This window comes from Papaver somniferum, unplaced genomic scaffold, assembly GCF_003573695.1.
Source record: "Papaver somniferum cultivar HN1 unplaced genomic scaffold, ASM357369v1 unplaced-scaffold_125, whole genome shotgun sequence".
Classification (NCBI taxonomy): Eukaryota; Viridiplantae; Streptophyta; class Magnoliopsida; order Ranunculales; family Papaveraceae; genus Papaver; species Papaver somniferum.
The window spans coordinates 5,295,214-5,367,302 of NW_020621603.1; the positions used below are offsets into that span (position 1 = coordinate 5,295,214).

Sequence of the window (72,089 nt, forward strand, 5' to 3'; positions counted from 1 at the left end):
TTGGAAGCATTGCTAATGAACTTGGGTTCACGTGTTCCAAGAAGGCTAGGCTGACTTCTAAGCTTAGTTATGTGATTGTTGATGGTAATTGGAGCTTTACCGATGCCATGCTTGGGATTTTGGATCCATAGGTGTAAATGAGGATAGGATTTCATAACCTACTGGCGGGGAAGATTTGAAAGTCGCTTTTTTTTGTTGTACAAAGGACAATTATATTACATAGAAAGATTTGTTACATCATGATTTATATGAAGTCAGGTGGATTAAACCACCATCCTCCACATAAATTATGTTTACGAGCACCTTTTGCCAAAGCATCAACTACCTTATTACAATCTCTATATTCAAAATCACATGACCAAATAAAGTTAATATTACATAATTTTACACACTTCCTAAGAAGAGGAGTACTCTTCCAAGGATATAAAGTAGTATGTCGCTTTCAAAGATTACCTGGTTCCGTCCATAGTTACTAGCCATTTTCATTGCTTCTGTCAAAGCCCAAGCCTCCGCCTGATGAACACTAATAGCTCTTTTTACTGTTGCTTTTACAACCACATATCTTATTGCATAATCTCGAGTTATAATTCCAATTCCAGCTAACAGAGAATGAGGACTAAAAGAGGCATCAATATTAACCTTTATCATATTCATACGAGGAGATCTCCAAGTGTTGTGCATATTAAATCTGACAGTAAGTGACTGAGACTGATAATCAATGACAATATCTAAATGATGTTGAGTTATGTAATGACTAATTTGATGTATGACTGTGTTTGGAATAAGTGCGAGATTACTAAATATAACTTTACATCTATGTTTCCACAGGAAATGCATGATGCAACCTACAATATATATAAAGATAGGAGTATTGTAGATGTTGATACTACTGTTGTTATCTTGCGAAGACTGAACCCAAGCCAAAAAAGTTCAATGTTGCATCATAGTAAAATAACAGTGGGGAAGAAAGTATCTCCAAATAGCCTGAGCAAAAGAGCAATGAAGAAGTAAATGATGCAAGTCTTCACTGGTAGAAGTATTACACATGACACAGTTCTGATGAGAAGCATCTTGATGTTGAGACAACCTAGATCTCACATGAATTGCATTATGAAGACATTTCCATACAAAAAGTTGAATGTTATATGCAATTCTCAACTTCTAAAACTTAAGCCAAAATTGGGGTGAAAGGTTAAAAGAAGCATGGTTGTTGAGATCTTGTTCACAAGGCATTTTATAAGTATAAGAGGTTGTAAACATACCATAGGAAGTAAAAGGCCAAATCAAGGTGTCAGGTTGATCTAGCTGAATTGGAATAGTAAGAATTGAGTTCACCTGATCATTGTTAAAAAGTTGTCGCAGAACTGAGACCTTCCATTCACCTGTATGAGAATCAATCAATTGAGATACTAGTTGATAATCACTTAGATGCAGTTTATCCCAATCTTGTAAAGCTGTTGATAAAGAAAGAATCCAAATTGAGGTCCAAATATTTATAGAGTTACCATTACCCACTTGCCACTTAGCATATTTCAGCACTATTTGAAGATCAATACAAACACTCCGCCAAATCCAACTTGTATTTTTTGTGTCTGGTACTCTGGTAGAGGATGAAATTGAAGATCACTGTGAGGAAAATATTTACCTTTAAAATTTTTTGCCCAAACAACATCTTGATTGTATAGAAACTTCCAAGCTAATTTAGCTAGAAATGCCAAATTATAAGTACTTAAATTTTTAAGACATAAGCCACCAAGTCTTTTAGGCAACCTCATTGTATCCCAAGAAATAAGCAGAGTAGTTCTGTGCTTTTTAAAATTATTCCCCAAGTATTGTCTCTGAAGCTTATCCATCTGATGGATAGTTGAGTTTGGCAGACGAAAAAATTGCATTTGATACATACCCGTGGAGCTCAGAACATCATTGACCTGAGTAGTTTTCCCTGCTTGGTTGATAAGTTTGCTACTCCATCCTTGTAATTTGTTACCCATATTATCATGAATACCCTTACAGTTTTTTTGTCTAGATATGTGCATCAACAAAGGAATCCCCAAATATTTTTCTCCGAGACCCATAAGCTTCATGTTGAGAATACCACCAATGTTGTTTTTCTGATGCAGAGAAGTATGTTTGCCGAAGAAGATTGTTGATCTCCGCATATGACTTGACCTGAAGCTTGACCAAATTTATGAAGAATCTGTTGTAAATGAATCATCTAGGTATTGTAAGCCTGAAAGAACAATAAACAATCATCTGCAAAGAACAGATGATTGATTTATGGGAAATGTCTATTAATTTTAATGCATTTAAGAGAACCTTAATTCACATTTTGTTGTAGCAATCTTGAAGCTTCCATTACAAACAAGAATAAGTAAGGGGACAGGGGGTCCCCTTGTTGAATACCTCGAGTTGGAGCAAAAGAAGCACTTGGGATACCATTTATAAGCAAAGAAACATTAGCAGTAGAAACACATTGTTCAACTAAAGCAACCCAATCAGCATGAAAACCCAACTGTCTAAGAATCAAAAGTAAAAAAGACCATTCTACCCTGTCAAAAACTTTCGACATATCCAACTCCAATAAGAGTTTGATTTATCTTTTTAGTCTTGATGGGATATGTAAAATCTCATGAGTAATTACTACATTATCATGAATATGCCTTCCTGAAACAAAAGTTGTCTGAGTTGGAGAAACGATTCTAGGTAAAAAAGGTTTCAACCGGTTAGCCAAAATATTCGAAATAATTTTGTAGCTAACATTGCAAAGACTAACGGGTCTGTAGTTTGCAGGGTTTTTGAGGATGAGATATCTTAGGAATTAAAACTTCGTAAGTGTGATTGATAGCTTTAAGCATGTGTTATGTTCAAAGAAATGTTGAACCATAGAGATAACCTCAGAGATAATAGTATCCCAGCATTGTTGATAAAATGCAACCTGAAATCCATCATTTCCTGGAGAAGCCCAAGGTCGAATACTAAATACTACTTCTTTAATTTCTTGAGCATCCGACACTTGAATAAGATTGTAGTTCTCTGTATCTGAAATACATGGCTGAAACAAATTGAGAATATCTGAATCCTCAGGTGGTTTTGAAGTGGCAGTAATAGATCGAAAATGAGAAAGAAAAATATCTTCAATTTCATTTATTGATTCATACCATATATCCAGTGGTCATTGGATAGCACAAATATTAGATCTTCTCTTGTTAAAATTGGCCATCGAGTGAAAATAAGAAGTATTTTTATCTGCCTTAAGAAAGTTTGTGAAAATATGGGGGTGTAACAACCACACCCAACAATTCGTTTGGAAATCTGAGAGGACTTACTCCAATATACTTTCTAGAGAATCAACTAAACAATCAGACTCAATCTAGAGAAAAATATATCAAAGATGTTAATATCTCTAACTCTTAATTCAATCCGCAATCAGCAAATAGAAATCTGTGAGCCCGATTGAATATAAGAGGAGTTACTTGAACGGTACCAAAGACCAATGTTCAAGTGTCAATCAATTTAAATCAACAACCCAAGGTCGGCTATTCTAATTGATTGAACTTAACGCACAACCTATGATATTTTAATTATATAACAAAATATAATGCGGAAAGGAAATAACACAGATACCAGAAGTTTTGTTAACGAGGAAAATGCAGAATAACCCCGGGACCTAGACCAGATTGAACACCACACTGTATTAAGCCGCCACAGACTCTAGCCTACTACCAATTAACTTCAGACTCGACTGTAGTTGAACCCTAATAAATCTCACACTGATTCAAGGTACAGTTGCGTTCCTTACGTCTCTGATCCCATCAGGATACCACACACTTGATTCCCTTAGTTGATCTCACCCACAACCAAGAGTTTCTATGACCCAAAGTCGAAGACTTGATAAACAAATCTGTCTCACACAGAAAATTCTATAGATTGAATAAATCTGTCTCCCACAGAAATACCCAAGAGTCTTTGTTCCGTCTTTTGATAAATCAAGGTGAACAGGAACCAATTGATAAACCAGACTTATATTCCGGAAGAACGTCCTAGTATTATCAATCAGCTCACAATAGTCTTAATCGACTAGCGAAACAAGAGATTGTGGAATCACGAACGATGAGACAAAGATGTTTGTGATTACTTTTATCTTGCCTATCAGAGAAATTAATCTCGAGTCAATTATTTCAATTGAACTCAATACGATAGAATCGGGCAAGATCAGAACACGCAACTACAGAGAAAATGGTTGGGTCTGGCTTTATAATCCCAATGAAACCTTTGAAGTCGTTAACATACAGGGTGTCGATAGAAACCTAAGGTTAAATGATAATCGACTCTAGTTTATGCAACTAGTAACACACAGGAGGTGTGGGGATTAGTTTTCCCAGTTGCTAGAGTTCTCCTTTATATAGTTTTCAAATCAGGGTTTGCAATTCAAGTTACCTTGGTAACAAAGCATTCAATATTCACCGTTAGATGAAAAACCTGATTCAACCAAGCTAATATCTTTCAACCGTTAGATCGAACTTAGCTTGTTACACACAAATGAAATGTACCCTCATTTAGGTTTATGTAACCGTACCCAAACGTGTACACCATGTTGGTTCACAAATAGTTAACCGAGGTTAGCCATATGATTACTCTCATATCAACCTTATTCATCTTAATCATAACTAGTTCAAATGACTCAAATGAAACTAATTAAAGAGTTGTTCAATTGCTATATTCTCATAGAATTATACAAGAACACAATTGAAGCAAAATCGGTTTGATTCACTCGAATCAATCATGAAAATTATATCCACGGTTTGCAAAGATTGGATTCCTTATTATATAAATGTTTATGTTCATGTTCATAACCGATTTTCGAACTTTAACCTTCAAGTATGCAAACGGGTACGCATACTTGAAATACCCGGACGCGAACTTTCAATCCCAGCAGAAATTCTCGGACATGAACCTGTACGCCAATACACAAACGGGTATGCATATTTAGGTTCCCGGATTTCTCAAACCAACAGGTACGCAAACGGGTGCGCATAATATAGTTCCCAGACATGGATTACATATGTGCCAGAGTGCACAACATGACATATCCAATAATGGTTAAGTGTTATAAACTCTTATTTCAATCAATGAAACTTTCTTAGAGGATGACAATAGCCGTTTTCACATACTATTAGCATCAAAGCAATTTTCAAGTTATTGAAATAATCATAACGAAACATCCCAAGACTACACCAAATGATTGTATCACACGAACCATGTAAGATGTTACTCGGAAATTTTCACATGATATAAGATGAACTTGGTCGAAGCGAAAGCTTTCCAACACATATTTCGAGAAATATGTAAGCGAGATAAAATCAGCTCGAAATCTCAAATGTGTATATAGAAAACTATATCGTAATACGACTTATGTCTATAGGAGATAAAGTAGAAATAGACTTTCCAAGTGATAGATGAGTTTAAGTGTCCACATAAATATTGATAAGGGGAGCTTGTGGAAATTCATCGACAAAAGGTATGTGGAGATTTAATCTCATCTATCACCTGGAAAGTCTATTTCTACTCTATCTCCTATATTGAGACATTAGTTGTATTACGATATAGTTTTCTATATACACATTTGAGATTTGGAGTTGAGTTTAACTCACTTAAATATTTCTTGAAATATGTGTTGTCAGGCTTTCGCTTCGACCGAGTTCATCTTATATCATGTGAAAATTGCCGAGTAACATCTTACATGGTTTGTATGGTACAATCATTTGGTGTTGTCTTGGAATGTTTCGTAATGATTATTTCAATAACTTGAAAATTGCTTTGATGCTAATAGTGTGTGGAACTATTGTCATCCTCTAAGAAAGTTTCAATGATTGAAATGAGAGTTTAGAACACTTAACCATTATTGGATATGTCATGTTGTGCACTCTTGCACATATGTAATCCATGTCCGGGAACCATAGTATGCACACCTGTTTGCTTACCTGTTGGTTTGAGAAATCCGGGAACCTAAGTATGCGCTCCTGTTTGCGTACTGGCGTACAGGTTCATGTACGAGAATTTCTGCTGGGATTTGAAGTTCGCGTACCCGTTTGCATACTGGCGTAACTCAATCTTAGTCTGGGTATTTCAAGTATGCGTACCCGTTTGCATACTTGAAGGTTAAAGTTCTAAAATCAGTTTTAAACATGAACATAAACATTTATATAGTAAGGAATGCAATTTTTGCAAACAGTGACTATAATGTTCATGATTGATTCGAATGAATCAAACTGATTTTGCTTCAATTGTGTTCTTGTATAATTCTCTGAGAATATGGCAATTGAACAACTATTTAACTAGTTTCATTTGAGTTATTTGAATTAGTTATGGTTAGGATGAATAAGGTTGATATGAGAGAAATCATATGGCTAACCTCGGTTAACTATTTGCGAACCAACATGGTGTACACGTTTGGGTACAGTTACATAAACCTAAATGAGGGTACATTTCATATGTGTGTAACAAGCTAAGTTTGACCTAACAGTTGAAAGATATTAGCTTGGTTGAATCAGGTTTTTCATATAACGGTGAATATTGAATGCTTTGTTACCATAGTAACTTGGATCGCAAACTCTGATTTGAAAACTATATAAAGGAGAACTCTAGCAACTGGGAAATCTAATCCCCACACCTCCTGTGTGTTACTAGTTGCATAACTAGAGTCGATTCTCCTTTAACCTTAGGTTTCTATCGAGACCCTGTAGGTTAACGACTTCAAAGGTTTCATTGGGATTATAAAGCCAGACTCAACTATTTTCTCTGTAGTTGCGTGTTCTGGTCTTGCCCGATTCTATCGTATTGAGTTCAATTGAAATAATTGACTCGAGATTAATTTCTCCGATGGGCAAGATAAAAGTAATCACAAACATCTTCGTCTCATCGTTCGTGATTCCACAATATCTTGTTTCGCCAGTCGATTAAGGCTGTGTTTGATAGGAGTTAATTCCATGGAATTAACCATCTTTCCATTGAAATAGTGTGTTTTTCATCGTTTGGTAAAATATCTGTTTTCATGAAATTGCAATAAAAGCGTAGCCTAAAATATGTTTTAAACTCAATTCCGTGGAATTCCATGGAAAGTTTTTCCTTGCCTCCCCAAGGAAACTGATTCCATAGAAACACTTTCCATGGAATTGTTTCCTTTCTCTGTTATCAAACACAGCCTAAGACTATTGTGAGATGATTGATAATACTAGGCCGTTCTTCCGGAATATAAGTCTGGTTTATCAATTGGTTCCTGTTCACCTTGATTTATCAAAAGACAGAACAAAAACTCTTGGGTATTTCTGTGGGAGACATATTTATTCAATCTATAGAATTTTCTGTGAGACAGATTTGTTTATCAAGTCTTCGACTTTGGGTCATAGAAACTCTTGGTTGTGGGTGAGATCAACTAAGGGAATCAAGTGCGTGGTATCCTGCTGGGATCATAGACGTAAGGAACGCAACTGTACCTTGAATCAGTGTGAGATTTATTAGGGTTCAACTACAGTCCAGTCTGAAGTTAATTGGTAGTATGCTAGAGTCTGTAGTGGTTTAATACAATGTGGTGTTCAATCTGGACTAGGTCCCGGGATTATTCTGCATTTTCCTCGTTAACAAAACTTTTGGTGTCTATGTTATTTCTTTTCCACATTATATTTTGTTATATAATTGAAATATCACAGGTTGTGCGTTAAGATCAATCAATTAGAATATCCAACCTTGGGTTGTGGATTTACATTGATTGACACTTGAACATTGGTCTTTGGTACCGTTCAAGTAACTCCTCTTATATTCAATTGTGCTCGTAAATTTTTATTTGTTGATTGCGGATTGAATTAAGAATTAGAGATATTAAGCTCTTTGATATACTTTACTCTAGATTGAGTCTGACTGTCTAGTTGACTCTCCAGAAAGTGTATTGGAGTAAGTCCTCTCAGATTGCCAAACGAACTGTGGAGTGTGGTTGTTAGATCCCCGCATTTTCACTATACAATCATTAACCCACTATTATTATCTTGGTATACTAATCTATCAGAAAAGAAAATGTGATTGAAGATCATTGCACTACCATGACATGATTGTAGTTAAATCAAGATATATTTGTTATCAATTAATTACCTGTACTACTAGGTCTACGAGATTCTTGAGAATTGTTTATGTGATTTTGTTTCTGAAAGCAAGAGTGCGTATTTCAGATTTATGTAGTAAAATTCTAGGTTTTCCAAAAAGAATAAATGATAAAGATCCACACTTGGAACCAAAAGTAAATATTGCGTGGATACATGAGGGGGGAATTTGTTATAGTACAATGAAATATATTCAGATACGAATTTTTGAAGATTACTGTGTTTAAGTACCCAATTTGATGATGTCCGATGGACGTGAAGCCGCAAATTCATTTTTGAACCCGCGATGTGAGATCAATTTTTTTTCTTCAATCATAATCATAGTAAAAATGTTTGTACTTTATAACAGAGTAATTTTCTTTTTACCTCATAATCACAGTAAACTTTTTTACAGGTTTTATGGGAAATCGCGTCTTAAATGGCAAAATTTGGCAGGGACTAGGGAGTATACAAAAAGTAAGAAAAGCCTCATTCACAAGCAGTACCAATTGATATTCTGCACAAAACCCTCTCTAGTGTTTTTTAGGGCATGATCGATATCGATACGATGGAGACCCCGAAAAAGGCCGGTGATGATAAACAGCTCTGCGGAAGAAACCATGGGAAAGAAATGGAAATGCAAGAATGTAAGTGGTGATAATCATCTACAATATTGTGAAAAACATTTCAAGTTTTATACAAATTTCATAGCAAAAAATCCTTCTCTAACGATTTCAAAGAGACACAATCCTCTTGAGTCTGAAACTCTGAAGCAGAAGAAGCAGAAGAAGCAGAAATTGAATTCTGATGAGGGTTGTTCTATTACTAGATTACTGCTGCAGCAGTGAAGGCCGACGATGAAAGGGAACTGCTTTTTAATAAAATGATACTGAAATTGATCGATTTCAATCGATCTGATGGCTATTTTAAAGAAATTTGAATTGTGAATCTGTTTGTTTAATGGTGTTTGAGTGAAATCTGTAATCAGTTTGATTGATGATCCCAAATTTGAGTTTAATATCATGAAATTGTGATTTCCAAAAAGCCAATTTCAGTTTCTGTGCACAAACATTGTGATGGACAAACTCACCATTTTTTCATCACTAAGGGACTCCTCCCTTTGGTCGTCGTCCAATCATCCCTCCAGATGAACAGCGTTGTTGTAGAACTGATGGAGTAAAATGGAGATGCAAGAATTTTAGGTTTAGTGGTAGGGATACTACTTATGTGAAAAACATTACAATATGACTAAAAAGTATGGGAAGAATTATCAGCTTAAGAAGACAAGTGGAGATGACGAAGGTGATTCTATACAAACTAGGGATTCAAATTGCTCGAGGCAAATGGAAGATGACCTAACAGGAATTCAACCACCTGCTAATGATACCAGCTGTGAGTAACTCTTGCGCATTTACATGTTTCAATGTGTCTTCATTTTAGTGATTTATGATTTTGCTGTCGTTGTACATTTCGTTTGCTTACATGTAATGATAACTAATTGAGAAATTTCATAGTTTCATTTGTTAAGTCCCCCTAATGAATGAGTACCCCAAAGAGTAAGTAGTACTGCATTGTCTAACTAATTGGGAATTTTCTATCCAGCTGATAGAATTGTTGAAGGTGGTTCTGCCAATACGGGACGAAGAGGGAAAAAATCGAAAGAACGGAATCGTCTAAAGAACAAAAATCATTGACTGGAATTAGGGAACCTGTGGTTGAACTGGAGAGCTTGGAGCATTATAAGAGTAAGTGTTTTGAGTTGTCTGTGGAGCTTGAGAAGAAGAAAGTGGAGTGCACTGAACTCCAGGATAAATTAGCAGAGACAGAAACTAGAAAGACTGCTGTTAAAGATGATACTGAGATGACACATGAGGATGCAACTGAATATTGGAGGAAGATGTATTCCGATTTGGAGAGTCGAGTCCTGAGAATGGAGAATCAATTAGAGTCCCATGTTTCGAATTTGGAGAGCCTAGTCCTGAGAAATGGGAAGGAGAGTCCAATATTGAGATGTGTAGAATTGCGTAATGCTGAAAACATGGAGGCCGAAGCACGGGGTTTGCAGAATGAAGTTACTCAAAGTGGTGGAAAGCAGAAAGATAAAAACAGCAGGAGCATACCTAATGTTGAAAACAACAATGGAGGGGGGAAGGATTCTCATGTGTATGAGTTGAAAACTGAAGAAAAGGTCCTTATGTTTGACGTTGGCATCAATAAACATCATGAATCAGAGTCTGAATTTCCCAGATACTCTGCTGTGAACATGTCTTGTGGAAGTCCACATTTATCAAGTAGGGGTGAAAATATTGAAGAAGGGAAGGGTGGGGGTTATGTGGAGGAGAGACCATCTCAACATGGATCATTATCTCAAGATCATTTAGAAATGAGTCAGAAGCCTTTTGTGAACGTGGTCTCATGTAGCGGTGGTGAAAGTTTTGGTGAATCTTTTGCAGAAGATTCTGATAGCGACCTTATGGACATGATGGCGATGAAATATAGGAATAAGAACAAAGATAGAGAAATAAAATGGAAATTTGAGGCTGATATGCTTTCTTCATTTGAGGAGGATCCTGAGCTCTGTATGAAGGCTGTTTGTGCTCTCTATAGACAGAAAATATCTGAAGACGAAATATCAGCCAATGGGTTGTTCCATTACAGCGACACACTCAGGTATGTTAAGAATTCTCTACACTTTTCCTTCATTTCCAATTCGCTTATACTTGAAACTGGATGGAATTACTGTTTTTGCAGTTGGAATACGTTGGCTGTTCAATGTTGCAAAAATTTGAAAGCTTGTTGGTCTACATTCATATTTTGTCTTTGTTCAATTGCTTAATCTATTGCACAGACTCTTTTCATATTTTGTTGCCAAATTTGGTTTATTAGGTTGTTTTCTTATATCACAACTTGCCATAACATATAAATGATGCAGTTTCTCTAATATTTCATATTTGTCTTTACCTTAAAAGAACTATCCTCTCATTTTAGCAGTGGTTAGAGCATTATTACTTGCATACCACAGTGTTTGAAGACTTACCTCTATTCCTCAAATCAAATTGCATGTCGAGGGGAATGATCATATCATACATTTTTTCCCCTCATATACCAGTCACAATATACTATCATTATTGAAACCTGTGGTTGTAAAATCCTCAATATAGTTAGTGGGGATATAAGATGATCCTGCATATAACTTTAAATGGCGTTGACACTACCTCGCTCATAAATATGAAACTTCAATCTCTGTACTGACAGCGGACTTTGTATATCGATTATCCCCAGAGTTGGGTGGCACAAGAAAAAATGTGATCGATATTACTGTAATTGTCAGATAAAGGATTTGCTGGCTTCCCCAGATTTCATATATGTTGTTGTTAGTTGAACAGTGGGAGCAACAGATTTTCTTGGCCATGGCTGCACCTGCTCAGGGCAGGGAAAGCCAGCCAGCAAAATTTACAGTTATGTCGAGCAATGAACAAAATGGAAATGAGGAGAATTAACAGTAGTATCTTCTCGTGGTTTATTTTCTTTTGATAGAGTTCTCATGGTTTTCCGTCTTCTAACTCAACAGGGGTACTACTTTGGGCAAGTTTCTAATGGATGGATCCTGCAAAGGTGGCTTAAAGAAGTCCGTGGAAGAGTTGGCGATATTCGACTCTAGAGCTATTGAAGACTGCAAGAGGCTGGCTAGAAGCTACTCGAAGCAGTTATTCAGTATCTACCAAAACAGAAAAGATCCTTTTTTCTTTCCTGCTACAACTGCTAGCCATGGAGATCAGACTGCTAAGCGATAGATTATTCTGTAAGCGGCCTTCACTCTTTTCACTAGGCAATGCAATCATGCATCTGATTCTCCTTTTAACCTCCTCAAATGCTGTACATATAAATTTGAAAACTGGTTAGTTTATATACCAAATGGTACATTGGATGTGCATTGATTATATCCAATATAATAAGTAATATTATGGTAGCTGTGACTTCTGGTTGTTTTTGATAGGAGGAAAAACAACCCTTGTTTAGCTCAAGTAACTGATACTGAAATGCGTAAAATCTAATTATTAAAATTAAAGCTAGATTCCCCATCTTTTTATTTTGTTTTTTGTTGTTACGTCTCCTTTGTTAATAAAATTAGTGATATGGTAGGTGACTCTGTTGCAAAGATTGTCATGTAACAGACGTTACTTACTTTCCCAACTTTATGGGGAAAAAATTTACAAAAAGATAGAAGTAAACTGACTGTGTGCTTTACATCTTCCGGATTACTTAAAATTACGGTTGCATTTGTAAACTGGAACGCAATCAATTAATGAATCTGTCAACAAAACATTTCTGTTTAATGAGAATTGATTTTTAATATTTGAAGCCTGATAGGCATAAATTAGCTAATCAGTAGATTAAACATAAACCGATTTTTGATGTGAACTGATTTTTTAATATTAGATTTCTTTTTCATTTTGTAGCGCCATACATACCTATAACGATTCCAAGCAAACACTAGGGTACCATTCAGATGGAAGGAGACAGTCTACGAAACATGTAGTGGTGTACAGATGCTTTAAAACTCTGATAAGACGCTTAACAAAAGCAAATTTGCATTCCGATCACAAACCAAACGGGATAGAGCTAAGAAGATGAAAGAGAATACCCAAACTAGCATGTACCACGAATTGAGTTCGAGATCCTGAAAAGAACAATTTTTGGCGGAAGCACACGATCGTGGAAGGAGAATGGCGTCCATCCCATATTTCACATTCCGAGTCCGAACCCAAAACCCTAATAAAACAAAAAATCCCTTATAAATACAATTTCTCTTTACTTCTCTATATATCGAGAGACCTCAAAACCCTAATAAAACACAAGGAAAACCCCTTTTGTATAATCTCTTTCAGCTTCTCTCTCTATATATATATCTCATCTCCCCTTTTGAATTAAAGTGAAATCAGACTCCGTAACAAAGAAACGAGTTACTAGAGAAAACAAAGATAGCAGAGAAGGTACTCACGCTTCATACTCTCGTTCTGAAATCAGCTAAATGTGCATCAGATCTGTGTGCTGCACCAAGTTGCTCTTGATAAATTTCAGAAGGTAGTTTTATTCTTGGTATTGATGTTGGTCTGATTAGAGCTGTTCAAGGTGCAATCTCAGTTGTCGAAGATATTACTACTGCTAATTGTAAATCTAAAAGAAAAACATATGGATATCTATTGAACGAGAGTAAAACTGCCAGATGCTTGTGTACATGGAAATTGTAAAGGCTTAACAATGTCCATGTATACCAGCATCTAGTAGTTCTTATCATCGACCAACTCGCTGATCGGATCACCCAGAGGAACTCTTATGACCAAGGTAATTAGTGAATTTCAATGAGCGACATTATTGTTTTGAGTCTGTTGATTACTATTACTTGATTGTGGTTGCTATAGTGTAGTCTAGTACTGAGATTGAAGTTAATCTGGGAGTGCTAGGTTCTAATTGAGTACATTTGAATTAGTTTCCTTCTGAATTTTGAATAGTTGATGCTGTCTTAATTGCTTTTAAACAAAGTACATACGATTATGTTTCCCCGTGGCCTAGTCTTTTAGTTTGTTAGTGAAATCAAACCCCATGATACTTGGTGGACATTGAAATGTAACATTTTAAAGATGCTTGTCATTAATATTTCCTTCTTGCAAGTGTTTTGGTCTCTTATTGCTTATCCTGATCACTGCGATACATAACAAAAGGGAGTACTCTTGCTGCTAAGGATAATAATTAGTGTGATATGTAATTTGTTCTAATTGATGAAACTAAACAGTGTTTGAGTATTGATTACTTGTCTATCCTGCTCTGACAGATCAGACACGAGAAAGCAGTGCCGTCATCAACTGTGTACGACATGTAAGAGTTCTATCCTGCACTGCAGTTATTTAAAGATGTCAAAACGAAGACCTATCTGCCTGTCGTGGCACTGAAATCTACATGGATGGTGTGTAAATGTTTGTAAAGCATCGCTAAAGATTCGTCCCTTTCGTTTTGACATGAAGTATATATTTGATGTTGAACATACTTAAGGTATTCTGGTTGTGACCTTATGCACATGCTGGCGATGAACTATGGGAATAAGAACAAAGACAGAGAATAAAATGGATATTTGAGGCTGATATGCTTTCTTCAGTTGAGGAGGATCCTGAGCTCTGAAGGAAAGCTGTTTGTGCTCTCTATTAACAGTAAACATCTGAATAATAAATATAGACAATAGGTTCCGTTACAGCGACGTGCTCAGGTATGTCAAAAATTCTCTACACTTTTCCTTCATTTCCAATTAGCTAATACTTGAAAACCGGATGAAATTACTATTTATGCAGTTACCATATGTTGGCTTTTCAATGTTGCAAAAATCCGAAAGCTCATTGGTTTACATTTGTATACTGTCTGTGTTCAATTGCTTAAGCTATTTCATGGACTCTTTTCATATTCTGCTATTGAATCCTTAGGTCGTTTTCTTATTATCTTAATTAGCCATATCATATGGATGATCCAATTCCTCTAATGTTTGGCTTTACCTTAGAAAACTATCCTCCCATTGGCAGTAGATAGAGCATTATTACCTGCATATCACAATGTCTGAAGTCTTACCTTCATAGCTTATATACTTCGGAATCAAAATGTGTGTCTAGAGGAATTCTCATATCCCAGTTAAAATATAGCACATCCTATCTGAAACCTTGTGGTTGTAGTTTCTCAATATAGTTGGTGGAGATATAAGATGATCCTGCAAATAGCCTTAATTGGCGTCGGCACTACCCGACTCATCATTACGAAATTTCAATCTCTGTACTGACTGCGGAATTTGTATCCTTTATTGGCGGAGTTGGGTGGCACAAGAAAAATCAGTTGTCGGTATAAGCAGATTAAGGATTTGTTGGCTTCCTCAGATTTCGCATCTGTAATTGTTAGTTGAGCGGTGGGAGCAACAGAGCTCGTAGCTGCATCTGCACAGGGCAGGAAATCCAGCCAGCAAAAGGTGACCTAAAGAATTCTGTCAAATATTTGGAGATGAATATGTAGCCAGCCTCTTGCAGTCTTCAACAGCTTCAGAGATGAATATTTCCAACTCTTTCACGGACTTCTTTATGTCACCTTTTGTAGATGGGGAAAAACGATTTGCTGGTTTTTAAGGAATTGAGGAGACGATCGTATGGAGGAGACTCCTCGAACCGAGCAAAATGTTAAACCTCACACAGATGCACCGCTGCAAAGGGGGTGCTTTAGATTCGAGAGATCAATCTGTAGTACTCCGGTCTAAATCAAGACAATGACCGTTCCAGAGTAAATTCGGTCACAAGAGAGGATGGTTTGATCTGTAGGAGGGAAGCTGAGAAATGTGTGGAATCAATGGTAATCAAAGATTGTGAGTGTGTGAATTCCGAATACGATAAGCTCTGAGTGATTGAAATTGCTCAATTGAGAGTAGTTGCTCAATTGATGAGTTGATGATCTCGTCTTGTCGATGAGACGTGAGATTGATGATACTGATGATGTTGATGATTCAATCATGATTCAGAGACTTATTTATATTGCTGGAATTGTAGACACCATGATTCCATGAAGTGTGACAGTTGATGGAATCAAGGAGTGGGGAAGTGGAGATCGTGTTTGAAACCAGTTGCTCAACGTGTGGAGACTTGGTCGATTTTCCACCCACTACCTCGTGAATTCCTTCAACTGATTGCACGACTTGCTCACATTCCATCATGTGTTTGAACACACGTGCCATAGACCGCCAGACCAAAATCCTAAATGATATCCCCCCCCAAGTGACACGATTGACGTCTCGTGGTTTGTTAGTCAATTGATGACTTCGTGGTTTGATGGGACGATGAGTCCATGTAGTTGCTGAGTGTCGAACATGATGTTCTGAAACTCATGAATTGAACATGTCATGAGACAGAGGTATAGTTCTTACGATGAAGTGAGTAAGTATTTCTCATTCGGTGGATCGTTGAATATTGATTGTTGAACCAATATTCCTTGGTTTGAACAAATATTTCGTCTGAGCAAGTGTTGTTCATGTGATGAATTGTTGAATATTTGATCGTCTGAGCCTGTGTTGCTCGTCTGATGGATTATTGGCAGCGTACCAAAAATATTAATTAAAGTAATGGTTGTTGAACCGAGCATAATTTATAAGATTAATGACCATGAGGTCGTCGTAAAATTATTAAGGTTGGAATCCGGAATGATGATCCTTGGATTCAGAAACCCTAATTTGATCAATTGATGATCAATTCATGGTTCGTCAGAATTTTAACCATGGGAAGAAGGAGGGAGCGACTACATGGGACCGTGGATCAACCATGTAGTGTCCATATGCTCACGTGAGCAAATACAAAAAACTCCTGAAGAGTTGACGATTTGTTGGTGAAAGAATGATTAAATGCTGGTTTAATCATTTATTCGAAAATGCTCGTCTGAGCCTTAGGTGAGAAAACCTAATTAATTATGACGAGGCGAGGGACCAACCATGGAGTCATGAAACCGGCCCTGGGTTGTCCAGTGACCGCCTGACGATCACTTCATGAAAATCCAAAGTGTTTGGGAGAGTTTTGGACCTAATACGAGCAATTGTGCAAATTAGGTCAAAACTGTGAAAATTGATGGGACCGGCTTCCGTGAGCCAAAGAGCCAATCTTGGTCGGTCAAGATAGCGTGCTCGTGTCCCCAAGGCGTCCGCTTCTCAGTCCTGAGAATTTTGATATTTTCTGGCGTGCAATTGAGCATGCATTCGAGAAAATATGCCAAAATTAGGGTTTCAACGAAACTGAGGAAAACACCATGAGATGATGAAAAATAATTATAAAATAAGAAATGAGGAGGCGTGGGACCGCCGTGGTCAAGGCATGGTTGGCCGGTTGTGACCACGGTCCCGTGGTGCCTTTTCCTTAATTTTATAATATTTTGATGATTTTATGAAAAATTCATGAATTTTGAGAAATCTGATGAATATAGGGAGTTTCCATGAATTGAAGGAGTTTTCATGAGTTCAAGGAAACAAAAAATATTAAAATAATAAAAACAAGGGCGTGTGGGACCGTGGAAGGCATGGCCGGCCGGCTAGGTCCCGGTCCCACGAGTTTCCCTATTTTTTTAATATTTTTAAGTATTTTGATGATTTGAGGGAATTTTTCCTAATTTGAGAGAAATACCATGAAAACAAGGAATTTGATGAATTCAAAGAAAACTAATAATAATAAAATAATAAAACAAAGGGGCGTGTGGGACCGGCTAGGGCATGGCCGGCCGGCCAAGGCCCGGTCCCACAAGTTTTCATAATTTATTTTATTTTATTATTATTTGATGATTTGTGCAAAAATACCATGAAATCAAGGAGTTTTTTCATGAAATTAGAGAAATTATAATAATAATAATAATAAAATAATAAGGAACCGTGGGGTGTGGGGCCGGTCGGAACCAAGGCATGGCCGGTTGGCCAATGGTCACGCCTCACACTCCTTTCCATAATTTTATATGATTTTTTATGGATTTATGGAAGTATCATGAAACCGAGGAGTTTCCTCGAGACGAAGGAAATTTGATAAAATGAGAGAATTTTCATCAAATCATGAAAAATAATAAAAATTCATTAAAAATATAAAACTGGCGTGGGATTGACCACGACACGGTCGGTTGGTCGTGTGTCCGTGCTCCCAGCATCCTGGTCAATATTTTTAATTATTTATTATTTTCTTCTCTATTTTGCATAGGTTCATCGTTTCGTTGTATTTTTGAAATACTTGTTCGTGCGGTGACTGTTAGCGTATCGTCGTTGGATACACCTTCACCATTTGAATCGGGGCTTACTTAGAGGTAGCTCAGACGTCCGGTTGTTGATTATTTATTACTAATTGTGGAATCCAGTGGAGAATAATTCACAAAACTGAGTAATAAAATGTTTATTATTAATTCATAGGATCAGCTGAGGATTCGACTACGAATTCAGAATAATAAAGTAAGCATTACCATTCCATGGGATCGTAGATTCGACCATAGAATCAGAGTAATTAAGATTTATCTATTACCATTTATGAGACCAGTTGTGGATTCGATCATGAAATCGGAGTAATGAGATAATATAGTTATTGCTATTCTATGAGATCAAGTCGCGGATTCGATCACAGAATCAGAACAATTGTTATTGCCATTCCAGGGGACCAGTCGTGGATTCGACCATGGAATAAGAGCAATTGTAATTAGGAATAATTAACTTTGTGGCTCTATACTAGAAGAGCAAGCCGTCTAGGAGCATTAATTATCCCGATATGAGCTTGTCGGCAAGTCATATCCTTTATATAGTCAGGGTAAACTCGTTGTTTGTTCCTGAAGACGTTATCACTCTATACTAGCAGAGCAAGCTGTCTAGGAGCCGTCCATCACGTGATGCTATAGAGAAATAATTACTGAAAGTATTCAGTATTCATGAGATATGCCGTTGTCCAGTCGTGAGACTACATATCTACATGTACTCTGAGAGAAAGTACTCTCCGTTGAGAATTCGATGAGAGACCCGTGTCTTGATACTCTCGTCTGATTGCTGAATCAGAGCTTCGTATAATTATGAGTTTACGATTTTAGCCTTTGTCGAAAATCCACCATCTACACCTTTGCAGGCTAGAAGCTACTCAAAGCAGTTACTCAGTATCTACCGAAACAGAAAAGATGATTGTTTCTTTCTTGCTAGAAGTGCCAGGGTGCCAGGCATGGAGATCAAACTGCCAAGTGATAGATTGTTGCGTAACTGTGTAAGTGGCCTTCACTCACTAGGCATTGCAATCTTGCATATTGTTTTAGCCTCCTCAAATGTTGTACATATATAAAATCGAAAACTGGTTAATATACCAAATGGTGCGTTGGATGTGTATGATATTCGAATTCAGATTGTTTTGGTAGGTTTATATGGATGAAAAACAACCCTTGTTTAGCTCATGGAACTGATTGAAATGCATAAATCTAATTACTGAAATAGAACTTGATTACCCCTTCTTTTTTCTTTTCTTGTTAATAAAACTATTACAAGGTAGGCTGACTATGACTCACGGTGTTGCAAAGATTGTCAGACAACAGAGGTTATTGTCAGACAACAGAGGTTATTGTCCCAGCTTTATGGGAAAGAAGTTGCAAAAAGATGGCACTAAAATGACTGTGTGCTTTACATCATAAAGAACAAGAAGTAGCCAGTTGGCAAATGAAATTGAGAATTTGAGATTATACCGTCTTCTCTTTCCAAGATATCATGGTTGCTTTGTAAGCTGGAACGCACTCAGTTGGAATTCATTAATCTGTCAACAAATGTTTTTGTTTCCAATTTAGGATCTCTTTATCTCCCGATAATTGACAAGTCCATCGTTAATCGAGATGGTTATGCTCATTTTTCTTCTTCTTCGAAAAAATCACCCCCACATCAGAGGGGATACGAATGTTGGCCCTTTCATTTTTGACGAGGAGAGGATAGCTAGTGGGTACTGTACATTTTTTTACAAATGTAAACATCATCCGAAATAATAGATGTACCAAGTACCGACTCCCAGTCCCAAAAATAATCCCGATTCAGGCAAGCAGTGGGGCTCATTTTCCCTGCACAGATCCAAATGGGAAAACAGCAGCTCTCCTGCCTGTTGGACGTCCAGTCGGGAATTCCCTCTAGAAGCCACTATGTCAGTTTAGCATCACTCAAAGTTGTCAACACGGCCGGGAAAAAAATGAACACCTGGTTGAGTTGATGGAGATGATATTTTTAAGTTGTTGGACTTAGTTATTTTGTTCAAGTAGGCAACACTCCGTCACGTTTGCTAAAATCGGACAGCAATATCCCGTTATGACCATTAATTAATCAACTAGAACTAAACTAATATCACTTGGATATTAATTATCTTCATAAATACAAGAAATGAAATACTATAATGTTCTGAATCAACCAAAATAAATTACTAAGTTACAAGTTACTTTCTTCTTTTCTCTGTTCTTTTTCCCATTCTACTCTAAAAATAAATCTTATGTTTCAACTCTCACCTTAACAATTGTAGGTGTAAATAATCCACAGGGCTAGGTGGCAAGATCCTAGGCTAGGATGCGCCAAAGAATGAAGAAAGACGAAGCACATAATAGATCCAGGTGGCGTGAAGAATAAGGAGTCACGCGGGTCGGACGTGATGGCCCTACAGTTGTCGGATGTGACTTGACCCTTATCATCTGACAGGAGTAGCGGACGAACAGGGAGTACTCGGTCAAACAAAAGAAGATGGTCAAAACCAAGGGGACGACAAGGAAGAAGGGCGATATCGTGTCTAATCAAGTATCAAGGACTCGGCCTCGGGAGAAAGGTTGTCAAAGACCAAGATTCCATCGGTCACACCAGAAAGACGGGCGAGTAACTAAGATAGGTCTGATAGGGAATATCAGAGTTGATATATTGTGACCAACACTATAATTTCGTTGTATCTCGACTATGGCCTATGAATATAAGGGTTTGTCGAGAGTGAAAGGTATGTTGAAAAAGAGAGAGAAGAAAGGAATTACACTTGAGAATTGGAGAGATAGTTCATTTAAGAAAGAGAGAACACTTTGTAACCTAAAACGAGAAGTAATAACAATCATACTTTCATGCCGAACCACGTATATCCTTGTGTTCATGTTTGAGTATGCATCTCTATTTGTTTTAGTTCATCTTCTTCACCTTTGGATGTAGTTTGTGATTTTATGCAACTACATTCTGGCGCCGACTAAGGGGACGTCTAAGTTCTCCGGATACCTTGGTCGCGTACATCAACAGAGACGATCGATAAAGCTCCTAAGAACACCTCGTGTGTGGTAGTTGATGCTATGAGATGAACTCTGTTTGGTGAAGAGTTTCTTCTATCTTTTGTTTCTCGAGTTTTGGTTAGACAATTAAATTTCTTTTCATAAAGTTGTTTGGTAGAGAAAAGTTTTTCAGTTCTGTCGGATTTGAGCAGTCGAGTTAGCAGGAAGTCTTTCGAGAGCTCCCAAATAACGCCATCAGCGTTTGGTCGAGACCATAGAGAGACTCTGTTAACAGATCGAATGGTTGTGCTTTGAAACGAATAGATTTGAGTAGATTTGAGTGTTTGTTTTCGTCTTCGATAATTGTTTTCACTACTGAAAATCTAACAGTTGAGAAACTTCACAAGACTCCCAAGTAACATCTTTGATGTCGGGTTGAAGTCACTTGAAGTTTCATGCTGACTTGCCAAGTGTCGAAAATTTTACAAAGTAGCTAATAAGCTTTTTATTTCAAAGTCAGTTGAAACCCCTACTCGACAGATCGACTTCAAACCATGGAGTCAGATCCAAAACAAGGAACAAAGTAGTCGGACGGCTAGATCACTAGTTGCCGGAGAAAACCCAAGGAGTTCAGGGAAGTCATCCCTGAGTAATTCCAAGGAAGTTAATGAAATTTTGTCTAGAATTGATTTTCAGTGCGGATCTGAACCTTTTACTTACAAAACACTAGGAGTTAATGATTTGGAGCATAGGGAATGTAGGACAAACTGTTTTAATGCAAAGTCGGGTACTGAGAGCGATGTCGTGTAGTACTGAAAGCGACGTAGCGTAATACTTTCCTAAAAGAGTACTTAGGGTCAAAACATGTCAGGTTGGTGAGGTTAGCCTGACATAGTAGAGGGAATCGTACTTCTGGAGTCCAGTTTTGAGTGTCAGGCCCGTGTCATTTAAATCTGTACATATTAGAAAAACTTTCAAAAAAGCATCAAAGTAAGGTGTTGTTTGTCTTTGTTGACGTAGGTAGGGACGATCCTCGGGCCTACGACACACCTGAGCCGTTGGCAAGCACTTCAGGGACGAGAAGAACACTAAGGAACCGTACAGTTACCAACGGCAGCATGCAAGAAGGGGTAACAGGGCCGAGACAAAAGAATCACCGACCACCACCACATGAGAGATCTCGGGCAGCTGCAAGAGGTATGCCGACTGTGGAGGAGGAAGTTGACCTGGGGCGAGATGATGATCCCACGCCATCGGAGCGAGTTATCCCGCGACCCAGAGGATGGCCGATCAGATAGGTGGGTTTACGGCGTCAGACACAGAAGATGACGAGGAAACGCTCATCGTGCATGCCCAGAGGCGCAGAGCGAGGCAACAAGCCGAATATCATGAGGCTCTAGCGCGAGAGCAAGAGAGACTTAGGCAAGTTCAGCTAGGCCGAGAGGCAGCTAGTGTAATTATCCCTCCACCGTCGACTCAAATACCCCCTATGATACCAGTTCCACCACCGTTGACAACAACACGACCTCCTGCTCACTTGAGCCACCCGAACGGCCATTCTAGTCACGAGAGTATGGATCCAACGCTACTCGCCATTCTTGCACTACACCAAATTCTGGGATCCGTAATAGACCTGAGCCGTTACTAAAACGGGTTGTAACGGCTTTATCCTGTTGCAAAATGGGGCGTTACATTTTTCGTAACGGCTTTGTGGCCGCTACGAATTTGGGTTGTAACGGTCCTCGAACAGGTACAAGCCGTTACGCATTTGCCACGTGGTAACAACCCCGGGCCCTTACGATTTTTTTTGTGACACAGCTGCCGTAACGTTGGCGAGCCGTTACTACGTGGCAGATTGTAACAGCTGAGAGCCGTTACGAACATTTTTGTAACAGCAAAAAATTACTGCCAGTCAACCTTGACCAGGTCAAGGCTGACCTCAGTAATTTTCCGCCGGAAATAAGCCGGAATTCTAAATTCAATGCCCTGCATACACCTTTCAATACATTCATAACCACACTCAACAACAATTTCTTCAATCTATGTAAAAGAACATTCATTCAATTCACAATCACATTCATTCAAGTTCATATAAAAAAGAACTGAAATTTTCCCAAGTACCAATTTCTTTTTTTTGTGAAGTATCAAATTTCTTAGGGAATACATAGAAACTTACTGTCTACATAGAACTTATAAGATATAAACTTACTAAATGTCTACATAGAACTTACAAAACTTACAGTCTACGTAGAACTTATAAGATAGAAACTTACTAAGTGTCTACATAGAACTTACAAAACTTGAAGCTGCTAAGGGACCTTATGACTGCTTTGTACTCCAGCCATTCCAATCAAAAAGAGCATCATTCAAAAAACCTGCGAACACAAAAACTGTATACTTTGATGTTGGGAGTAAGCAAAAACTAGAAGAGATGACGCACTCAAAAACAGGAGCAGTTATGAAGTTATTGCTGCAAGGAAAGGCACCGATACTTAACTAGTTAACTGAAACTAGGCAAGATGAAGCTTCATAACTTGGCACTCTCTGTCTTTCATGTAGATCTGCCAGGCAATCAATGCAATGGGTCCTGCAACAAACCAAAGTCCATAAGCTCATTCATTCGAAAAAAAAACACCTTTTTTTCCAATGAAATCATCTTAACACTGACAAACATATATATACATGAACGACGCAAGATTTGGACAAAGAAAGGATGACATCTCATTTATAACCCTTCCATCAACACTTAAATCCCTATCAAACCATGTGTGTCGTAAATCACTTCCATGAGTTTGTACATTGACCATAAGATATCAGTCTGAGCAGAATTGCATGGAAACCATGACATCAACTGCACATAATAATAATCTTGGAAATGGTGGAAAATACATGTTTGGATTAAGATAAAGCTACCAAATTCACACATACCAGTAGCATGGAAATGAGTCCATTACTATGAAATCTTGTGCTTCATTTTTCAGTTAAAATTTCCACTATGAAATCTAAACTTGTTGCCGACACATGCAGCTCATTGATTTACAACTGCATATCATGTGCAAAACCAATGTGCCAGACCTCGCATGATATACACACAACCTTGAGCATTATCATGTGTACCCACCCGCACAAGTTTCGCAGGTGGTAGACACTATCTGTGTGCCCAACATGCAAAATTTAGAAAGTCGCCTATTACTTAGGCAATCAATGATACTAAATTCGACACAGAGAGAGAGAAGGGGGCGGGGAGGGCAAAAAACCTTACCATTGTCTTTGCTGTTTTGCTAGTGTCCCTGCGTGAATGAACAAAAATCATTGCCTGGTGGCCCTGCTTCAGTGATTCTACCACCTGATGAACGTAAAGGGTCCCAGTATCAGCAATAGGTCTTCTGGATTAACTTCATAATCCCATCAACCACCAAATTATAAAACTAACCTTTTTATAGCATACTTCGTTTATTAAGTTGGTGCGAGCCGCAAAATTTTGCTCAGTGATTCCGATATATTGTTATGCAAGAGGCACGGGACGATAGGTGGAATCGAAGAAGAAGAGTCCTGCCTCCGGATTCACCCTCAGAAAGTTTGCAACCTGGCATTAGCAAAGAGAAGTTACAATTTACAACTCGTTAAAAGCATATGCTAGTAAACTAGAAGTCAGATCGTTGACTAGTCAAACCTCCAAATAATTGGGAAGAGTGGCAGAAAGACCCACAATGCGTATCATTGATTGTGTGGACTAAACCTGTTAGGGGGAAAAAAAAGCAAACTCGTTATCACACACACAACAGTAAGAGCATCTACAAACATTAGAAAGTCAAACACGATAGAACATTTGGAAGCTGAAATTATGCATTTTCTCCCCGTACGTACACAACTTTCTGCCATATTTTGTACTTACATGAATCCTATAATAAATCTCCCTTTAGCTAGTTTCCTATGGGTTCTGTGCCCACAGCTGTATGGACGCCTAAGGTGCTTGAGAGAATTCCTCGATAAGTACAACAGCAAGGGTGGTAGTTAGAATACTTCATTAATGTTGAAGTGATCCTCGGTAGTTAAGTAGTTTGCTTCTCAAAATATTACTATAAGTTTCAGTTATCAACATAAGGTGAGGTGGAAATGAGAGACTTCAGAAGGAAACTTTACCTGGCGAAGTGTCCTTGCAACTAATGCGTCTATTACAGGTCCTCTATCATCGTTCAACATGTGTACTTCATCAATAATCAACAGTTTCACTAGCATTGACAATGACATGTCACTGCTTTTGCGAGTGATGAAATCCCATTTCTCAGGTGTTGTCACTATCATCTGAGTGGTTGGGAAACAAATACAAATTAAAATGAATTCAATGCTTTCAAACTCTATATGCATAAGAATTAAGCACAACCACAGGGAACCTGAGTTTCCTCAAGATCACTCCTTGATAGTTGCATGTCCCCAAGTAGCTATATCAGAAAGAAGCACCGTTAGTATCAATAGGTATTCACCATCATGTCCTGCAAGACATAAAAATAAATTTTTTGTCATATGAGGATTGGTAGTCATTCTCGAGCAAGTGCACCAAAACATCCAAATTGACTGAAACGAAAGCACTTTGTAGTCGATACACTAAGAAATATGAAATATTTAACTAATAACCTCATATGCAGTGGTTATAAGCTTGCAGCAATTTAACATTATGACTATAACGAAAATTTAAGCTTTAAAACTACAGACTAACATGTTAACATGATCTCTGGTTAATGTCCCTAAGCCTATTCATGAACTTGGGTCATATCTCTCCCTATTAACATCACATTTCTTCTACTCCACATCTCAAGATATTAGTAATTCAGTATCAGAAGTAGATTCATGACCTTGTTAAAGAGTGACAAAAAGTTCAGGACAACTGTCATATATTCAAGGAAATGTGATACACGCGCGTGATATGTTCAACCAACTAATAACTCCCAACTTTCTGACCTTAGTGCTGGAGGGTTTCTTCCTTCGCAGTAAAAGATGAGAATGGGCAAAAACTTAGTTTCAAAATAGAGTTTGACAAGGATACGAATACATAATGTCATTTCATTTCAAGTAAAAGCAAATGCAATAGAGGGTAAAACTTCAATGCCCAGGGTTCAGAATCATCATATTATTAAAGAGTTAGGCTTCTAATGACAACAAAATTTATCTCAGTAGGATCAGTCACTTGCAACTATACCTGAACTCCGTCAAGCTCCTATTGAATCTCTCCTTTGATCTCACATAAATCCTCTTGGTCCTCGACTTTGAGGTCACGAAATCAAAATCATAGATAGCATATCAGCACCCATGGCAGGAAGGTTTGAAGTGAAATCCTCATAGCTATCAGCTTTTCAGCCATAATCAGCTTGTGCTTATCACAAGAAAATGAAAAATCCTTTTAGCCCTCAATTCCAAAAATCTTTATTTGCATCATCATGCATAGCAATCCCCAACCAAACTACACAAATATAACAAAATCAATACCAATCCAGATACATATGAGAAAATTATTGCATGTAAAGTTACAAAACCAAAACCTAATATCTCTCATCTCTGGTGAATATCTACGATATAAATGCCAACCACGATGAATATAGCACCAAAAAAAAACCGTATGTGAAAGTTTGAAGGAGTAAATTCCACAGTATAATACGAAATAACGAACATCTAGATCTGTATTTACCGAGGAAGAAGATCAGTAACCTAAATCCTGATAATAATAACAAACAGGGTGTTAGTACTCAAAAGGAGTTGGGGGAGTTGGGTGTAGTTGAGTTGTTTTCCGTTAGTCGTGGGGGAGTTCAAAGGAGTCTCTCAAAATCCCCGTTAATCGTGGGAGAGTTCAAAAGAGTCTCCCAAACTCCCTAGAAAACCCCGTTAATCGTGGGGGAGTTTGAAAGAAACTCTTAAACTCCCTGTTAGTGGTAAAAACTAGAATACTAAGGAGTTGAGTTTTTTTTGGGAGTTCACGGGAGTTTATAGTGTATTTTTGCCTCACTCCAAATCTCTCAAAAGAGTAGAGATTTTGGGAGAGTCTCTCAAACTCCCTACTCTCAAAACACCAAATTCTCTCAAAATCCCTGTACTCTCTTACACTCCCTCAAAATCCCCAAGATCCAAAATACATTAAACTCCTCTCAACTCACTCGTGCACTAACCCCCTGAAAATCACAATCTATGCAAAATTATACTGGTATATTAGATTAATCAAACCCAAGAAAAACCTATTTTACCCAATTTATTCAAACCAAACTTGTCAGCTTCAAACCCAAAGTTCAGAATACGTTCACGGTACAAAACCCCAATCATTAAGAACAGAAAGTAGATTTGCTCAGTATCAGTATCTTGTTAATAGAAACGTTAACTCGATCTCGATCCCAATTCGTAATTTCTCAAGAAAACTACTTAGCAGCTGTCCTGTCAATGAGGCCTCGATGCGACGGGCAACAAATTGAACCTTAAATCAATTTCCAAACCCTAACTTCCTCTCTATGATTTACCCTATCCTCTATAACCCGAGTTAATAGAACTCCACCATCTCCTCCTTCTGTTATTCAATCCACTAATTCCTCTTTTGATCTTGCACAAACTCAATACTAATTGCAGAAACCCTAGCTCTATTTCTTACTGATTCGTCGTTCTTCAATCAAAAATAACCCTAACCAAAACCAAATTCACAAACTCAGTAACACCTTCCTGATCCATTTACTTCTCCAGATTTCTTCTTAATTGATATTAATGATTTCTCAGTTCATGCTTTTGAGAAGAAAAAAAACGAAAAACAACGAAAAAGAAGAAGTTGAGAAGACAGAAAAAGAAATACAGCGAAGAAGAAGAAGAGAAATCTTAGGCCCTCTTTCTTCTGAGAGATCGATAAAGAGAGGAGGAGGAACGATGAAAGAGAGACAGGAAGAGGGATGATGAGGCAGAGAGAAAAAGATAAGATGTAACAATGTGGAACGGGAATAAAATCTTAGTTTTTGTGATTGAGATACATCTCGAGAATAAAATGAAGAGGAATACACGGTCTAGATGAAAGGCTAGAAAGCGCGCATGTGAATGACACACGCACATACTCCAGGTGTTACGACCCATGTGTGACCAAGCGTGTGTCTCGCACGCCTATAAAAAATTCGTAACGGCTAAGCCATGTAAAAAAAAATTAAAAATTACTAACGGCTTCTGCCTGTTCGAACTTTTCGTAATGGCCATTTGTAACGGGAATTTCGTAACGGCCACCAAGCCGTTACGAATTGCTGTTACGAATCCGGGAATTTGGTGTAGTGTTGAACAACAAAGGAGACAAGAGGCGGGGTTAAGAGAGGTGCAACAGAGGAACCTGGCGTTGGAATTCGAGAACTATCATCTGCGGAACCAGAGGTCCAGGTCGAGAGGATCGTCTAGCCGAGGAACATCGGGTAATCAAGGCCGATCAGGGCGATTACCACCAACAGTAGGACCGAGCAATCATGGCCGATCAGGGCAACCCCCGATACCACCTACCCGAGGGTATGGTCCACCTGAAGATTCATCAATGGAAGAAGAAGGGCACGGAAGAAATGAGAGGTCGGACAGCTCAATAGAGGCCAAGCTCAGGGAATTAGAAGCAAAGATAAAGAAACTAGCCGGAAACGACGAGGAGGATAAGTTATCCGAGGTCATAAGCGAGGCCGAGAAAACCCCCTTCACCTAAAGGCTTGCGCAAATGTCGTTTCCATCCAAGTGTACACTCCCTGCGTTTCCGTCTAGATTTGATGGGACGGGCGATGCGGTTGAACACATAAAAATGTATACTATGTCGCTAATCCAATGGAAGAACAATGAGGTGGTAATGTGTAAGTTCTTCCCAGCAAGCCTAGAGGGCGAGGCGAGGAACTGGTTCTACGCGCTTTCACCAGAGTCGATCGACAGTTATGAGGATCTAATTGAAGCCTTCTTAGAAACTTACATGCATAACAGTAGACCTTGGCCCAGAGTAAATAGATTGTCCACTCTGGCTCGAAGGTTCAAAAAACCCCTCAGATCATTGACTGATCGGTGGAGAAAACTGTGCATAGAGATTGGGAAAGTACCAGTCGATCAACAGATCTTTGGATTCGAAAATGCGTTGGGAAGGTCGGACCCCATCTGGATAGCCATGTTTACTGAAAAACCGCAAACACTGAAAGAAATGCGGAAAATGCAAGAACACTACATCGCACTGGAAGAGATTCAAGAAGAAGCGAGGGGTAGGGGAGTACAAGAGGCTAGTGCAACAATTAGGGCGACCCCAGGCGACACTCCCCGACGGCCCGAGAAGCGACCAGACCCACCACCACGAGGAAACGGGAAGAAGGAGTGGATAACAAAAGGGAAAAAGCCGAGACACGAGCCGAGAGCCTACACCCCATTGAACGTACCATTGGAAGAAATTTTCAAGGAATTCGAGAAGAGGAACAACATCATCTACCCGGCATCAAGGGGGGTACAGTTCGAAGAAACCAAGGACCACCCCGAGTAATGCCACTACCATCAGTACAGAGGTCACTCCACTAATAACTGTCGAGAGGTGAAAGACATCGTGCAACATCTTATCCGAGACGGATACCTGAGGCAGTTCGTCCGACAAGCACCATAGGCGACCACCGCACCCGATGCACCTGTTCACCAGGTTCGAATCAGCAGATCAACTCAGTTTGTGAACACCATCTCGCACTCAGCCACACAAGAGTACAATCTAAGTCCAGGAATCACTTCTAGAATCCACAAGAGGGACCATAATGGTAAAGAAATCTTCAGCGTAGCCAAGACCCTGCCAATGGAACCTTGGATGATGTAACCCATTTCCTTCTCGGCCAAGGATGTTCCGATGAACGGTCAAGCCCATAGCGACCCCCTGGTTGTTACCTTTCTAATTGAAGAATGGGGAGTGAGAAGGATATTGGTAGACAGTGGGAGCTCAGTCGAGGTGCTTTTCTACGACACCTTCAAGAGAATGGAATTGTCAGATGACATTCTCGTCCCCTCAACATATCGAATTTACAGCTTCAATGGGACCGTGACCATCCCAAAGGGCGAGGTAACTCTGGGAGTATCGGATGAGGGCGGTTATTTGGATACTCTAACCACATTCTGTGTAGTCGATGTCGCCTCACCCTACGAAGCCATTATTGGGAGACCTTGGATCGCCGGTATTAAAGGGGTGGCATCGGCCTACCATCAAAGGCTGAGATTTCCAACGTATAAAGGTATACAAGAGATCGTCGGCGATTCACATGTGGCCAGCAATGTATGCAAGTCGATATTCAGATAAATAAGGACGAGCACGTCAGCGAAGGGATAAGAACAAGGCCAAAGAATCCAAGGCGACAGAAGAGTTGGAAAAGGTTATCTTCCAGGCGGTCATGGCGTACGAAGCAAAGGAGCAAGAACCCTTATAGCAATTACAGGAATCGGCACCGGTAAGGGAGCCAAAACCAAACTTATCGTCCGTATAGCCTACCCGAGAGATCAATTTGGGAATGGACGAAGAGCCGAGGATAGTAAGGATCGGGTCATTGTTATCGGATGAACAGGTGAATCGGCTCACAATGGTCCTACGAGATAATATGGATGCTTCCGCATTGAACATGCACGATATGGAGGGCATAGACCCGACAATATGCTGCCATCATTTAAATATCGACCCAAGTTTCAAACCTGTCCGACAAAAGATGAGACAAATCGTACCAGAGTTGCAGACGACAGTCGAGAAAGAATTAAAGAAACTGCAGGAAGCAGGAATAATCCGAAAATCCCAGTACCCACGGTGGATATCTAACATGGTCGTAGTACCAAAGAAGAATGGAGGAGTAAGAATATGTAGTGACTTCAGCGACCTAAACAAAGCTTGCCCGAAGGACAACTTTCCTCTCCCAAGCATCGATCAGCTGGTAGAACCGATAGTAGGATATGAGGCGATAACCTTAATGGATGGGTACTCGGGGTATAACTAGATACCATTGGCCCCCGAGGATCAAGAACATACCTCTTTCTTCACACCAAGGGGCCTATATTGTTACACCAAGATGCCGTTTGGATTGAAGAATGCGGGTGCCACATACCAAAGGCTGGTAGGGGACATGTTCGAGGACAAGATCCATAACACTATCAAAGTCTATGTCGATGACATGCTAGTAAAAATTCGCATTGCCAAGAACCACATCCGAGACCTTCAGGAGATCTTCCAGATGATGAGGGAGTACAAGATGAAGGTTAACCCTGCTAAGTGTGATTTTTGGGTAACCTCGGGCAAATTCTTGGGATACATCATCACACCCAAGGGGATAGAAGCGGATCCCGACAAAGTCAAGGTCATCCTCGAGATGTCTTCGCCTGCAACAGTGAAAGGCGTACAAAAACTAAACGGCAGCATATGGGCACTAGGGCGATTCATATCCCGGTCTTCGGACAAGTGTAAAAACTTCCTCAACACTCTTAAGAAGGGAGAAAAATTCAAGTGGACGGACGATTGTGAGGAAGCCTTTCAGAATATTAAATTACATCTTGTAAGTCTCCCAGTATTACAGAGACCCGAGCCCTCGGAGGTTCTTACCCTATACCTCGGAGCAACTTCATATGCTATCAGTGCAGTCTTAGTTAAGAATGAAGGAAACGAAGAGAAACCCGTTTACTTTATCAGCAAGACCTTGAGCCTGGTCGAGAAAAATTACACACAGATGGAGCAAATGATTCTGGCATTAGCGTTCGCCACCCTAAAGTTGAGGACATATTTTCAAGCCCACCGGATCCGCGTACTCACCAAATCGCCCATCGAAGCGGTACTAGACAATGCAGGCCGATCAGGAAGAATTTCTAAGTGGGGGCGCAAATTAAACAATTTAATGTTTTCTACGAGATGAGAACAACGGTGAAAGCACAAGTGGTGGCATATTTCCTGGCGGATTTTCCATTAAGTGACGAAGACGAGGTCGAAGATATCCCGGGAATGGAGGAAGATCGGGAGGATCCGACCGACCTACTGGAGGCGAGCAGCCCGACACGGTGAGAAGTATTCGTCGACGGAGCATCGAACAAAGATGGATCAGGCCTTGGGCTAGTCTTCACCACACCCAAAGAAATGAAGATAGACCATTCATTTCGATTGGAGTTCAAAGCAACGAACAATATTACGGAGTACGAGGCGGTGATCCATGCTCTAAGGATAATCGTCGAAATGGGACTACAGGATGTGAGACTGACTAGCGACTCGCAGCTGGAAATCCGACAAATTACTGGCAAATATGCTATCCATGACCCGATTCTGCAGAAGTACTGGGAACTCGCCCAATTCTATATCGGCCAGATCCCTAACATCAAATTCCGTCACATATGTAGAAAATACAACCGACATTCCGACTCTTTATCATACATAGCGTCTCAGTTAACGGATCATAATGTCGAAGGTATCCGAGTCGTGAGGCTCCTTACACCCTCAATACCAGAAGTACCAGAAATACGCATCGATATGGCAGTCAACACGGCCGATAGGTATCAGGAAGGAGATTGGAGAAAGCCGATCCATTTATACCTAGAAACAGGCGAGCTACCCAGAGGGCGACCAGAGATCAACAAAATCAAAAGTAAATCGGCTGCGTACGAGCTGAGGGACGGGATCCTGTACATAAAGTCTTACTTAGGACCATTACTAAGATGTTTGATCAAGAATGAAGGCCAATCAATCTTGAATGAACTACACTATGGAGTAGATGGAAAGGATAGCTCGGGTCGGAGTCTGTCGTCTAGGGAAAAAACGATGGGATATTTCTGGTCGTATATGAATAATGACGCAAAACAGATGGCACAACCTTGTGAGGAGTGCCAACGGTATGGCAAGAAGATATATGCACCGTCAGTAACCTTGAACTCATTAGTAAGCCCATGGCCCTTTGCCAAGTGGGGAATCGACATTGTGGGACCACTGTATGTGGGATCGGGGCAAAGAAAGTACTTAATCGTGGCTACGTACTACTTTACTAAATGGATGGAGGCAGCACCTTTGAAACATATCTGAAATATAGACGTCTTCAGATTCATTTGGGAACATATCATATGTCGTTTTGGAGTACCGGCATCTATTGTCTCGGACAATGGAAAACAACTTCAAGGAGAAAACATCGATCTGTTGTTCAACACCTACAACATTAGAAAAGTAAGGCCACCCCCATATATCCTCAGAGCAATGGGCAGGCTGAAATTACAAACAAAACAATCGCCGATAATTTAAAGAAAAAATTGGATGGGGAGTATGGTGAATGGCGTGAGGAACTTTACAATGCCTTATGGGCTTATAGAACAACTCGAAGGGAGGCAACTGGGCTATCACCTTTTATGCTCACTTATGGAACTGAAGCGATTCTACCAACAGAGGCGATGATACCGACCACGAGAACCGAAGCATGGAGGTGAAACATCTCGGCCGATCTTATTTTGGCCAAGCTCGACGACTTGGAAGAAACAAGAGAGATGGCGCTACAAGAAATGGAAAACTACCAAAGGTGATTACAACGGGAATACAATAAACGAGTTCGTCCAAAGTAATTCATACTGGGGCAATTAGAACTGAAGTATCTAGCCGATTGGGAGCGTGATAAAAAGGGCGGTAAATTGGCGGCAAAATGGGAGGACCATACACAATCGTGTCTAAAGCGGGCGAAGGCTCTTATCGATTACTAAAACCGGACGGAAAACCAGAGTTAAAACCGTGGAACGCCCAATATCTGAAGCTCTATCACCCGTCAGGGGTTCGAGGAAAATAGGTAAAGATACTTGTCATTCATTTCTTTAAAGCCACGAGGGGTAGGAAATATGACATGAGCGACTAATGGTCATTCGTACTCGGGGTAATGGCAGTGAGAAAGTGCCGAGGTGACTTACACTCGAATGGTCATTCGAACTCGGGGCAAAGCCAATATGGAAGTGCCGAGGTGACTTACACTCGAATGGTCATTCGTACTCGGGGCAGTGGCAGTGTGCAAGTGTCGAGGTAGCCTAAGGGTACTGGTGGTTGGAAACCAGCTACCAAAGGTTGTTAAGATACAGTTTCTTTTCAGCAAGGTAACCTACTTACATCTGAAAGGTTACCCCCATCGCAAGTGGTCGTGACCACTTTACCGAGTCGGTTGATCGATAACCACTCGGGATTATCGGTCCTAGTAACTAGGACGACCAATACCCTTCCACTGAATCTAAAAGATAGTGATGAGATACCTCGACCAGGACATGGTATCGGGCCTGATGACCCTCTTTTTTGAGTGTGTTCGACATAAAAGGTTTTAGATACTAACATGTGTAATACGGAATGCAGGTATGGAACGTAAACGACAAGATAACAATAACAAAGTCACACATCGTTAACTTAAACTTAAATAACAAAGAGTGTCAAAGAAAGAGCAACCAACCAACATGGCGACGCAACACCCCATTAATAAAATTTATCAAGAAAGGAGGCTTAAGTGTTTAAGCGAATTACAATCCAAGACAAGGGGAAAACTAGTGGCACAACACTACAAAATAACCATTCAATATCTGGGCGGAATAACACCAGCTCCTCCCCTCCTCAGAGCGACCTCTCGACGCTTCCGCTCGATGTATTCATTGATACCAGCAGTAATCACGTCTGCAAGCTCGTCTTGATGAGCAGTCCTCTCCTGAGAAATCTGTTGGGTAAGCTGCTGAGAAGCCGCATCGGCAGTGGTAAGCTTGGCCTGCATATCGCCCTCGACCTTCTTCAACCTATGGACCTCCTGCTCCAGATCCTTGACGCGACCCTGCTCGGCTGTAGCATAACACAAACAACTTATCAAACACGGAACTCAGCATCATACAAACACAAGGACAATAAGCTAGCCTAGTCCCGAAGTCACTCCGACATGATCTCTAGAGACCTGTAAGGATAGGCAATAGCGACTCTACAGATTTAGCTAACTCGTCCTCGACCTTGGAAAGCTTCATGGTTAATTCATTGTAGTACTGCTCGTTAAACTCGTTGGTGGGGAAATACTTCTTATGATCACTCCACTCGGCTCTCAAGCGGTTATGGGATACTTGTAGCATCGATAATTGGGATTGGGTCCATTCTAAGTCACTAGCCTGCTTATCAAATTCCTTAGTCCTCTCAAGAAGATCTCTATTTGACTGTTCAGCCACAGTTTTATCCCTCAAGATTCGTCGCCGATTCTCATGAAGATCTCGATTATGGAGCCTTAAAGAACGATTCTGACTTTCTAGATTATTGGCCAATAATGTTTTATCAGCAGCAAGTCTTTGAAAAGTGCCCAGGTGAGCTCGCAAGTTATCTATTTCCTAGGGCACATACTCAAACAGGCGATATCTATCCAACTCTTCTTGAAGGATTTGGATCTCAGCCTATTGACGGTCTATCTTCCCATTCTTGTTAGAAATTCGTTGCCGAAGATTCTCTACGAGATATTTCTAGATGTCCCACTTCCTCTTCATGAGCCTATACTCCGAAGCAGCATCTAGATCTAGACTATCTAACTCGGCTAGAAGAATAATACTCGACTCAAGATATTGGTACGAAGGACTCAATCAGTAACACAAGTGTCTAAGCATCATACCTTGGGCGTCAGCAAGTTTGATCTCCAGTTCACGACATCGATCCTTCTCCAACTGCAACTGAAGCTTGACGGACTCAAGCCGTCGGACCCCTTGTCGGCGAAGAGAAGCCTCCAATATCGCCCGATTCACGGCCTACAGAATCCATCTCAAGGCGAATCAGTAAGGGCCGATAACATCAAAAAGCACCAACAAATCACTCACCACAATGTCAAAGGTGGGCGCTATATCGTGATACTAGGGCACGACGGCAATCATCCGCTCATCAGTAAAAGAGCCAAATTCTACAGAATTTAGTGCGCCAAGCGAGTTACATACGGGGCCCGATATGGTGAATGACGTTTGGACGCCCGACATAGACCCAGTAGTAACCTGGGGCAATCTCTGCAATACTTCTGGCTCAACAGTAACCACCTGACTCAACACAGATGTTTCGAACAACGCTTGATTGCCAGAATGTAAACCGGACGTCACAACATCGACCTCCACATCTTTCTCGGTTTTCCTCTCGTGAAGAGAATCATCGTCGAAGATATCATCCTCATCGTCTTGGTCAGGAATATCGATCACAATATTTGAACCCGTCAGCGCCACACCTTTTGCAGCTACCTTATCCCGAGGAGGATTACGCCTCGGAACGTGTCCTTCACCACTTACAATTTCAAACAAAATATCATATTGATCCCTTGCCTACTCTCCCAAGAGATTAGGCAGGAAGGGCAGATGGCTAAAAGTCTTACCATCTTGAGCCGAGGACCCTCCGACATCTTCATCCTCGCGCCTAGGTAACTTCTGCACAAGGCTCAGCGTCAGAACACGTGAAGGAAAAAAAAGGGGGAAAGTACATGTACTTAGGATAAAAGCTGCATGTTTGTTACCTTCCCATGATCTTTCTCGACCCTTGTGCTAGCACTCCTTTTCTTGGAAATGAGAGCCGCCTTAGCAGGCTCTCACAGGGGCTTGACCTACGACGAGAAAATAATCAGCACCTCAAGTCGATACAGTGGAAATCAAAGAAAACTAAGAATGAACAACATACCTTATCATCATTAATCACCCAGAAAGGATACGGTTCAGCAGGAAATTCAGGAGGAGGAAAACTACCATGCAATATCTGGCCGCGTACGAGAAGAGGAACTTGGTCCCAGTAGGGGTCATTAGTGTGGCGAGCACGCTTGTTCGAACCTTTGCCAATAGGATCAGCATCTATCATTAACCTTGAAGCGCCTTCAGGAAGAGTCTTTTGGCGATGAGGACTAGCGGCAAAACCAGCAAGATCGCCATTGGTAGCGGTCCCGCTTCGATAGTTAACAACAAAGTTGGCAAAAGTGTACTCGGGAGCTTCAGACGGTTTTTAGGTTGACCACTCGGCCTCAGTACAACTACCTTCGCCTCCTTCTTCCATTCGTTCATCAACCGAAAAGTATTTCCATTCCACTGAGTCAAGGCCCGATACGGAAGGAGATGCGACAACACCTCATAGTAGAAGAGATCTTCAGGGTTGTATAGAGGAAAGCGAAGACCAAGCTCTAGTTGTCCTAGGGTAATTATAACCGACTCATGCAACTGATCATGCCTATCGACATCGGCCTTCTTCAACACACCAGTTTGGCCCGAGACTAGGGTTACCTCGTAGTCCTTAAGAGCAAACTCTTCCTTCAACTGATCAATAGATTCCTCATCAGTCAAATCTTTGGAGGTTCTCTTGTAATCCCTACATGAAAAAGAAGGAGAACCATCAGGGAAAATGGATTTTATAGCACGGTAATCGTGATGTGAGGGAATCTCAAGAAAAAATAAGGAATCAAGGGAAACATCATCGCTATCGGAAAAGGTATCACTCACGCACCTCTTTTTAGTCATCGATGGAGAAGAAGTAGTCATGGCGGAACCAGTTGAAGAATCCTGAAGACTGATATCAAACGAACGAAAAAAGAAGCAAAGAGGAAGGACCAACGGCGACTATCACAACCTTCACCAACGAAGAAAATTAAATCAAGGGATAAAGAAACAGAGGTCACCGGAATCAATGTCGGCAGTAAAGAAGCAGCGTATGAAGGAAAGAAGTTGGTTCCTAGACTCTTTGAAAATCGTAAATGCATGAAAGAGAAAGCAAATGGAGGTATTTATAGGGAGAGGAATCTCGACCGACAACGACGGTTACAGGTCATAAAGGGTGATAGTGGGGAACTGCATAGCGGAATTCACGACATGCCCAAGGACGTGGGAAGATGGAACGATTTTCTTCCCCTCGTGCCAAGCACACGAGCGGAAGAAGGGGCATAAATGTAGGTGTAAATAATCCACAGGGCTAGGTGGAAAGATCCTAGGCTAGGATGCACCAAAGAATGAAGAAAGGCGAAGCACATAATAGATCCAGGTGGCGTGAAGAATAAGGAGTCACGTGGGTCGGACGTGATGGCCCTACAGTTTTCGGATGTGACGTGACCCTTATCATCTGACAGGAGTAACGGACGAACAGGGAGTACCGGTCAAATAAAGGAAGCTGTTCAAAACCAAGGGGACGACAAAGAAGAAGGGCGATATCGTGTCTAATCAAGTATCAATGACTCGGGCGAAAGGCTTTCAAAGACCAAGATTCCATCGGCCACACCAGAAAGACGGGCGAGTAATTAAGATAGGTCCGATAGGGAGCAGCAGAGTTGATATATTGTGACCAACACTGTAATTTCGTTGTATCTCGACTATGGCCTATAAATATAAAGGTTTGTCGAGAGTGAAAGGTAGGTTGAAAAAGAGAGATAAGAAAGGCATTACACTTGAAATTGGAGAGATAGTTCATTTGAGAAAGAGAGAACACTTTGTAACCTAAAACGAGAAGTAATAACAATCATCCTTTCACCCCGTGGACGTAGGTAATCATGTCGAACCATGTATATCCTTGTGTTCATATTTGAGTATGCATCTCTATTTGTTTTAGTTTATCTTCTTCACCTTTGGATGTAGTTTGTGATTTTATGCAACAACAACAATCATGGGGTATAGAATAGTGGGTCGTCTTCAAAAAAGAAAGCAACAAAATTATGAGAATACAAAGAACTAGAAGTCCAGGATACGCCTTGACAAAGCCCTATATAGTACAATGATTTTCTCAGCTAATTAGAATGACTCTAGACTGACGGGGGATTTTATCGGAAAATCGCATGAGAGAACTGAACGCCTTTTTAAGAGAGCGATTCTAACAACGAGATTATAAATGGATTGAATTTTAAAAGTAAGTTTCATCGTTTAGAAAAAATTTCCGTGATCTTACTCGGCCAAGCTATTATTTTCGAAAAATTACTCATCTCACAATAAAATCTATAGTCAAGCTAATCTTTCTGATTAGTTACTATATTTTCCATCGGTATATATACTTGTATACTGATCCTATGTCTATTTATCTCATATGTTAGGGGACCTGTTTTACATAAAAAAAAATGGAAGAAAAAGAGACGATTGATCGTGGATTTCACCGCGGTCAAATAAAAATAAATGAAGATTTTTTTTTGATCGGTCAAGAGAGAATATATTAAAGGGCACACAAGACGCATACAACAAAAAATGAGGACAAAGCCCATATAAAACCAAAAATATCTAAGCAACAACAAAATCTAAACAAATTCAAAGAATACAAAGAGGACTAGCAGATAAAGGTACAACTTGTGGATCTGAATTACAAGGTGCAACTTGCAAACCAAAGAGAGAAAACGCTACCTTTTATCAAGTGGAGGATTCCTCAACATCCCCTATGGTTAAACCATCATGATTTTTCACATGATTGCTAAACATGTCTTGACGATGTACCTCCCAAGGGGGAAAGTCTTAACCCAGAAGAGAGCCATATTTCGTAAGCCTAGTTTTTGATATCTCATTATGAGCTCTAGATTTTGAGAAAGTTTTCTTAATTTTACTTAAAGAACCATTGGGAAACATACCTATAACTTTATATTTTAAATTTAACTTCTTACTCTTCACTAGAATTGGTTCCGACGAGGTCGGTTTTGATATGCTTATCTCTGAATCTTCTGAAACTGGTTGAGAAGTAGCAATCTCCTACTCTTCTTCGAAAGCTTAGAATCTATTATAATTTTCAAATCCAAGGGGAACAAACGGACCAGAAGATGAGGTGTTTGTCCCTTCCATAACCGGTTGAACAACCATTCCCATCTTAACTGAAAGAGATTCTTTGATTATCCTTGTTCTTTTTTTTTTCTTCTTCATAATCTCAACAGGAGCAGTAGTAACCTCAAAGTCTTTAGTCATCTCAATACTTCCCTTATTGTCCATAGACTTTTCACTACCCACTTGTGTTTCAGCATTCCCACTTGTTTCCTTATCCCCAACACCTTCGTTATCACCATTATTTACATTATGTATTCGCACCTTCTTAAGAAACTTGTTTGAAGGATCCATATGACACTTATCACTAGAATTCCCAAAAGTAGAGCAACACAAGCATCTTGGAGGCTTCCGAGGATAATCAACTAAGACTTCAAAATCTTTACCATCGAAGAATACTGGCATGGATTCCGGAAAATCACTACCCTAGCATAACTCATTCGTGTTCTAGCTAAAGTATGTTTATCAGTACACGAGGGAGTACCTACAACACTAGCAATCATACTAAGTCCCTTAGCATTCCATGAATGAATATGAACGTTTCTCAACTTCAACCAGATAGGTATTGTTTTCAGTTCTTAAATATTCAGTTCAATAAATATATTGTTGTCATTGGAGAATTAAGATAGTTTACCTGACACAGATGCATACCCCAATTCCGTGAGAAAGATTCTATATTCATCAAAATCAAAACTCAAATATGAACATTGATTCTTCGTGAAGAGTCATATGAAAATTCCCTTTAATATTCCAAGCCTAATCCATCACATTTTTAACTACGTTGAAGTCTAATGTACGACCAACAAAATACCCAACAAGAAATTTTTCGCAAACCCTAAGTTCATCTTTAATATCAGCAGAGCTGATAATAAACTTCTTCTTACCATTGATTGTTTGAGGCTTGTGGATCGGCAGTTTGCAAGCTGAAAAATCCTCATTGTAATTCTTATACGTATTTCAAGAATATTGATCTCCATTTGTCATCCCTAAGATTTTCAGAACAAGCCCCATGAGAGGACCCATTACCACCTGTTGCTGCATCAAAATACAATTTCGCAGCAACCCCGTTTGGAACTGATTTAAGGCTTTTCTTTTGACCATCACTAACGTCAATAAAAGCATTTAAGGGAGGAAAATCAGCTAACCCCAAACTTAAATTAACTTCATCCATGGATTATTTGAAGAAACAAGTCCCTAGATAAAACCAATTCCCTCCAAACTCAAACTAGAAAACCAAAAATCTACCTCATACTTGTAGGGAGCAAGAAGAGGAAGAAAAAACAAGAAAAATAAAGAGATTTGGTTGAAAAATGAGTTAGAAATCAAATAATTCTGCTAATCCAGGGCAAGAGTTTTCTCTCATGTCTTTTGTCTCTCCTCTCTCTTATTCAATGTATAAAATGATTGTAGATTAAAATCACCTATTATTATTGGTTGTGATAGACCCTCTATTTATTCATATCGATATTGTTTGTGAATGTTTTACATATTAATATCTTCAATAAACTCTTCTCATCAAATTGCTTAATAAAATATAGAAAAAAAAAAGAAAGAGAAAAAAGTCTTCTCAGACAATCTACACCAGTGGTATGGAAGAAACTAAACTAGCTAATAGCTATACTTAGCTTTATATTTAGGTTTAGCATGTCTACTGCCTTTCACAATGGGCATCGAGTATATATTTTTTTTGGGCCATATCTAAGAAGAATTGCCATTTCGGGCTATATCCAATTAGGAGTTTATTAATTAGGTTGTATCTCAAATAAAATCACACCATAGTAGGATCACTTTCAGCTCTATCATAATGCTATGATACTTCTCAAACCTAGCCTGAAGTGACGTTCCTTTTTAAGAAGAAGTGCAAAAAGTTTTTTTTTCTTTCTAGAAAGAGCCTAGCTAAATATGACAATTGTTATTATGAACGCCATATTTGACATCCATATATAACATAGGTGTTAAATTTAGTTTTAACAGCATTTGTGACAAGAAAAATTATATTATATGTTCATTTCCGATTAAGGAGAATTAGAGGTAAAGGAAGGAGATGTAGAGACAGGAAGGAGAATAATCTTATTAGCTAGAGGGATTAGCAGTTGTAATACATAGTTTCCATTATATATATACATATATATAAGGAGGAACTCTAGGTGACTAGATGGAGCGCACATTCATAGGTCGTAGGCCCTGTAACACCCCCCCTCCTTGTGCGGTTCAATAACAAAACTTTATACATAGTGCTTCACATATAGTGCTTTGAATATAGTTTGTCGTTCTCTCCTTGATGACTTTTGTCGAAATCAATTACCTCATTAAAACTTTTACAAGGAAAAACCCAGTGGGACAAAACCTTGGTACAACTCTTCACATGTAGTACTTAACATGTTGTCTCGTACTTTAAATGTAGTTCATCACATGAAATACGATCCTCAAAGATCGACGAGTCTAAGTTAATTGCCTCATTAAAACTTCGTCAGGAAAAACCTAGAGGGACAAAACCTGAACTAAAGGAAAAGAGTATAGTGAACATAGTTGGACTCCAATATGTTGCCTCATTAAAACCTTGACAAGGAAAACCCAGTGGGAGAAAACCTTGACGAAAGGAAAAGAGTAAAACGTGACAGATGCAAGTAAAGGTGATATGTTGCAGATGATCTTTTTGAGAAGTCGGTTCATGTTGAGAGAGATCAGGATTACGATCTAACAGAGCAGATTGATCCGTTGAAGTTGACTAGTTGTTTCACAACTCCTAGGCAGGAACTCCTCATGAGAAAGATAATAGTCTTAGTTGGGAAATTACTTCCCTGTGTTTTTTGATGTTCATTAAAAACTTTGCGGAGTAACAAAAACATGTGGGAAAAAGTAACCTCGATGAAGAAAAAAAGTCTAGCACACTATTAGATTCTCCCCCTGATGTCAGTCAGTTTTATTGGTCCAACCCAGTCATGGGAGTTAATCACACTTTACTTTGGTGACTTGAATGTTTATAAGACATTGTTATTGATTCTGGTAGTTTCGTTGCTTAACAGACTGTCGTGTTCATTTCTTTGATTCAGATACTTTCAGTAATATCAACGCAAATTTTATGTTTTCAATATTCAACATATTTGATGTTTTTTAGTGTTGTCTCATAGAAAAACCTTGTCGAGTAGCAAAAACCCGTGGAAAAAACTGTTCTCAATCGATGGGAAAAAGAATACAAAACAACTTCAATTTCGAAGTAAAATATGTCGGCATCATATCATTGGATCCTTCCCCTGATTACTTTCAGAGTTGTTCCAGAAAGTTCCTTAAGTGATGTACTTTTCGAAACTGAATACCGGTAATGACTTAGAAAATAGTCTCCATATCTCCCCCTGATTACTTTCGCTGGAGAAGAGATTATTGTTCCTTCATAATCAACAACCTTTAGATTGAAATTCTTTTAATATTCCTTTTTTTTTTATGTCTTTGTAGGGATAAAACATACTCATGTCAATGGTTGCTTTTAAGTATATGATTACGCTGTATTTTGTTAACAAGTTCACTGAGGATGTACAATTTGGTCGAGTACATTATGCTAAGTACAATAATGCGTCTATTGTACTTAGATATGGGAAATTCATCTCCCGACACATCTTCGTCATATTCCTTTAGACTAATTGGTTATTTACTTACATTTGAACCTCGACTAACTATGGGAATGCTAGCAGGATGCATGTCCTTGTTAAATTTCCTGACAACGTTAGACCTATACAAACCGGTGGAATAATATACCACAAGTTCAATTTTGATCAAGCTTTCCCCGAATTTCTCATCTCAAATTTGGATTTAGAGTAGCTTGTAGGATGTTTTATTACATCAAGAGCACCCATCATGTCTGTACCATCTACATAGGTATATACAATTCCAAATCAGAAACTGGTTGTGATAGATGTCGTAACTTCACTTTCTATTAGCTCATTTGTCTCGTACACTCAAATGAAGGGATGCCCATTTTAGTACTTTTAAAACGAACACCGTGTCACAACCAATGTGCTTTATGGTTATGTCAAAGCCTTTATGAGTCAATCCCAATTATTGCATTGTTAGGGTTAATAGGGATTAAATAATCCAAGCACTAGCGATTTACAATTCACTAGATTGACTCATCATCATTATTATTATTTTTCTAATAATATGCTTCCTTTCACATTCATTAGAAACAATTTATTTAATGCAATCAACTCCATTCTTACTGTTAGTTTCCAAAAGGTAGGTAATAGTTCACGCATGAACACCCTTTGAACTTAACAAGGTGTGATAATCCCTTAGTACGTACTGAGCTTATGCGACTTTTAGTCTTTGTTCTATCTCGGCAACAAATTTTGAGCAGTGCTTCGCTCGATGATCCAATCATCGTTGTCATATTATAAAAATAGTTCAACAACTAGTGTATATTCCTTAAATTAGTGGAACAAAAAACACTATCAGTTAGACATTGAACCTTGAGAGATTTAATAAGTGGCGTGGCCTTATTACGTAACAAAAGTGGGATTCAACTCAAGTACTTTAGAGTGAATATATGTTACCTTTCAGGGGGGATGATATATTTTTCATCTAGATATATCTCAAGTGCTTTAGAGAATTTATGTCTTGTGGGAATGATGTACGTTTCATTCCATAAACACAGACATTAGATGTATTTCAATTAAATAGTCAATTGGCCAGACAAATTAAAGTTCTTCCTGTCATTAAATTTGATGTCTTAAGCATGATCTCCTCAAGAAATTGGTTGCCACTATGATACAAACATTACGTTTCATATAACAACACCTATAACCAGGTGCATTTCCAACTCTTTTATTTATGATGAGAGCTAAAATTACATTTTAGCTAATCCCATGTTCGGTTGATACTTGTGTGTTGGTGTTATTACTACCGAAGACAAAAGTACATATTTGTCTGATGATACATATGTTCCTCCACACATATTTCAGTATGCCAACAAGCGTATGAATCTGTACACGTCTGACCCTTATTCAGGGTTTTTTCCGTTTTCAACTTTGCTGCATTTAGCTTAATTTGAGAAATGTCTTTATCTCTACAGGCCAAGAGAATCTCACTACACATGTCAACCACTTACTTTAGGTTGAATAGATTACTAAAGATAGTTCTCTTGTTGTCATACTTCAACATATACTGGTTCGTTAGTATCATGGATGAAGTGGAGATTCAATTAGTGGTTCGCTAGATCCCCAAATCCCTAATTACATATGATTTATTAAAATATCTCCTGAATATTGCACGAAAATATCAAACTATTATGAACACAAAATTCCGATAACTCACTCTAATCTTCAAAAATTAATCTACCATGATTTCATTAAATGAAACGAAAGAAGAAATAAATTGATGTATCAGATTCAATTAGTGGTGCAGCTTCTTTCACCATTTTTATTGAAGACCAAAGAGGAGGAAAAATTGGCCATAGCTAGGGTTGAGTTCGTGCTGATAACATAATTAAGAAGAATTAGAGGTAAAGAAAGGAGATGTAGAGACAAGAAGGAGAATAATATTATTAGAGAGATTAGTGTTTGTAATACAATAGTTTCCATTATACAAAATAAATAAAGGGAAAACTCTAGGTAACTAGATGGATCACACATCCATGGATCATAGGCCCTGTAACAATTGGGAATTATTATACGTCCTTTTCTTACGGCAAAGTTATGATATAAGAACACTCAGTAAAAGAGTTTAATCAAATAGACAAAATTAAATGTTATTATGAAAAAAGAACACTCGACCATTCACAAAAACTCATCGGTGTACTCATTCATATCAACCGTTTGGGAAAATTCATTCACATCAATCATTTGGAAGAAAAAAAGATCCAGAAATGAACTTGTCTTCAACCAATCCCAATCTCACAAAGAAAACATCCTGAGGACACCTCTAACACAACAACAAGAATTTGAATGTGCAAGAAAAATCTCCCCACCGGTGCCACCTGGAGATCCAACTCCAAGGATTGCAACAACCTTCACAAGAACGATTACAATCATTCAAGTTGGATGGTCTATTCCAGATTCGGGTTGGATAGAAATAAATACAGATAGGGCTGCTAGAGGCCATCAAGGTATGGAAGGAGCGGAATTCATTTGCAGGGACTCGAATGCAGAAACCATTATGGCTCTTGCACAACCTCTAGGTTTAACTACTGTGCTTACGGCAGAGACATGGGCAACCGTAATATCAACCAAAATAGCGATGGAAAGACAATGGCCAAAAGTGATAATTGAAACGGACTCTGAGGATCTCGTGCGCTTTATCAGAACATCAACGGAAGCTCCTTGGTATATATCACAAATGATTGCAGAAATCAAACAAAGAATGCGCCACATACCTTCCTGCGACAATCAACACAATTATAGAGAAGGCAACCAAGCAGCTGATGGTATAGCAAACTTTGCAACAGATAGAAGCGAAGAAGGAAATTATTCGACAACGATATGGGATCAAACAAACCCGCCTTTTCTTAAACAAATTCTCTTAAGTAACTCTATGGAAATTACTTTCTCCGTGTAATCTCTATTTAGTTTCTGTTTTAATATATACATGCTTCAAAAAAAAAATCAGCATCTTAGTGTGTTACAGTAATTCAAATGACACGGAAATATCGAGTTCTCTTGGTTTAAAAGAAGAAGAAGCTAGAGCTACAAACCAAGAGCAAGCTTTTACCAATATTATTCTAATTTTGATTCTTTATTTTTAATAGTTTTTCACGAATACTCAAAAAAAAAAAAAAAAAAAATAAAAACATTAACGACCCCACGTCAAGACCACGCAGGACCCACAGCTTATACAAGAGTTAAGTGGACTTCCATTATTTTAAACATACCAAGTCTTTCGAAGCAACCAAGAGAAAGAAAATTAACTACAAACAAAAATAGAAAATGAAGAAGAGGAATGGATTGCCGTTTTCTTTGTCTTTGAGGAGTGGGTCCCAAAATTTAGTGGTCTGGATCTCCACATGCATTTCATGTCTACGTAGTAGAGTTTGCCCACTCCTTCCAACAACAAGAATCTATATATGTTTATCCATAACCATTTGGTTGTTCACAGAAAAAACTTCGAAACAAGGGGTTTGACCGGAATCTGATAAAGAGCTGCCACGCGTTAACGAAGAAAATCTTCACCGCCGTCGGCGGTCGTGTTCATAGACTATATTATCAAAGCGGAAATAAACATAAAATTGGTTAAAAAGACCAAAATCAACAATTCTTGGATGAAATGGACAGTTAGATTTTGATACTGTTTAAATGGACAAAAATGTAAAAATAGGCAGGATATAACCAGTTTCATCGTGCCCATTTTCAAATATTTTTTTTTATTTTTAATTTACAGGATGTATCCAGTTTCATCCTTGCTATTTTTAAATTTAAGCTCTTTCTATTTTTTTTTGGTCATTTCACCCAAACTATTTTTTACTCTTCCATTTGAACCGTGATTTAAAAATATTTGAACAAATTACCCATTTTCCGGGGAATAAAACGGTACATAATCGTTTCGGCTACGATGTGGTCGGGTCACATACATTTTGTATGTGGCCCCTCTTTATTTTCTGACACCTGTTTAACTATAAAACCTACCCCTCTAAATTCCCGTAACTGCTCCACTTTTTGAGAAAAAATAGAAGTTGGAAACAGAAAAAGGATAAACAGTTAGGTAATAAAACAATTTTTTAAATTTTTTCCTACTTTATCAGACGTGTCATCATTTAAAGAGGGGCCACATACTTGAAATATGTGGCCCGACCACATCGTAGCCGCACCGGTACATACTTCATCTTAAATGTCAACTAGTTACACAGAGAGAATTATTAAGGTTCCGTTTCCGACAAATGCGCCTTTGAACCCTCTCTCCATCTCTTTCCCGGTTGTTGTTTTCTTACTGCATGGAAGTAAACATGGATCGTTGAAGTTGAATATTTCTGAATTTCTGATATATTTTTTCCCAACTATTTGGTGGTGGTATATTAATATAATTTCAAGAAATTTGAATAATTTCCTGCAGTACGTATTATTGACATTTTATTAATCATATAGACCCACCGGGGGTAATTTAATTTGAAAATATAGCCAAATGATGAAAAAATATAAAGTCAAAAACGGCTGGATGATGGATGATCAAAATTCATTCAATATAAGAACATGTTAGAGATAACATTTCTTTGATCATTTTTGAGAAAATTTTGAGAGAGAATTTTGAAATAAAAATCTTGTATATGGGAGATACTGTTATGGAGCTAAGAAGCAGTGCCACTAATGTAGTAAACGAAGATCATCAAGGGAATAAACAACAGATGGGTGCTACGGATGAATCACCTAGTTGTACTGTAGAAATTGATCAAAAAGAGGAAGATCATAATATTGAAATCAAGGTACGACCTGTATACAGTATATATTCAACATCGATTTCTTTCTAAGTGTACTTCATTCTTAACTAATTTTTGCGTACATATACGAAAAAATGAATCTGATAATATAGAATATGATTTATCTTATTTGTTTAGCTAGGTTTTCTATATATACATATATGGATAAGATCTTCTATACGTTTCACGTAAATAATATTAGAGCTGGACCAGCTGGTAATTTGATGATCTTTAGTTTCAAAAATAAAACAAAATGATCATATATATAATATAACTATTTTTACTAATTTTTCGTTTTTTTTCCCTTCTGGTTCCTTTTTTTTTGTTCTTTTTCCTTCTTGTTCTTAAAGTTGGAATTTGGAAATAACCTATGATAATTGTTCTTCGTGAAATTATTAGAAGCTATAGCCTATAACGATTTTGTTTTAGGCTCCCGACCAAAATAATCCTGACCTAATTAGGGATGAACAGGTGATTAATATACTATATACCCACAACTAATTACAGTATATAGTTTGTTTTCTGTTGTTGTTTGTACTAAAGTTTCTTTTTACCAAGAAACTGTAAAACTGAATTATTTGGGGGTAAAAAATCTATTATGTTTTTTCAATTATGAAAACGCCTTTTCAATGGTTTTGTACTTACTTGGACGGATTTGTGGATGATCATGAAGGTCCATGGCCTAGGTTTGAGACCTTCATTTCACACTAATTAGGGGAGTTCGCCTAATTAAGATCTTCCGAATGAGGAAGAGTTTACCTCAATCCTGCGGTTTTTGCCTATATATAAATGGATCAAACCAAATGGTGCACATGCATGAGTTGATTTCTCAATAGTTGACATCTCATGATTAAACCCTTAATTATCCAAAAATAACTGAGATAATTGACTTTAGTCTATATATGGCTATTGTTTCCAAATATTTATGTACTTATATGTTGTTGGTTTTTTAGGACCGCCAAGAGCTTGAGTCCACCAAAGTTGAAATGAGTGAGGTGAGAAAAGAAAACGAAAGATTAAAGTTGGTTCTAGCTCGAATTCTAGAGGATTATCAATCTCTGCAAAAGCATTTGGTTGAAGTTGTTCAGCGCGGTGAACAAACTCAAACAAATACTGGTGCTACTCTACAAACATTTCCTTTCCGCCAAACATTGCCGATAATACAAGCACAAGAAGAATCTGAACTTGTTTCTCTTAGTCTAGGAAGAACTACTTCATCATCAAGTGACAAATTTAGCAACTACTTGAGCAAGTTTCATAAAGAAGAGACCGACGAAGACAAACTTAGTAAAGAAGGCAATTTATCTCTTGGTTTAGACTGCAAATACGAAGTAATCTCTAAGCCCGATAGTAGTAACAGTACATCTGTAGATCCAGTAATGATATACCCGAGCCCCGAGAATAGCTTCGACAATGATGATCCAAAGGAAGATGCGGGAGAAAAATGGCAAACGACTAATAATGCAACTAGTAATGGAAAGGCGGTTATTAGAAGCCGTGATGACGAAGTTTCACAACAACAACAAAACCCTGTAAAGAAACCAAGAGTTTCTGTTAGAACAAGATGCGAAACCCCGACGGTTAGTCTTCATCAGTTCTCTGCTCCCTTATATATACATGCATGCATTACACTGTACACGTGAAGTTGCATGGTTGTCCAAAAGTTAATTAAACCCAAGCTTTATATATCTATGCACAGATGAATGATGGATGCCAATGGAGGAAATACGGTCAGAAAATCTCTAAGGGAAATCCATGTCCACGGGAATATTATCGTTGCACCGTTGCTGCTGGATGCCCGGTACGAAAACAGGTATACATACTTTTTCTCTTTCGTTTTGTAAATGCGATTTCAATTTAGTTAGATCGCCCCCTCACGTGTAAGGCCAGTAACTCGGCCTAACACGTGGATCTACGTACGTAATGATCAAAGTCGAGTTATGGGTGCACAAGTGACAAATTCGATCCCAGAATAAATAATGGCCAAAATTAGGCTTACACCCACATACGGGCATGGCTCTCATACCATGTTAAAGTTTGATGGCATCCAACTCGAAACTAATTGGCAATGCGCGAAGCGGCCTTCCATATTATATTTAATTATTGTTAAACAAGTAAGGTGGGGCTATTATCCTTCCACATATACATAAACCACTAATTAGATGATGGGATATGAAAAGATGGTACCATGCACGCACTTAGCGTTAGCCTCTGCATGCTTGAAGGATATACTACTACAATACTACTTGTGTTTTTCATAAATTTCTCACAATATGTTTTCTGTTTTCCAAATTTAGGTGCAAAGATGTGCTGAAGATAAGTCAATACCAATCACAACTTACGAAGGAAACCATAGCCACCCCCTTTCGGTTTCAGCTTCAGCCATGGCTTCCACCACTTCTGTTGCAGCTTCCATGCTTATGTCAGGTTCTTCGAACTCTAGACTAGCCTTAGCAAGTGGCAGTAGTGGATATACTACAACTTCAGCCAATCTCCATGGATTGAACTTTAGTAATCTATCCTCATCATCAGCAACAGGATCTAAACAAATATTTTATATACCAAATTCATCAGTTTCTTCAGCTTCATCATCAAACCCTACAATCACTCTTGATCTTACAACACCCTCATCTTCTTCTTTATCATCTCTTTCTCATCTAAACAGACCATCTCCCAACAACAACTATCCTCCATCAACACATAAATATTCTTCAACAAGTTTCAATTTTTCATCACCATCGTTCGATCAATCAAAAAGTTTTACCACTTTACCAACAAGCTGGAGTAACGGGTATTTAAGATATGGATCAAATCATCAACCCTACAAATTACAAAACCAAACTGGATCCTTAAACTTCTCATCATCAAGACACACCCAAGATCATCAAATTTATCAACAATATCCATCACTGAATAAGAACAGTATTAGTACCAACCCTTCTATTGCTCAACAGTCTTTAACAGAGGATACTATTGCAGCTGCTGCGAAAGCATTAACCTCAGATCCGGTTTTCCAGTCTGCATTAGCATCTGCTGTTACATCTATTGTTGGAGCTGGTGGTAGTGGTAAATGGCCATGCACGGATCATCAATTTCCTATCATTTCTACTCGTCCGACAATGTTGAACGGAAATGGATGCGGATCAAGTTACATGAATGTATCGTCTATGTCAGCTTTGGCATCAACATCTTCTTCAAGTAATCAACAAGGCATGTCAATGTTTCTGCAATCCTCAGCTGCATTACCATTTTCTTCTGGCACTAAGAGTACAACATCTGGTTCTCCTAGTATGGATGATAGTATTAGAGATCATAGTTAGATATGGATTCTTTGTGTAAAGGTAGATTACAACAGATTTCTTATTTGGGAAGGATTATGAAAAGGTTGATTTTATGGTTTCATTAATTTTTATTCAGGTGTTATTGGACGCCTTCAATTTAGGTGTAAACTAGTTCTTAACGGGTGCCATGCACAGGAAGATTGTATAGACGATTGTGCATAAAAATGTAATGAGTATTATTCCTTCTATTGGTTGAAATTTTAAAGCTTAAATCTGTGTGTTTATGGGTAAAAACTGTTTCTACTGGTTTTGGTAAATTTGGGTGTGTGGATGAGAAACAAGTCTAAACCTAAAACAAATGCACTGCACGGGAGTAAATTAGATTCGAGAGATCAATCTGTACAATCCTGGCCTAAACCAAGAAATGGCCGTTGCAGTCTTGCTTCGGTCACAAAGTGAAGGAGAAGGGTTGGTATTAGGGAGGGAAGCGAAGAAGGTGTCGAGAACAAAATGGTTAATTCTGAAGGTGTGGTTATTTTGTGACTTGTATCAGAATTTGGAACTGGCTTGTGGAATGAAAGATATCAGTTCTTTGGTGTTTTTCTGGATACTGTGTTGTTGTTCTAACCAAAACTTCTCGTTTGGTCGAAAATAGGTAAGACCTATTTATACAAGTCATATCGAACGTAGAAAGTACGAGTGATGGGGAAGTGAGGTTATGTGTAACTGTCAGAAACCACATTTCCACTATGGAGGAAACTGGTTAGTTTACACCCACTACTTCTTGCCGCCACTAACTTCCCTGCCTTCTGACACTTTCTTATAATGGGTGTGTTGCACGCCGCACGTTGTAAACCGCCAGACCAATACCCTGATGAGCATCCCCAGTTTGTGACATGTTTGATGTCTCGAGTGTTTTCATGAAAAACATGTAGCAGGTTGCTATGTGTGGCAAGTCAAAGTCATGAGACTTGCCACAGGAGAATAACACGTGATGTTATTTAGCTTGTCTTAGTTGGTCGCCCAAAACTTTCCACAGGCCTGTCAATTCTGTGGCGAATTGGGACGGCTAAGATCGTAACTCATGAGAAAGGGTGGCCATTGATTATGACCACATTTTGTTGGCGCCTGATGGTAGCACAATGGCGTCATTGACACATGCCAATGGTGTAATGGCATATAGAGGCATGCCAGTGGCATAGTGGCGCCTGGCATAGCCGTGGCAGCTATTTCGGCATATTTGTATTAGACCCAAATATGGCTATGGCAACATTGGCCATGTTTCTATATCAAACTTAAGGCCTTAGGAGAATTACTTGACCTAGTTGGCGTGGAAACTTTAGCTAAATTAGGGTTTGGCATATCGAAACCCTAATTAACGTGGCATGTCTGCAGCACGGTGGCGCTTTATGCAATTGGTGCCATGGCCACATTGAAGGAATTATGGCAGGCCATAATATGGGAATAACCACAGGCGCAAGGATGGCCACGGGTGAAGAATCGCGCCATTTTTAAGGTTTGTCGGGTCCCACATGGCTCGTGGCATGTTGTAGGGCCAAAGTGGCGTAATTGGGCCACGACTGGAAATTAGGGTTTCGAATAATGCCACTAAGGCAAGCCGTGTTTGGAATACCCTAATTGGAATATGTTATGGCGTTTATCCACGAACAATAATTGGGTTAGCACGTTGGCGCGCTATTTATGGCATGTTGACACGATCGACATGCTACTACGGCAAAGTGGCATGTTTGGCATGTTCGGCATGCTACTGCGGCAAGTGGCACGTTTGGAATGTTTGGCATGCCAAGTAGCGTATTGGCGCGGTATGGCATGTTCGGCATGCCACTAGCATGCCGGCATGGAAGGGCACGTTTGGCATGCCAATTAGCATGTTGGCCGGCTTTTGGAAAGCCAATTGGCTTTGTGACCATCTGGCGCCATTTGCCTTTTTCAACACTGTGACAGGTTTAGAGCGACCTGATTGGTCATTAAAAAGAGGGGCCAGCCAAGCATGGGCGTGGCCACACTTCCGGTGTGCATGTGGCGGATTTAAAACGACCTGATTGGTCGATGGGAAATAGGGCCGGCAAGTATGGGCCCAGCCACAACTCATGTGTGTGTGGCGGGTTTAAGGCGACCTAATTGGCCAACAGGAAATAGGGGCCGGTTCGAGCAGCATGGGGTGTGGCCACTTGCAAGTGGCGCCGACTGGTCTATGGCATGGCCACACCTCCCTTTGTTACTGCTCCTGTTCCGCGGCTCCTTTTATTCCTTGTTTTCTGATTGTGGCTAGGATTTTGCACCTACTAATCCATGGCGGGTTGATTGTGAATAAAGACCATGAATTCCATGAATTTGGTTTTAAATGATGTTATGCATACTTGGTATGTGTACCATGAATTCCAAACATCCCGAACAAATGTTTTCAAACCCAAACATTTAAGAACCTTAAACACAGATCAAGTTACGTAAAAATGAACGATAATCAAGGTATATGGATCATTATAAGTACTCAAACAAGTAATAAAAACATAAAACTTTCTCAAGTTTATAGACATACCTTTTTAGAAAAGTCCAATTGAATTCTACATCCTTATCAAATATAATCTGTGCGCCCCAGTTGTTGTGCTTCCCTCACCGTATACATAGCAGGGCATTTCTTGGTGAGGATGCACTTTCAACACAAACAAGTTGTGTTGAGGTGAACAATGTCTTGCTCACCATGGCACCAAGAAAGAGTTTCTTTCCAACAACTTTTAAATCTTATAGTGTTGAGAAACACTCAAGGAACTGTTTTTATAAGTCTGTCAAAGAACTTCTAGAGAACCCAAAAAGATTTGTGTTTCTGATTTCTTGTTTTCCAACTTATAAAAAACAGTTTCTGCAGATAGTTTTTAGTAATGCGAAGGAAAACTCTTTGGATAAAAAGAGACGTCCTAGATTCTTCATAAAAGAAGACAATACTACTATCTTGATAGGAAGTATCAGGAATTGAGCAATGAATAATCAGTTCATGCTTTGAGGTGATACACTCAGACGACTGAGATTTAAACTCCTCTTGTAATTCGTTTAATTCATCACAACTAATTGGATTACGCAGAGGAGGAGCATTGCTCTCACTAATTAGTAAATCAATATCAACCTCAACATGAATATTATTCATCATAACTTGATTTAGCCTGTCAAGAGATTCTTGCTCTTTCTGGAGGTATAACTCAACATCAAGAGATAAGCTCTCAAGCTTCTTTTCAAGCCCTGAAAACACTTCAAGGGATTCTAAACCTGGTGGAGGTTTAGATAGAATTTCTTCTATAAATTTTATTAAATCAGTCATGGAAGAGAATTCTGAAATCCCTGGATCTGGTGATGCATTTATTGAGATAGCACTACTGTCCATAGAGTTAGATCGCTACAAACACAGACTTGTAAGGTCTTAAACGTGTTTGCCTGCTCTGATACCAATTGAAAAAGTGGGGGTACAACAACCACACCCAATATTTCGCTTCGCAATCTGTATGGACAAACTCCAATATACTTTCTAGAGAATCAACTAGACAGTCAGACTCAATCTAGATAAAAAGTATATCAAAGAGTTTCTCTCGATTTGATATATACTCAAGCAAATAGAAATATGCGACTCTTTATCAAATACTAGAGAGATAACTTGGATGGTACCAAAGACCAATATCCAAGTATCAATCATTTAAATCAACAACCAAAAGGTCGGATATTCTAATTGATTGAAAAACGAACAACCTGTGATATTTCAATTATATAACAAAATATAATGTGGAAAAGAAATAACACAAAAACCAAAATTTTGGTAACGAGGAAACCGCAAATGCAGAAAAACCCCGGGACCTAGTCCAGATTGAACACACACTGTATTAAGCTGCTACAGACACTAGACTACTCCAAATTAACTTCGGTATGGACTGTAGTTGAACCCCAATCAATCTCACACTGATCCAAGGTACAGTTAAGCTCCTATGTCTCTGATCCCAGCAGGATGCTACGTACTTGATTCCTTTAGTTGATCTCACCCAAAACTAAGAGTTGTTACGACCCAAAGTCGAAGACTTTAATAAACAAATTTGTATAACAGAGAAAATTCTACGGTAATAGATAAATCCGTCTCCCACGAATATACCTATGAGTTTTGTTCCGTCTTTTGATAAATCAAGGTGACCAGGAACCAATTGATAAACCAGACTTATATTCCCGAAGAACAGCCTAGTATTATCAATCACCTCACAATAATCCTAACCGACGCAGCGAAAAAAATATTGTGGAATCACAAACGATGAGACGAAGTGTTTGTGATTACTTTTATATCTTGCCTATAAGAGATATCAATCTCAAGCTAATTATTACAATTGTACTCGTACGATAGAAACAGCAAGATCAGATCACACAACTACGAGAAAGTAATATCGGTCTGGCTTCACAATCCCAATGAAGTCTTTAAGTCTTTAACCTGGTTTAGAAGAAGAAACCAAAGGTTAAAGGAGAATCGACTCTAGCTTAGCACAACTAGTATCACACAGTAGGTGTGGGGATTAGGTTTCCCAGTTGCTAGAGTTCTCCCTTATATAGTCTTTCAAATTAGGGTTTGCAATCAATGTTAGCTTGGTAAAAAAGCATTCAATATTAACCGTTAGATGAAAACCTGATTTAGATTCAAGCTAATATCTTTCAACCATTAGATCGAAAACTAGCTTGTTACACACAAATGAAATGCACGTTTCTAGGTTTGTGTAACCATACCCAAACTTGTACATTTGTTGGTTCAAAAATAGTCAACCAAATGGTTATCCATATGATCACTTTCATATCAACCATATTCTTCTTCACCATAACTAGTTAAAATGACTTAAATGAACTAGTTAGAGAGTTGTTCAATTGCAAGGAAATCTTATGTAAACACACAAGACACAATCGAAGCAAAAACGATTTGATTCACTCGAATCAGTTCATGAAATATATAGCCACAGTTTGCAATTTGCATTCCTTAGTTTATATAAGAATAAGTTTACAAACATCGTTTTTAGATATAACCTACTCAAGTTCGCGGACTGGGTTCGCAGACTTAAGTTCCCGGACGGAGTTCACAAACTCCAGCAGAAATTCTCGGGACGAGAACTTCCGCCAGTTGGCGGACTGAGTTCGCGGACTTGGCTCACGCCACCACGCCGGTTCTCTTGATCAACAAAGTTCGCAAACTTCGGTTCAAGGAATAAGGACTTATAAATATATGTGTTTCCACAACAATGCTTATATCCTCCAATGGTTATATAATCTAAGCTCTCATTTCAATCATTGAAACATTCTTAGAAGACGTTGATATTCTATAATTGTTATTCACAAACTATTTTTTCGTCAAAGTAAGCGATTTCCAAAGTGATTGAAACTTGTCATGACTTTCGTCACTAGGTAAAAATGAACTTGGTTAAAGCGAAAGCTTACCAACAGATATTTCGAGAAATAGATAGGCGAGATAAACTCATCTCGAAATAACAAATGTGTATAATCTAAGTCTATATAGCAAAACGACTTTTGTATCAAAATAAGAGATAAATAGACTTTTGAGTGATAGATAAGTTCAAGTCTCCACATACCTTTTAGTCGATGAAGATCCACCGGTTCCTTGAGTAGTCCTTCGTCTTGTATGATGATTGCCATGGAGTTATTGAGCTCAACTACACTTTCTATCCTAGTCCGAGACCTTATCTATAGTATACTAGAAATCAAGACTTATAGTTTTGATTACTAACATTGACAAATATGCTTGAGATAGCAATGCATGCGAGTTCGACCGAGAAATGCTCTAACAATTTCTTCTCTTTTGTTTAGGTGTTGGTGTAAACCCTAGTCATAGGCATGCCTTCCGTGAATCTTGCAAAACACTTCAATGCGAATGATTCCTCCTTGCTAGTAGTATTGTAGTAGCATTAGCCACAACATTAATAACGACAAAGCAAACTATTAGGCAAAGCAAGCACGCATGGGCGGGTGGCCGTCGTTGATTCTTTCTTCATAAACCTAGCTTTGTCGTCTCTTTTTTTTTCTTTGCTTGTCCGCCAGCGCCATTCCTGCGGCAAGACACGTTTTTGGCCAAGAGCATATTTTCTACGGCAAGTATATATATGCTTGAGCGAGCATCAGTACCTATTCCATTTGGACGTGAGTGCCGTGACATGTGGCCAAAGAAAAATTTCCCGTAGAAAATTTGTTGTCGGCTCTTAATCATTGTACCCAATTTTTTGACAAAATCTTCATGTATGGTTTTCATCAAAGTAATAACTTTTCTGTTTTGCTCCGTTGTAGTTACTTCGAAAGTAAAAGTAGCATAAGGAATTTTGTTAAGATGTCTGCTGAAAGAAGTTCTGCCGCCGCATCGAGAAATGCTAAGAACTTCAAGCCGAACACGGATGATGAGTTCTTTACAAAGTCTTCTACAGTTACAAGGACCCATCCCAAATTCGTGGCAACCCTTATGTATGATTCAAAGAATGAAGGAGAAGTCCAATCAGTCTATCCAGGGCGTATAATGAGGTTTTTCCTTCAGAAGAAAGACTATCTGGCTTCTCCCATAGACTTCAAAATCTGTCATAGTCCATTGCGCTCTTATGATAAATGGATGAAATTCATGATAAGCCAAGACCATGTAAGGGCTAATCTGACTGGGGCGCAAATCATGAATGTTGTTATGGCATCTGCGATACTTCAAATCATAAAATATGCTGCAGGTTTGATTACTTTCATCTCCAGATGGTGTCCAGAAACTCACACAACTATATGTAAATGGGGTGAGATGACCATTACTTTGGAAAGCGTAGCCGTTCTGTTGCGTCTTCCAATAATGGGAAACTTCATCTTGTCTAAGGAAGAATAAGAAATTCATGCCACTTTGGTCACGAAATCAACAAGATATGTTCGGAAGCATTACGCGGAAAAGTGCTTCTATAACTGGTGGGTGTCTGAATGGTTCCCTGATGAGCCGGAGCCGGATCAGGTGCTGGATGATACACTCCACGTTGCTGTATTTTTTAGCTCTGTGGTTATCCAGGGAGATTTTTGATGATGGTTATGGCAAGAAGGAGATAAGGCAGAAGCTCATCAAATTTGATATCGAAATAGCGAAAGGCATTGCTCTTCCTAGTTTGTTCCTTGGCTCTTTGTACACCCATCTGGATCACTTAGCAGCGGACATGTATGTCTCTAATGGGTATATGAAAGTAGACTCGTATGTCCATGTCGCCTTTCTCCAAGCATGGTTGTGGGAGCATTTTAAGATTTACGCTCATAAACCGAAAACCTCATTCCATGATACATATGGAGGCTTTAGGATACTCCGTTGGTTGGAGAGGCGTCCAAAACCTGGCTCAAAACTCATTGATTTTCTTGACAACGCACATGCAGTTGACTTTCGTCCTTGAGCTCCAGTTCACGCGTCTATAGTTCAGGCAAATACTTTTGTGTCTGCCTCGAACATGACATTGCATTCTGCCGAAGAGAATATGAGCACGGGAGAAACCGTGTTCATGCGAAGCTGCATACCTGGATATGTGCCATCTTTTTCAGAGGATCTTGTGAAGTGGTTCCTTATAACATTGACAGGGCCGCTCTTCATATGGGTTTTGATCAGGGGATTCCGTTTCGATGCCCATTCACGGCTCCAAAAGAACTGTTGCCAGACGTTTTGGATAGCAATATCTTTATGCCCCATAAAAGCCTTCCCTTTCTGCTCCCAGAACGAAAACCGGTGACAACCTCCAAATATAATATTTTCTGGCACGAAGAGTTCCTCGATATTCATCGGTTCGTGCATGATGTTGTGACAGTTCCATGCGGCAAGCCCTCTCCTAAATTTCTGGCAAAACACGGATTGTTGAGGTTGCTTTCTTCGGGTAAGCGGAAATCTGACAGTCCCCAGGAAAAAAAAGAGAAGATCGAAAAATCATGCGGGCGGCATCTCGACGACCCTTGTGACTTTCATTTCTTCCAACATGCAAGTAAGTATAATTTTATTCTTGATTTGGCTGAATTGCGTAAATATTCTAAATTGTTGCCACTGAGCATCTCTTTCTTTTTAACTCAGGGTCTTGACAACATGGATGCCTTTGTCAGACTTGCACGTAAACAGAAAGCGACAACTTCTGAAGAAAAGTCTGGTGATACTAAGCCGCTCGACAGCGAAGAGGAAAGCGAAGAAGAAGGGAGTTCAGGATCCGGCGGCGACGGAAAAAGCACTTCAGGGTGTAGCAGCGAGTCTTCTTCCAGTCCCAGTGGACCCGCAGATGAGTCGGTGAGTCTCCCACACGTTTTCCTCTTGGACTATTTATTTATACAGAATAAATATTCAACCAGTAATATTTACAGGAAGAAGCCGCTTCTGAAAATAACCTGGAGATGGAGATTCATGGCAATGAAGATGTAACCGTGTCTCAAATCATGGAAGTCGTACCCGCTGGTAATCTGGAGATGGAGGTTGATCGTCATGAAGATGTTGCTGTGTCTCCAATGGCTGAAAAAGCGGTCGTGGAAACGGGTGTGATTGTTTCCAAAGAATCTTTGCTAGTCGCACATCCAGCTGCAGGTGTCGTTTTCGATCCTCCATTTAAGGCTCCTTTTGAGGGTCACGTGTTGATTGGAGGATTCAGTGTGCCAGTGAAGTATGCGGAGCTATATACCAAGATATGGAGAAAGTATGGAGATATTCCCATGACCAGGAAGGTTGATAGTCGCTTTGCATTGGTTAAGCGTGTGGAGGAAACCTTATCTTCAATCCATGACATGTGCAGTGTGACTGGACACACTGTTTCTGGTAGGGCTGCACATGGTCCGGTACGGCCCGTTTCTCTTATGGAACCGGTCTCTGTACTTGGTGTTGGTCGGTACCTCATTTTGAGAACCGGTACCTGTACCTGGATTTGTACCTGTACCTCCGGCACCGGTCCGGTACAACACCGATACCGTGTTTTTACCTGTTTCCTCTTCTTAATGTGCAAATCAACAACCACCAAGCTCTCAATTCACCATCAACCCTGAGTTCAATATTCAGTCTCTTCAAACCACAAAATCTATCTTTACAGGCTGCAACACCCATCACTCTGTCCGTTGATAGTTATCCCCACAACTAACTGCAGCCATCTCAGCTAAATCAGATCTTGGGTTTGATTTATCGGCATCAAATTTAGCTCAAATACGTCCCAACTCTTCACCGATTCGAACCCCATACATTCAACACACTCATCATTACTTCCCAGTTCTATTTTGTCTTCGAAAACCAAAACCAATTTGATCATTATCTCAAGCAATATGAACCCCATACAGTCAACACACTACCTGTTCTAGTTCTACTAACAACATCAACCATCAATCCTTCATTCCTTGTCATCATCAATTCATCATGGAATCTTTTCCCATCTAACCCCTCAACAGATTCATTCTCTCTCATTTCTAAATTCAAACAGATACAAAGCCGCCAAATTCAATTCAATTTACATCTCATACCATAAATCAATTCAAATCAATCTCAAATAAAATTTTGAATTAATCCAAATAAAACCCTAAATCAATTCAACAAATATTCAAACATGCAATTACTTACAAAGAAGGTGGTGGTGGTGTTGCTGACTCACTGATCCAGAGATGGTGAAGAACAAGAAGAGGTGAGCGAGATTCACAACAGAGACACGACTGTTCTTCAGAGAAAGAAGAAGAAGAAGAATGACGAGTGATACATAACTTGATAGATAAGATAACTTCAATAAATTAGATCGACGGCTACGATTAACTTCAATCACAAGATCAAAGGCTCATATTGACCGGTCCTTTTAGTCCGGTATATGCCGGAAATCTCCCCAGAACCGATACATGTACCGGTATACACCGGTTCTCATAATTCATTCCTGGTCCCTCCAGTTTCGGTCCGGTTTTTCCGGTTCCAGTCCGGTACAGGTCTTCTTGACCGGTTCTTGTGCAGCCTTAGAATCTGGAGATGTAATCAAAAGCTGGGAATTTCGTCGGGACATGTGTGTGAACTTCGAGTTTAACGTCTCCTGGTTTTGTGAAGGATTTTCCAAAATCCATAAGATGCAAACTGAGATGGCTGAAGTTCCTTCCGCGGATTTTATTAACCAACAGAAAGCGAAAATCGAGAGGTTATCCCAGGAGTTGAAATTGAAGCAGGATGCTCTTCAAAACATGAAGGATGCTTTCTCCAAGATGAATGGGTTGTTGTTGGACAATTTCCCTTGAATGTTTTTATTCTTCTGAGCCTCCTCTTTTTTTTTTTTTTTTGAAAGGCAAGAGAAGCCTGTTTTATGGTTTGATTTTCTGGTTTTTGGATTTATATATGACTGTTTTATAAGAATTTTGGATTGGTTTATTTTTTGGGATGGTTTTGTGAGTAACTTCTCTGAAAACAATGGTACTTGAATTAAATAGTATGTTGGAATCCAAATTCCGAATGCAAGTGGTGCAACCATTTTGGAGAAAAGCAAGTATTGCATGAAAAAGGGAGATATGGGAATGATATGAAACCTTAGAACAATTGGGTTATTGGCAGATTTACAGTACATTCAAAACGTGAGTTGTGCAAATAATTTTCAACAAATCTTACCCGCTTAAGGGTCCTTCAACAAACTGGATCTTCAAGGGAAAACCCGAGATTATTGTGTGACGCCATCCTAGCCGCGAGAAGTCCCCAATCGTCCTTTATTGTTTGTCTAACATCTTTATGACGATCTGCGGCGAGGCGGAGAATCTCCAGTCCCCAGGCGTAATTCCCCTGAATCTATCTTTTCTTGGACGATGCGCTTCAGAGCATTGTATTCACTAGTAGGATGATGGATGAATCCGTGATAATGGCAGTATCTTGAATCTAGCATCTCTTGATTAGTTGGTGGACTCCATACCGAGGGTAGTTGCACCACCCTCTCTCGTACCCAAATTTGCAGTAACTCCAGGACCTTTATGATAGGCTACGGTAAGCGTGGATATTCTGGGTCTGGCTTCTCCTGCATCAGCGGTTGTTGTGGCGGAAGTTCTGGCAGGCTTTGGTGCAAAAGCTCTTATCGAAGGAGGATTTTGGCGATCATTGATTCATGAGAGGACCATTTACTTCTACCATATTTCTAAGGGTGATTTCTCTTGAGGGATCCGCGTCAGTGGCAGCAACACGGGGTGGTTGGGTTGGATATTATTTGTTTCCATAGGCGTCTTAGCAGATTTCCCCCTCTTCAGGTGCTTCTCTCTTGAGTAAAGCAGTCGTGGCCGCTGACTGTTGGACGACTCTTTGAACCTCCGCGAGGGTTTGGAGATAAATGTTTTCCAAATTGGTTTTTCTTCTTCTGAAAAATCTGCTTCCTTGGTTTTGTGAAACTGTCTTGGCTCTCTGGCAGAATCCAATTGGTTGTTCTTCTTCAGCTCTTGTATAACATGGCTATGTGATATGTTTGTATATTCATTGGTAGAAGTACAAGCCTTGGCTAAAGATTGAACGTCCTTCGTATTATTCTGGAAATTGGTGAGATCTTTCTGACAGGTACTCGCTAATTCTTTCCATAATCGACTTATCATACTTTTCAGGATACGAAGCGTTTCATTTTTCCGACTGATAATATCAACTTGGTTTGCAGCCATATCGTCTAGCATTTTTATCATGCCCCTGTGGTGGATGGCTTTAAGCTATTCACTGCTCTTGAAAGGTTTTAATGACCCGAATACATCTTGAAGTTGGAACCTTTGATTGAAACAGTCTTTAGTTAATGATTGAATTAGGCCTAAGACCAATTGGGATAGAAATGAGATTGAGAATTGGTATTTCAACCTAGAAATTAATCTCCCACGGTGGTCGCCAGTTGTTTATGGGTAAAAACTGTTTCTACTGGTTTTGGTAAATTTGGGTGTGTGGATGAGAAACAAGTCTAAACCTAAGACAAATGCACTGCACGGGAGTACTTTAGATTCGAGAGATCAATCTGTACAATCCTGTCCTAAACCAAGAAATGGTTGTTCCAGTCTTGCTTCGGTCACAAATTGAAGGAGAAGGGTTGGTCTTAGGGAGGGAAGCGAAGAAGGTGTTGACAACAGAATGGTTAATTCTGAAGGTGTGGTTATTTTATGACTTGTATCAGAATATGGATCTGGATTGCGGAATGAAATATATCAGTTCTTTGGTATTTTTCTGGATACTGTGTTGTTGTTCTAACCAAAACTTCTCCTCTGGTCGAAAATAGGTAAGACCTATTTATACAAGTCATATTGAACGCACCCTGATCTCGTAGAAAGTAGGAGTGACGGGGAAGCGGGGTTATGTGTAAAGTGGCACGTTTGGCATGTTCGACATGCTACTACGGCAAAGTGGCACGTTTTGGATGTTTGGCATGTTCGGCATGCTACTGCGGAAAGTGGCATGTTTGGCATGCCAATTAGAGTATTGGCGCGGTATGGCATGTTCGCATGTCACTAGCATGCCGGAATGGAATGACACGTTTGGTATGTTTGGCATGCCAATTAGCATGTTGGCGCAGCTTTTGGAAAGCCAATCGGATTTGTACGCCATTTGTCTTTTTCAACACTGTGGCAGGTATAGAGCGACCTGATTGGTCAATAGAAAGAGGGGCCGGCCAAGCATGGGTGTGGCCACACTTCTGGTGTGTGTGTGTGTGTGTGTGGCGGATTTAAAGAAACCTGATTGTTCGATGAGAAATAGGGTCAATAAGTATGGGCCCAACCACAACTCATGTGTGTGTGGCAGGCTTAAGGCGACCTGATTGGTCGACGGGAAATAGGGGCCGGTTCGAGCAGCATGGGGTGTGGCCACTTGTAAGTGGCGCCGGCTGGCCTATGGCATGGCCACACCTCCCTTTGTTACTGCTCATGTTCCGTGGCTCCTTTTATTCCTTGTTTTCTGATTGTGGGTAGGATTTTGCACCTACTAATCCATTGCGGATTAATTTCCTAGTTCGCCTAGGCTTAGTTTCGACAGACGATGTCTAATATACTGCGCTGGGCGCAAAAAACTAATTTTGTAAGTTAGTTAGGGTAATATCTGAATCTTGTGAATTATCACAAAATTGATTGAATTATATGTGTTGACACAGAGTTCTTTAAGTTTATTTCCAGAGAGCAGTATGCTTTCCGATTGAATACTTTTATGCAAGGACCTTAACCTTGATACTTGGAAATTCGTGCTACTCTGTTGTGAGTGAACACAAATTGTCATGCCATACCAATATTAAGGGTTCAGACGGGGAACATTGCACAGAAAGCATTCAGAGTAACTTATATTAACTGAATAATACAGGCAAGGTGCCAAAATTTACAGAATATCTGGGATTGTTGCTACATGCACCATTCTGGGTAAATTTCATGTGAATATTTGTTGCACAATAAATGCATCTGTGAAGAGGTTGAACACTCTTCACTTTTACATGGATTCGTTTCTTTGCAGAGTGACGGCACATTAAATGCAGGGTTTTACAAATTTAGCCCTGAAAAAAATCCACCATCAACACGTGGTACTTTGAGAACTTACTTATAGAAGTCGAAAAACCAGAAGTTAGTTTGCCTACGCAATTTCAGAACATTTTCTAAAAGAAAAAGGTTAGCCTTTTGTAAAGCAAAATAATTTTGCTTCCGACTTCTGCTGCTAGAGAAGCAAAAACACTTCTACTTATGATATCCAAACATGCTCTTAAAAAATCCCAACAACCGACAACCCATTTTGGATTGTGATGAATCCAAAAATCACGTGAATGCCATGGATCACGTGGGAATGGGCCTTGTGAACACCGAAATGATATGGGTATCTTCGTGTTAACAACCAACGTCAGTTCAATGAAATATAACAATTCGATTAAATATAAAAATGTGCGTGCTATTCTACCCAAAGTGAGTTAAAGGATTAACGTGTAATGCAAAAATCAAAGAATGCAAGTACGATATGAGAAAGTAAAGTGCAGAAAAGTAAATGACACACTGATTTACGTGGTTCATCACGAAGGCCTACGTCCATGGGGTATTGGGAGTTCTTAATATGGATAATATTAGTCAAGTGACTCTGAGTAGGGAAAGAAGGATGAATTACATTGTTTACACTCATACATATTTTTCTCTCCTAAGATTACTCTTTTTCTCTAAAATTATCGATCTTTTTTCCATTGGTGGAGTCTTCTATTTGTAGACCATTGTGTGGGTCCCACTTATCTTCACAGTTGTTATCATGATCTTTGATTCCTATGCCGAACCCGCTGGTATACGTTGTGGTGTTACGAAGACTCCCCAACAGTCTTGTGTTGTTACGCAGATCTACCTTTGAATTGACCACTCATATCTCACCACGCGTCCTCTGTCTGTAGCATTTTAATGCGGGTAGATAGATAATCTCATGCGTGCAAACAACTGTTAATGCAGTTGTCGTATCCTTGTAGGTTGGATTATATCTCCTTCGTCCATTTTGAATTTATCTTGGGATTGGGTAAAGTATGATTTATGGGATGTTATTATACTTCGCAGGCGCTATGTTGCTTGTACTCCCTGATTCTTTAACCGTAGGATGCGTTCTTTGACGGTCACGTGGCTGATGATGAATCAGGGTCGTTGGTGCCGTTTTGGGTGTGACACGTTTCATCTTTACTCTATGTTCCTTAGCAACATGGCTTCCACGTGGACATAATGAGAGACACGTAGGCGGTGATGATTAGGTACTTACATGCCTATAAAAATTTTACAAAGTAGAAAACAAATTTGAATCTGTTATGATAGATATCATTTCATTGTTATATTTTTCTATATTGGAAAACTCCCAAACAAATATAGAACACTCTAGAAATGTACGAGCATAGTACATGGTGTTGGCCTTACAGATCTCCTAAAGCTTTCACATGATATAATAGTGGAGCAGGACTTAATAATTAAACATTAACTTAAACAGTTGAACTTCAACTCTTATTTATGTTCTTGATCGAGCTTAAAAATTAGTATATCACGGTGTTAGATGGTGGTTTTTAGCTTAGGCTTAAAATCGTAAAACCGTACATCTGAAATGACGTCACTATGACCACTAGCGCATTCATTGAATCGATCAGCATGCATATGTAAGAATTACCAGGGTACCTTTTTTTTTATATACATGCGTCATGTTCCACGGCAGAACCCTTAGTACTGACTGACATCATCTTCGTATATACCAAACCCTAATTCTCACAACATGTGCCAATGGCATGTCGTGCCAGCAACATCTCTGCGCCAAGGCATGCCAACCATGCCAGCCGCACCACCGTGCCAATGGCAAACCATGTCTCTGCACCACCGTGCCAATGGAAAACCATGCCATCCACGTCTCTGCGCCAAGGCATGCCAACCATGCCAGCCGCACCACCGTGCCAATGGAAAACCATGCCAGCCACGTCTCCGCGCCAAGGTATGCCAACCATGCCAGCCGCACCACCGTGCCAATGGAAAACCATGCCAGCCATGTCTCCGCGCCAAGGCATGCCAACCATGCTAGCCGCACCATCGTGCCAATGGCAAACCATGCAAGCCACATCTCCGCGCCAAGGCATGCCAACCATGCCAGCCGCACCACCGTGCCAATGGAAAACCATGCCAGCCACATCTCCGCGCCAAGGCATGCCAACCATTCTAGCCGCACCATTGTGCCAATGTCAAACCATACCAGCCACGTCTCCGCGCCAAGGCATGCCAACCATGCCAGCCTCACCACTGTGCCAATGGAAAACCATGCCATCCACGTCACCGCGCCAAGGCATGCCAACCATGACAGCCACACCACCGTGCCAATGGCAAACCATGCCAGCCACGTCTCCGCGCCAAGGCATGCCAACCATGCCTGCCGCACCTACACCGTGCCCTAAGCTTGCCGGCACCCACTTTCATTGACCAATCAGGTTACTCCAAACCTGCCAAGGTCTCAAAAGAGGTCGCTATACATGCTAGCTTCCCAGAACACGCTAGCGTCCCAAAACTTGTTAGCGTCCCAAAAATTGCTAGCTTCCCAAAACACGCTAGCTTCCCAAAACATGCTAGCTTCTCAAAACATGTTGGCTTCCCAAAAACGCGCCAACGTGGCAAGCATTCCGCACGCGCATACTACATGCGCTAATTAGGGTTTCAACACGTCAAACCCTAATTTGGGCAAGTTGCTACCAACATCCCTCTTGAATTCTTCCTGGGTTTTACGTTCGGACTAATTTCACCTCCTGAACGAGCTCAAAACCTAGATATTCCCGGGTAAGAAGATAAGAAATTCTTTTCCGTGCAGAATGGAGGGTCGGACCATCAAAATCCGAGTCCGTACGAGAATTCTACAATGATTCTAGTAAAGAGCGCTAATTAGGGTTTCAGCATACCAAACCCTAATTTAGACAAAGCTACAAGCGTTTCCCTTCCAAGCCGCACACTTCCATCGGCTCCACTTCATACCAAAGCCATGCCGGCCATGCCTCCATGTCCTTGCAACAATCAACGGCCGCCCTTCCTCCTGAGATGCAAATCTCAGCCGTACAAGTTTTCCACCGAACTTGTGGCCCAAAGCCAAACAGCCATGGTTTATGCCTAAACCCCTAATTTGGCCTCGCCTATACCATTCCAGCCTTTCCTTCACGTCACTGGATGCCAAAACCAAGGGTTGCAACGATCAACGTCCACCCTTCCATCTAAGACACAGATCTTAACCGTTCAAGGTCACCAGCTAACGCGTGGCAACTAGTGGCCCAACGCCAAGCCTTAACTGTGGTCGCGCACAAACTATGCCAAGACCCTAGCCTTTGTCCGCGCCTAATTACACCAAAATCCTAGCTTGCAAGCCATACTTTCATGCCGCCTGCTATAAACGAAGGGTTGCAATAATCAACGACTCCCTTCTCTTTGAGATGCATATCTCGACCATCCAAGTTCGCCACCTAACGCATGGAAACTTGCGAACAAAATCCAAACATCAAGGTTTGCACCTAAACCCTAATTTTGGCCGCGCCTAATCTATGGCAAAACCATGCTCGACGCTGGCTGCTAAAACGGAGGGTTGCAATAATCAACGACTATCCTTCCCTCTGAGATGCGGATCTCGGCCGTTCAAGTTCTCCACCTAACTTGCGGCCCAAAGCCAAAACATCACGGTTTACACCCAAACCCTAATTTTGGCCGCGCCTATTCTATGGCAAAGCCATGCCGACTCTACCATGGCCACTGGCATGCCACCATGCCACACGTAACACCATGCTACACGTTTTCCCATGAAAACACTCGAGACATCTAACACATGTCACAAACTGTGGGATGCTCATAAGGGGTATTGGTTTGGAGATTTACAGCGTGCGGCGTACACTACGCCCGTTACATGAAAGTGTCATAAGAATGAGTCGGTTAGTAAATACAAGGAATAATGGTGAAACGCTCATTTCATTATGGAACATCAATTCCAGGCGTTACCCATTACCACCTCCTTCCACTTTACTCAGTCGTTTCCATTCCTTACGAGAAGAGTACGTTATGTTACAACTTGTATAAATAGGTCCTACCTATTTCCACCAAACGACAAGTTTTGGTCAGGAGCATACAACACTTAGAAATCACTTGCTAGCTTTCCCATCTGTTAGCTTTCACTTTCTGACACAATTCAAACAACTACTCTTCCATAACCAACTATTCTGGTCTCAATACTTTCTTCGCTTCCCTCCCTAAAACCAACCCTTCTCCTTCACTTTGTGACCGAAGCAAGTCTGGAACGTCCATTTCTTGGTTTAGGACGTATTTGTACAGATTGATCTTTCGAATCTAAAGTACTCCCTTGCAGTACATTGTTTAGGGTTTAGACTCGTTTCTCACCCACTCACGCGAAATTACCTAATCAGCAGAAACCGTTTTCAACCTCAAACAATTGGTGACCACATCGGGAGGATTAATCTCTCGGTTACAATATCGATTTCCAGCTTCCAATCTCATACTTCAATCCAGACGTCAAGGTGGTAGAAGCAAACGATCCGCTCAGGGATCGACGACTCAGTTACCAGTCACGACACGACAAGAGGTGACTGGGGACTTCCAAGATGGTAGAAGCAAGCGATCCGCCCAGGGATCGACGACTCGGTTATCAAGTGACCCAGGGTCGACTGGGGACTTTCCACAATCACGGCGGTGCTTCCCACAAAACTCGGACTTACACCCGGAAGATTCATTTTTCGTCAAGAGATCAAAAAAAAAAACGAGTAAGTCTTGCCTAGACAAAATATATGGTTTACTACTTCAAGCTTTCACGGGAATGATAAAACCGATTGCCATGTTATGTTTCACCCCATGCTCTCTACCGACAAGAAACACTCACGGTCCCATGGTTTTCCTGGGATGTTTGCGTCACTTGCAATCGTAACCAAGAAAACATTATTCTAAAACAATTCATTACAAAAGAATAATCCAAAACCCTCATATATAACAGTTATCTATCAATTCAAATTAATCAAACCATAAACCAGGCGCTTTGTTTTCCTTTCAAAAAAAAAGGGGGTCACCTACCCGTACGTGCGTACTTTGCATAATAATGATTACCCGTCACTATTCATGAGGTAACCGATGTTACTACGGTGATATTTGAAGAGGAATTGTTTATGATGAAGTATTTCTACAAGTTTATGAAAGGCATACACCCACGGCTAGGGTTTACATCAGTTCAGAAGAACAATATTTCTACAGATTTATGGAAGGCATACCTATGGCTAGGGTTTGCACCAACACAAGAAAACAAGAAAACAAATTGAAAGAGAAACGCTGGAGTACATAGCTGGAATATGCTTGCCCACTCTATTGCTACCGCGCTACCGCTAACACCAGGACGTGAGAATAAAGATACGAGATAAAAAGGAGAGCCAACCCCTTTTATACGCATAACACTTTTGGAATTTGAGTAAGGAAAGGATTTCCTATTTGAGCTACGTATGGAAAGAGGCAACTGGGCCCGCAAGAACAAGTCGCGCCACGCCAAGCCAACAGTCAGCGTCCATGCCAAGCCAGCGTCCATGCCAAGCCAGCGTCCATGCCAAGCCCGCGTCCATGCCAAGCCAGCGCCCATTCCAATCCGATCCAGCGCTAACAGCTTGCACCTTTCCAGCGCCAACAACATGCATCCTTTCAGCGCTAACAAGTTGCACCTTTTCAGCGCCAGCAGGTTGCATCCTTCCAGCGCTAACAGATTGCATCTTCCCAGCATCAGCAACTTGCATCCTTCCAGCGTTGCTATTGAACGCCCAGTAGAAGGGAACCAACAATCCAATTTCATCACACGTGAATATCAGGAACGACTTCTCCAAAATCGAAGCAAAGAAAATCAGCAACACCCTGAGTTCACAAAGACTATTTTCCTGTCAGGAAATGCATGATTTCTGGGGACTTCGCCCTCAAAATCGTGTAGTCTATGATGAAACATTTATGTGAGATTCTATATTTCCCGAAGGCGCATCGTGAATACATATTTGAAGCCCTCAACCGCATTGCATCAGGAAAGCAGTTGTTTCCAACCAGAAAGTCGTTCCCAAACCCCAACCTCTCTTGGAAAGCACGATTGATAGATGGAACTGGGGACTCCTAACCAATGTTCGCTTGAAGGGTGTCCAGTTTGACATCACACTGATCGATGCAGCCTCTCCTCTTCAACGTCCTCCAGCAGTGGCTCCGCTTCAACGTTCGCTTCAGCAGTCGCTCCGCTTTAACGTTCGCTCCAGCAGTCTCTCCGCTTCAGCATTCTCTCCATAAGCTGCTCCAGGATCCGAAGACGAATCTTCAGCGTTTTTGTTCTATAAGTTTCAACATCCTCTCCAAGAACCGAAGCCGCTTCAACGCCTCCTTCCCGCCAAAGCTCGTGGTCAAGGACAGTTTGCTCGCTTAAGCATCCAACCAACCTACTTTGTTGCCATGACAATGTAGTCTCTTTTGATCACATCTGCTGCCAAGAATCGGTGTCGCTCGTTTGTTGGTACCAGCGAGAGTTTCACCAAAACACGATTACTACAAAGATGGAAACATGTAAACCGCATTTGGGGACTGAGGATCTACACGGACTCCCTTCACTGTCAAAGATCAGTAGACACGATCAACCAAAAAGTCATAGTCACGACGAGGTTATTTACTCTTCAAGGGTGTAGCGTAAGAATATCATCACCTCTCTGTCTAGAAGACACCTGCAACACTTTACGAGGTCGCGGTGGATCCCAAGCCTACTCAGAAGAAACAACTTCAGAAACTAAATAAAAGTGCGACTGGGGCCTGCTCGTCGCAGTCCATCCCGATGACCATCAAAGATTCATGAGATGACCCAAGAAATGCGGCTGAAACATTTTTCTGAAGAAACAGAGGGAGCCGCGATAAACAACATAACTCTTTCATTCCTACCTCTTCGCTATCCAGAATATTTCGTCCATGTGCATCCCAGCAACACATCCAGAAGAGTACAATAAGCTTGTATCAAATCCCGTGGACATGGATTCAAGCCGATGCAATGAAACTAGGCTACACAAGGAGACTACCAGCACGAGACGCTTTCACTCCCCTCAACCTGGTTATTTCTGATTTCAACACCATCACTGCCGAAGTTTTATGAGCCGCGGAAATTTCTCAACACGAAGCCGTACATGTACATCGAAGACTCCAAAAGCGTGCCACAGAGATACATCCACATGTTCGGCCGTGACATCGGATCTAACAGAAATATAACTGGGGACTGCTCACCGCATCCCATTCCATATGATAGTCCAAGATTCAGAAGATGGTTCGAAG

The 72,089-nt window shown here is 39.9% G+C and overlaps 3 protein-coding genes and 1 long non-coding RNA gene across 5 annotated transcripts; 3 read left to right on the top strand and 1 right to left on the bottom strand.

Annotated features, from left to right (window-relative positions):
* Positions 1-9,246: 9,246 nt before the first annotated feature.
* Positions 9,247-12,704, top strand: LOC113331222. 2 transcript variants are annotated; one of them, XM_026577960.1, is made up of 4 exons: positions 9,247-9,521; positions 9,732-10,799; positions 11,701-11,931; positions 12,590-12,704. In XM_026577960.1, exons 2-3 carry the CDS (start codon positions 9,991-9,993, stop codon positions 11,921-11,923), a joined length of 1,032 nt encoding a protein of 343 aa, XP_026433745.1. In that variant the 5' UTR covers positions 9,247-9,521; positions 9,732-9,990; the 3' UTR covers positions 11,924-11,931; positions 12,590-12,704. The 2 variants fall into 2 exon arrangements, with proteins under 2 accessions (XP_026433745.1, XP_026433744.1); XM_026577959.1 differs by lacking the exon at positions 12,590-12,704 and having other exon boundaries at positions 9,260-9,521; positions 11,701-12,204.
* A 10,335-nt stretch (positions 12,705-23,039) lies between these two features.
* On the bottom strand, positions 23,040-24,388 carry LOC113331462. Its single transcript, XR_003350933.1, has 4 exons — positions 24,337-24,388; positions 24,166-24,249; positions 23,401-23,490; positions 23,040-23,278 (listed from the first exon to the last, which is right to left on the bottom strand). It is a non-coding gene; the product is annotated as an uncharacterized LOC113331462 (long non-coding RNA).
* Positions 24,389-28,608: 4,220 nt separating this feature from the next.
* LOC113331253 lies at positions 28,609-29,403 on the top strand. The gene has a single exon (XM_026577985.1). It carries the CDS (start codon positions 28,609-28,611, stop codon positions 29,401-29,403), a length of 795 nt encoding a protein of 264 aa, XP_026433770.1.
* Positions 29,404-47,793: 18,390 nt separating this feature from the next.
* LOC113331130 (probable WRKY transcription factor 72) lies at positions 47,794-51,524 on the top strand. Its single transcript, XM_026577889.1, has 4 exons — positions 47,794-48,021; positions 48,969-49,595; positions 49,715-49,828; positions 50,313-51,524. The coding sequence occupies exons 1-4, from the start codon at positions 47,866-47,868 to the stop codon at positions 51,333-51,335; spliced, it is 1,920 nt and encodes a 639-aa protein (XP_026433674.1). The 5' UTR covers positions 47,794-47,865; the 3' UTR covers positions 51,336-51,524.
* Positions 51,525-72,089: the final 20,565 nt, after the last annotated feature.

Excerpts from the sequence above, each read along its gene's own strand:
- LOC113331222 (XM_026577960.1), top strand. The coding sequence starts at position 9,991 with ATGACACATGAGGATGCAACTGAATATTGGAGGAAGATGTATTCCGAT. Across the intron at positions 10,800-11,700 it reads CATTACAGCGACACACTCAG|GGGTACTACTTTGGGCAAGT; the intron begins GTATGTTAAGAA and ends CTAACTCAACAG.
- LOC113331253 (XM_026577985.1), top strand. The coding sequence starts at position 28,609 with ATGTCGTTTCCATCCAAGTGTACACTCCCTGCGTTTCCGTCTAGATTT.
- LOC113331130 (XM_026577889.1), top strand. The coding sequence starts at position 47,866 with ATGGGAGATACTGTTATGGAGCTAAGAAGCAGTGCCACTAATGTAGTA. Across the intron at positions 49,596-49,714 it reads CAAGATGCGAAACCCCGACG|ATGAATGATGGATGCCAATG; the intron begins GTTAGTCTTCAT and ends ATCTATGCACAG. Across the intron at positions 49,829-50,312 it reads GATGCCCGGTACGAAAACAG|GTGCAAAGATGTGCTGAAGA; the intron begins GTATACATACTT and ends TTCCAAATTTAG.